Genomic DNA, 72,089 nt, shown 5'->3' on the forward strand with positions numbered 1-72,089 from the left:
TTTGTTTAGAAACAGATTGAAATACATATTAGCTTCCCATTACTATTAGAACAAATTACAAAGCTCAGTGAGTTAACAAAATTATTATCCTACAGTCCTGCAGGTAATACCTCTCACAAGGTTAAAACAAAGGTGCACGGTGCTTTCTAGAGACTCTGGCAGACAATCAGTTCTCTGGCTTTTCTGAGCTTGAGGGATGTTGCATCACCCCCTTGAGTTCTGGACCATTTTTTCATTTTTAAAGACAAGACTGGCTTGAGAACTCCTCAGATTGCCTTAGTCTGGCTTTCTTTCACATGAAGGACTTCCTTTTGAATGTCTCTTGTGATTATGTTATGTCTGACCAGTATAGTTTTAGGCAACCTTTCTAATGAAAATCAGTTGATTATCCACAAATTTGTTTCCACTTGTGAGGTGCATTGTTCTTTGCTACGAATCATAACATATCTATAAACTTCTTTATTTTCTTTACTATTTTGCAGTGTTGGTATGGAACTCAGAACCTTGCACCTGATAGCCAATTGCTCCACTGTTGAGCATCATCCCAAGCATGTATGCATGTTACTTTAAGGGGAGAGAATTTATGGTGTGGGAGAATTGTCTGTATTCTGTCAATCATGTTATAAATAAATGCTGATTGGCCAGGCAGGAAATATAGGCAGGAAAACCAGACAGGAAGTAGAAATGATGTAATGAGAACAGGAGAATTCTGGGGAGGAGGAATCTGATTCCTCTCACTCCTGCCCAGACCACTGAAGCAGCAGGATGTGATCTGCCCCACTGAAAAAAGGTACTGAGCCACATGGCTAACATAGATCAGAAAAATGGGTTAATCAAGATGTGAGAGTTAGCCAGTGAGAGGCTAGAGCTAATGGGCCAATCAGCTTATAATTTATTGAGACCTATGTGTGATTTTCTTTGGGGCTAAACAGTTGGGGGGACCTGGTGGGAGGACAGAAACACAAACAAGCAGGCCTGGCCCTCATGTTACAAATTTAAGCCAAGCATTCTCTAAATTCAAAATTAAAACAAAAAATAAATTTAATGAACTCTAAATGAATGTTTTTAGATGCTAGCCATTATTAAAAATAAATGTTTGAGCTTAAAAATAAAATGTTATCAAAATACAAGGTATTATAAATTATGTTTTAGAATTATGTCTCCAAAATTACAACTGTTTGCCTTTCCTTTAGAGAAATACAAAATTTCACCACTTGTATTATTTTTATTTCCGTAAGGTGTAAAACGTTGAACTCAGTCTTCACCACTGAATCTCTGCTAGTATGAAGAGATTCCTTCTAGGTGAATTCAGCTAAGCAGTCCTCATTTTGAGTTATTTGTTCTAACTCCCCTCTTGTCACATGGGATTTACCTTCATCTATTTGTTTATTTTAAATATATTTTGGCTTATCCTTTGAGCATTTTATGCACATACCATATATTTGACAATATTTCCCTCCCAACTCCAACTGCTTCCAGGACATCCCACTTCACGGTATCTCCATCCCAACTTCTTTTTGTTTTCTTTCTTAAACAGTTCTACTTGTTTCTTCGTTTCTTTTTGTAGTACATGGTCGAGTTAGGGCTGCCCTTATGCATACTTCATGGTTCTCCTGCCAAAGGCAGTATCTTTGAATAATACTGACTCTCCTTCAACTGGCAGCTGTCCCCAGCCAGGGTGGGGCCACATGACCCTCTTCCTATCCATATTGGATGTCTACTGACTTGTCCTGTGCAGGTCACAGCAGCTACTACGAGCACATGTTTGCAGTGGTCCTCTGCTGTCCAGAAGGCCCTTTTCCACGGCAGCTCTGTCAGCCTCTGGCTCTCACCTCTTCCCACCCCCTTTCACGGTATTCCCCCGAGTCTTGGGGAAAGGTCTAAAATGCCCTTGTTCATGTGCTTGCTGGATCCTTATATGTTGTACTTTTTATATGGCACCACCAGTCCACCATGCAGTTTTGCATAGATTTTTCTGCAGTTCACTAGAGTTGAGTGTTGTGTGGAGGACCTGAGGCTAGCCTCGTGTTTCTCTGATAGTCTGTCTACTCAAAGCTTCTCTGTCTTGATAACGGCAGCAAAATATCTTTAAAAATCTGCTTGATGATCTCTGTTTTAATCAAGCTACATTTGTACCCATCTTTTCCTAAGACTGTAATATTTTTAATCTATTTAATCAGGATTTTCTTTAATTGCAGGAAATTTTTCTACATTTACCTTGTAGGATTTTTCTGAATCATTTTGTAGGTGTTTTTTCTTCTAGGATTCTCTGTACAAATTACATTAAATCATCTTTATCATTTTTTACAGTAAGTTAATTCTGATTGCTTTTGTACTTGTAACCCCCCCCCCACACACACACACACAATTATTCTGAATATCTTAAGACTTCTCTAGATCAAAAATTAAGTATAGCTGTGTTTACAGATCTGCCGGATGGGTAGGAAGGTTAAGTTCACGTGACCAAAAAAAAAAAAAATCCCTTGCACAGCATCTTTGAAGCTGTGCCCTGCAACCCTGACAATCTAAGCCACAGTCAGTTCTCGGCAGCTTATGGAGCAAGTTTGTGTAAATCGTCTCATTTAACCTTCAAGTCGTTCCAAGACGTAGGCAGACAGTATTATTTCCACTTTTTCAGATATGTGTAAAAGTTGATCACCTGAATCACTGCCCCATAAACAGTTAAAAAGATACTGTCATTTGAGTGATCTGGTCTTTTTCGCTTTTGCTCTTTTCCAAAGAAGACACGTATGTCTCCAGGCCCCCTTGCAGCTTATTTGTGCTATATACCTCGATGCAATAAGCAGTGATAGCAAACCCCACCATTCAGCAGGGACCACACAACACATTTCCTCCCATCCACGCTCTGGCTGGATCCATCCCTGCGTAGCTTCTGAGACCAGACAAGACTGAGCTGTGCTGGAGCTGTGGTTGGAGCTCCTAGGATACCTTTCTGACAAGATGGAAAAAAACATTCGCTGTAATGCTGAGACTTAGGAAAAGGTTTTACTTTTCTGGTAAAACAACGGGCACAAAGGACAAGGCTGGCATCTCTATCTCCTCCCTTCTTCTCTGCCTTGGTAAGTGTGCAGTGTCAAGAGATGGACTTTTATTGGGGCCTTGAGAAAAAGGGCAGGAATCAATCTGGTAGGATGCACCCCAACAGGGCTGACTCATGAAACTAACACCCACTGCCTGCCCTCCTCCAAGCTCTTAATTCCATGAGACAAGGAAGCCTCCCTCTACCCAAGTCATATGAGTAACGGTTTGTTACTTCTAGCTGAACCACTGATAACGTCCATGCAAGGAAACATGTATACTTATCTTCAATTTACATCATAAAATAGAGGATATTTTTTCTATCTTTTCTTATAATTAGAAAGATTAATTAAGAAGCTGTGACCTCACCTGGGAAGAAATAAAACCTGCAGCATTTTAACTCACTGGGCAAGTATTCAAAATGAATTGCTCCCAGAAGCAGAGTTAATTTATGCCAGTTGAATAGAAAATAATATTAGTTTAATTCATTGTGTTTCCAAGTAAATCAGAAGAATAACAATGACTGAAATTTCTTTGTGTACGAATCTAAATATTTTTCCTTATTTGCAAGACTGTATTAGACACTGAATGATTATTTTCATTTACATGGTATAAGCAATTCACTTTCTCATACATCTTAAAAGTCTACCTACACAAGAAATAAGAATTATGCTGTTTTATATTAAAATTGATATAATTTCATGAATTATTTTCATTGGCTGATGATTTATAAACTATTTTCCTCTGGAAAACCTCATTACTTTTGAAAACAGTACTGTTACTGCTCTCAGAAAGAAAAAGGAAAAAGAATCCAACTTAAAGAGTACCTACCATGTTGTGCCAATTTACAAGTTTAGGAGTGATTTTGGCAAAATTTTTAATTGGCTTTGAATTGTTCAGTTTATCTCAGGACGAGATAAACATTAAATAATTCAAGGTGGAAATGAAACCTTATAACATGGCATACTAAAGCTGTTTGGGCAAGGGTTTTTTTTTTTGCAATAATCAGATAATTATATATAACTAGTCATCATTACTTGAAACAAATTACTTTCTGTTGAAGCATGAAAGAGGTTTCCTGGCACTATTCTGAGCACAACTAATCTTATTGACAATAGGTGTCTGTCTGCAGAACCTGTTCATTGGTTCTGGGGATGGGTTATGCAGCATGGTATGGGCTGTGCTTTGTCGTGAGTCTCTCTTAATTATATCATTGTTCAAATAAATATTTGTATCTTTTATTTTGAAAAAAATCACAGGTTGGGGGAACTTGGCAAACAGGTACATATTTCAAGTGCAGAAGGCTTTGCCTGTCATTTATTGTAACTTATCTGTAATAATACTCTGTTTTGAGACACAGCAGATCCATGAAAGAAAAAAAGGCACCCAGCCATTACCCGTGTCTTTAAGTATTTAAACAGGGGGGTTGCCCTGCTTTCGGACAGTCTTGCTCCACTGAGTCACTAGGGATCAAATGGTTTCAAGTGCTGTGGTGTGACAACCAAGAACGTTAACACACTTGTGCGGTGGAAAGGCTCGTGTTTGGGAAGGGGGAGGTTCTTTGACTCTGCCTACACAGATTAAATAAAATTAAAAAAAAAAGGTATTTGTTCAACGAATTCTGGAAAAGAGAAAAAACAAGTGGAAAAGAGAAAAAAATAGTTATTCAAAGTAGATATAGGTGGGGATGGAGTTTAGCAGAGAAGTACTCTGTTGTCTTCACATTTTCTCTAAATAGAACTGGGTTTGTGTTTATGTGTCTTGGAATTGTTCACTGGGATATTTTTAGGGAGATTCACTTCAGGGACAGCAAAGGACAAAGTTACAGGCAACTCTTCTTTCTTACTGAGATGATGATAAACCTGCTTTTACACAAAAGGGTGGATACTGGAAAGATCAGCATCCATGGGACGCAGGACTATTTTCTGAAATCAAAACTTGAATTAGTCTGTGTCTGTGCAGATTGTTACACAAGAATGCTGTCATTATTACTATATAACCATGATACACTATATTTTAGCCACAAGGACACTATATTATGTTCATTTTTTGTGTGTAGAAAGTTATTGCTTCTAGATTTAAAACCTAGAAATAATTACATATGTCTAAAATATGCCACAATATAGGTAAAATATAGCAAGTTTAAAGACGAAAAGTAAATGATCAGCTAATTTCAATAATTCAAATTATACCCACAGGGAAGCTTTGAATTAAAATTTTGACTGATGACATTTGTAAATTTTCTATATTGTCCGCCATTGGATAACTGTTTTCTACCATTGGCATTGTTATTTCATTTTTCCTTTTGTATTTTCAATACCAAGTACCACAAGTGGAATTTGCTTACATATGGGAGCCTTATGCTTTCCTCTAGAAAAACAAAAACAAAACTCTCTTATTACTTACTGCTAGTTGCAGTGCAATTTGGGGTTGATTTTTGTTTTTGTTTGCTGTTGGTTCCACTTCTCTGTTTGTCCTTCCCTACAGCAAGATCCTCTGCTTTAGTCCCTATAGCTACATTCTACATGTCATGGTCTAAAAAGAAAACTCTTTCACTTTGCTCTTCCTGAGAAGTACTTCAAATTTCAGAAGGAACTCACAAGAATCATTCATGGGGATTTCAAGTGCAATGGGACTGAGTCTTGCTCTACATAGCTATTGATTTCTTATTAATCACCTAAATGTACTGAAAAAAAGAGGAATAGTTAATTGTTGGGTTTTACTTTTGTTGCTGTTGTTCTTTTTTCACAGCTGTGCAGTAATTCCCCCGTGGGTTCTGTGCCACGGTTTGAAGTAAAGGCTGGCCATGTCTTCGTGGCCATTCTTTCCTACATGTGGAATCTGAAGCCAGGTGTCCACAGCTGGAACTGTTGGTGAGAACTTTACTGGTTACCTACATGTGATTTTCTGATTTTCTTGTGATGCAAGGAATAGATTTTTGAAGCAATCTAAAAGGTATATCACTTGAGTCTAGATAGTCCTGCTCAAAGCTCTTACTCAGGAAACCCTGACTGCTCTTCAGACTGGAGAGGGAGGAGGAGAGGAGTGGCAGGAGGGGGAGAGGGGCAGGAGGAGGGGGAGGGAAATGGAAGGCTGGGAGGAGGCGGAAATTTTTTTCAATAAAAAATAAATAAAAAAGTTGTATTGTGCCAAGTGGAGGTGGCACACACCTTTAATATCAGCACTTGGGAGGCAGAGGCAGGTGGATCTCTGTGAGTTCAAGGCCAGCCTTGGTTACAGAGCCAATTCCAGGAGAGCCAGGGTTTTTGCACAGAGAAACCCTGTCTCAAAAAACAAAACAAGAGTGATGTCTTCCCACACCTTTTCTTTTTCTGCTGCTGCCTGGATTCAGTCAGCCCACATGTATAACATTACAAAGCATTAGCACAAGAACTGTATGCTTTCTTTTCTATTTTTCTTTTCTTTCTTTCTTTCTTTCTTTCTTTCTTTCTTTCTCTTCCTTCCTCCATCCCTCTCTCCCTCTTTATCTCCCTCCCTCTCTTCTTTCTTTCTTTCTTTTTCTTTAACTGGGAGGCTTGGTTTTTTTTTCTTTTTTTTCCGTTTATTTATTTAATAAAGATTTCTGTCTCTTCCCCACCACCGCCTCCCATTTCCCTCCCTCTCCCCCGATCAAGTCCCCCTCCCTCGTCAGCCCAAAGAGCTATCACCGGACAGAAATCTCAAGGTCCAAATCAGGAGCAGAAGGAGAGAGAGCACGAGCATTGAACTCAGGACCGCGAGGGGTACACCCACACACTGAGACAATGGGGATGTCCTATCGGGAACTCACCAAGGCCAGCTGGCCTGGGTCTGAAAAAATCTGGGATAAAACCGGACTCGCTGAACATAGCGGACAATGAGGACTACTGAGAACTCAAGAGCAATGGCACTGGGTTTTTGATCCTACTGCACGTACAGGCTTTGTGCCTAGGCAGTTTGGATGCTCACCTTACTAGACCTGGATGGAGGTGGGTGGTCCTTGGACTTCCAACAGGGCAGAGGCTTGGTTTTTTAAATATTTATTATTTGTTTAGAATTTCATGTATTTCATTTCCCTCCACACAGTACCCCATTCAACTCCCCTCCTTTCTTCTTCTTCCTACTTCCTCTCAACTTCATGACTTCTTTAGACACAAACACACACACACACACACGTCAATGAACTCAGTAGGTTGTATGTATACATATATTTTTCATATTATGTTTAGAATTGTCTGAAAAAATGAACACACACACAAACCACTTACTGAGTTGATTTAGGGTTGCTCATATCTGTATGTGTTTAGGAATGACCACTTGGAATTGGATAAGCTATGAGAAGATTCTTTTCTGAATAAGACCAATTTTTCTTTTCTCATCAGACCTCAATTTCCTATATCTCTTTATCTAGGGATGAAGTATTGTGAGATCTCCTCCTCTCTTGTTGACATGCCCACTAGCATTGCCATTATGCAGGGATAGTTTAGGAAGCCATATTTCTGAGGTTTCATGTGGCATATCCCTTTCATACATAGAAGGCACATCTTGTAGCAGAAGTCCTGATCCTCTGCTCCTTACAGTCTTTCTGTATCCTTTTCTGAGATATACCCTGAGTCTTAGGTGTAGGGGTTCTGTTGTAGATGTATCAATTGGGTACTGAACAGTCAGGTATTCTCTTCATTTTGACAATTGAGGATTTCTGTGATAGTCTCTCTCTCTACTGCAAAAAGAAGGTTCTTAAATGAGGATGAGAGCTATACTTACTCATGAATATAAGGAAAGGTATCTAGAATGCAGCTGGTGATTACATTGACTTAGGAAAATGGCAAGACTAGCTTCTCCACTAGGGTTCACGTAATATTAAGTATTATTCCCTAACACCCCCTCCGAAACTGAATTGGAATCTCGTGCCTAGGATTAAATATCCATTTGAAGAAAGTACAAAAAACAGAACAATTTCACACCATAATTAACCAAAAAAGTCTAGAATGACACACCTTGAGAGGAAATTCAACTTCTTCCAGAGATTAAAGAAACACAGGAGTAAATGGAAAGGAAACAACGAGCCAACGGCAGAGTACATATGAGACAACCAAGAGGGTTTGAGTAGACCAGCAACTGGATTTGTGCCATACCATGAAACTGTTCCTAATCTCAACAGGCATAACTTTTGTTATAGTTATGTACAAACAAGTCCATATTTTTAGAGACTGTTCAAAAAATTGTGGAGGGGTAATTTTCATTCCTTTAATTTTGGAAAGAAAATAGGAAAGTGGGATATGTTCTTTATATGTTCTATAGAGCAAGATTTCTTTCGGATTTATATGTTACTATTAGTGACACTTATTCTTGTATTTGTCTTAAGTTTTATTTGATTTTTTTTAATTGGAAATGGTTTTCAAACAATTGTGTTAGCCTTTGCTTCATTACATTCTAAAGTTTTTATTTGTGTGCGAGCTTGTGAGCCTGAGTGACTTTCTTTGTACTATGTGCATGCAAGTCCTACAAAGGACACAAGAGGGGTCAGATCACCTGTAATTAAAGTGACAGGTGGTTATGAGTCACTGCATGGGTGCTGGGATCAAATCCTGTGTCCTTTACAAGAACATTAAGTACTCAACCACTGAGCCACATCTTCAGCCACTAAAGTTACCAAATTCTTCATGTGTGATTTCCCTCTGAATGCTGTGATTACCATTGGTAAATAAAGAAACTGCTTTGTATCTATAGTAAGGCAGAACTTAGGTAGGCAGGAAAAACTAAACTGAAATGCCTAAACTGAAATGCTGGGAAAGAAGAGGCAGAGATAGAGAGACGCCATGGAGCCATGTCAGATACAGACACTGGAATTTTACCTGGTAAGCCAGAGCCACATGGTGATACACAGATTACTAGGAATGGGTTAAATTAATAAGTAAGAGTTAGCCAACAAGAAGCTAGAGCTAATGGGCCAACCATTGATTTAAATAATTTAGTTTCTGTGTGGTTATTTTGGGGCTGAGCAGCTGGTAACTAATAAGTGGCTTCCTTCCAACAAATTGGCATGCCAGTGTGGCCAACTAAAATCCACATGAAACCTGAGAAAGCTTAAAAAGGAATCCTGAACATAAAAGAAGAGAGTTAAGCATAGTTTGGTAGCAACATTTTCTTGGGTGGGCTCTGTTTGCTAGAAGCAAGCAGAGGCATGGCTCCTTTAAGAGAGATCTTCCTGACTCAGTGGTAGCAGGAAAAAAGCTATTTTGAAATTCTGGATTTCTGGGCCATACTGCCAGCATGAACTCTGATGAGGTCCGGCTATGGAGCATTTAAATGGTTTTTGTGAGGAGACTGGTACAACTTGCTTAATGGCAACATAGACTGGCTGTATGCCTAAAAATGGGGCTGTGAGCATGGCTCTCAGAGGCAGCAAACAGCTCTACCATGCTGAGCTGGGCATGGCAAGTAGGTCACTTATTTCCCCTAACAATAACCGATTAAGTTCATTAGAAGGGCTTAGCATTTTAAGAAGCACTTCTTGTCAGAAAATAGTTATAGATACACAATAAAGACAAATTCAGGTGGAAAAGACCTCTACATGAGACACAGTATGTTTAAAAACTTCATATAGACTTGGGAGAAAAAAGATAAAGAGTATAAAGAGTTATAAAAAGAAGTAAATGTTTTCTAAAAAAAATTGAAAGAGACAGAGTACAGACAGCCATAGATTAAAGGAGTAAAGATAATAAAATAAGTATTAAAAAGTAATAGAGTAAAAACAAGCCATATATAGATGAAATATACACAGAGAGTCTGTATTATGTATATTGTGTTTTCTTTGAATTTTTTGAATGTGAAGGAGCTAAGTACAGAGAGACATTTCATTATATGGGCTGCTAAGGTAAACTAGCATGTATATTATAAAGGTATCTTGACTTCAGAATTTGGGTCTTAGAACATGTTGCTTTGGAAAAGAGGTTCTTCTTTTGTTTCCACGGAGAATGAGAACCTGTGAATTGCTTCCAAACTAATATTGTTTGATGGACCAGGACCTTCTTAAAGATTGCCTTGAACACCCCTTAAAAAAATTACTTTGCCCAATAAACAGCAGGAAGATGTTTGGAGAAGAACTATGCCAATATTCCCAAATATTGTTTGTAAATGTTTTTTTTACATTTAAAGGGGGAGATGCTATAGAGATTTGCATTAGTGTGGATCTTGGTTTATTGATACAAATTTAAGGTTGATGTTTTTATACTGTGTGTGTGTTTTTCTGATCTTGATTAAGGTATTATGTGTGCAATTCATTTTAAAATGTAGTATATAATTAAGAAATAAAGGTTAATAGGGAGTCATCTATAATATTAAATGGAATTGGTTAGCCATTTGGACAAGAAACTTCTCTTGCCTGGACTGCTTGATGAATTAGACATGTAGGACCCACAGAGAAATGACTGCTGAACTTGCCTAAAGTTGAGACGATCCTTCAGGGTTCCTGCTTCATGAAAGAGTCTGCTAGACATTTTGCAGGACACAGTAGAAAACAACTGATGAACTTTCTCATTACAAGACAAAACAGATCTTCAAATTTTCTGCTTTGTGGAAAAGTCTGCTGGATACTATTGGCCTATAGGCTGAAGATGGATGCTCCCACATTACCAAAGAAGTTTGGGTGACTGTCCAAGTAGCAAAATGTCTCTATCATATCTAGAGTTTTGGAAGTTGCTTACAATGCACTTCCTGTTGACTTAGGTAATAGTATATTTTTCTGGAGTCTTTGATGGAGTTGAAGAATAGATAGTTTTCCTTAATGTGATAAAAGATAAAGTAGATATAAATATTGTAACTAAATCTTGTTTGATGCCTGTTTTGTTATATGTAATTTTACTATGTTAAAGTTAAAACCTTTTTATTTTAATGGAAAAGAGAAGGTGATGTGGGATTCCTCTCTGTTTGCTGTGAATATCACTGGTTAATAAAGGAACTGTTTGGGGCCCATAGCAGACCTATAAGAGAACAGAGCTAGGTGGGAAAAACTAAGCTGAATGCTGGGAGAAAGGAGGCTGAGTCAGTGAGATGCCATGTAGCTTTACTGGAGCCAGACAAAACATTAGCCAGTAAGGCACAGCCACGTGATGATATACAGATACTAGAAATGGGCTAAATTAATAAGAAGCTAGAGCTAATGGGCCAAGCAGTGATTTAAATATTATAGTTTCTATGTGGTTATTTTTGGGCAGAGTGACCGGAAACCAACAAGCAGCTTCCTTACAACAAATTCTCATAACTTTATTTGACTATGCATTTGAATTCTATTTAAATTATGAATATGTATAATATATATATATATGTGTGTGTGTGTGTGTGTGTGTGTGTGTGTGTGTGTGTGTGTATGGGTATATGCACATTAGTGCAGGTGTCTGTGGAGACGAGAGATATAGATCCCATAAGAGCTAGAGTTAAGATGGTTCTTAGGAGTCCAACCTGGGTGCTCAGAACAGAACTCAGCTCCACTACAGGATTAGTACATGCTTTTGACATTTGAACCAGCTCACAAAGTGTTTGAGGATAAGACTTTGCCTAAGATATTTGCCTAGTATTTATAAATTCTATATTTTACATATGAACCAAATTATCTATGGCTACTTAGTTATTATTAAAGAATTTTGTTCTAACTGATATCTAAAAATTAAATTGCATTCATTGATGGAATACAGCAAGATGTTTCAATGCACATGTAAAATGCATATTTCACATGTGTTGCTCACATTGGAGTAAACCTATCTACATCAGACAGTTTCATTTCTTAACACTCAAACCCAGTTTCCATTTTAAGTTTTATTGGTTCCTTTTAGCCCACAGTATCCTCTACATTAAGCAATCTGTACAATTATGTTTTTCCTGTTTGTGACAAACATAAAATGGAATAGTGTTTCCAATCTTTTTTGTTCAACTATTTGCATTTTTTGTCTTTATGTTTATTTCGCTGTATTTTGTTCTCATTTAGATTTATTGTCATTGGTAATATACTCATCTTTATTTCTACCTTATTTTGAGCTAAAAAAATTGTTCCTCTTCTTATATTTGCTCCTGGTATCTTTATTTTTCTGCTTTTGAATAAACTGAAAATGTTTTCTCATGACAAATTTCCTTTTTCTCAAGCTTCTTTTCTATTCAAAGACTCTGCTAGAAAGTCCGTAGAGTTGTGAAACCTTTCAGCAAGATGTTATAGCTTCCCCCAAATTTCAGACCACCCTGGAATAGGAGAAAGAAAGACTGTGGGAGCCAGCAGTTGAAGAGAAGCAGACCAAAACAGTATATCCTGGACATGACTGGACCCCTGCCTTTGTAAAACCACAGAAATTGTGATTCCTTGCACAAAGTTAATCCAGTCAATGTTCCAGCATGGACGGGTAGGTTCATGAATGCACTGTTATAACTAGGGCATTATAATACTCCAGGTTGAAAGAGTGTGAGTAGAGTAAAATACAGGTAGCCTTTTAGTTCATTTTCTAATTTCAATGAAACAGTCTACCAAGACACAAGAACTTATACCTTCAAAGGCATCACTGAGCTCTTAAATTCAAAAAAGAAAGATCTATTCATTTGCTTCATGAACCTAAGATAACATAAGCAATTGTTAACTTCAGAATATTCTGTTCTGTTTGCATTGTTTTTACATTAAAATTATACTGCACATGTATTGACTATGGCCATCCATTTCTAGGAATTTGGGTATTCTTATTGATAAAAAAGAAGCTTATTACAAAGATATTTTACGTATTTTTATTTTGAAGGAAATCCAAGTATCTACACCATGAACTTAAATTCCTATGACTGCCAGAACTGACAGAGAATTATCAAGGCAGAGCCAAGTTAGCTCAAGACTGTCTATGGAACTCTTGTAGCTAAAGGCAAACCAAAATATTGACAAGATCTTCTCAAAACAGCATGTATAACATGTGGCTGGAATAAGCCTGATGTAAGAAAGAATACAGATGGCTGTATAATCATAGGCTGGGTCTAAAAGATGCCAAACACCCATTCAGGAGTGAAAGGCTCAGTAGATGAGTTGGTGGTTTGTATACATGCCATCAAACAGCAGACTTTCTGATGTCACAGAACTGAGTGGCTCTTTGACTCCACTTGAGCAGATGTTTCATCATGATATATAATCAGTATTACTTGTCAAATCTATAACTCAAATAAGTCCTATGAATAATGAAGTCCTTCCCACTGTCAATAGAACCCGAAAGTCCCTAGGTCCCCACCTTCTCTCTGAAACTTAATCCTATAGAAAATTCCCAGATCCTCCATCTCATCCCTAGACCTACCACATGATCCCTACCATGAAGTTCAACCTCATCCCATATGTGCTAAAAGGAAGGCAGACAAGCGATAATAAACTGGAACTGTGGACCCGTAGAACTCTTCCCTTCCTTTTCAGTCCAAGTATTTTGTCATGAAATGTGGCAAACTTTGAGAGACTGATAAATAGATGAGAAAACAGAAAAATGAAAATGCATGACAAATGCTCAAAAGCATACACTGGAGAGTTGTTCATCTGAATTCCAATGATACATGAAACATTGATGATCTTGAGGAAGAAAATACAGGAACCAATATGACTATTTGATTTTTTTACTTTGTTAAAACTCATATTTGTTGTTGTTGCTGCTGCTACTTTGTTTTTCACAGGAGGGGGGTTTCCTATGCTCAAGATACTGCCCAGTGTGTTAGTCAACTTCCTGTTGCCTGCAAGGTATAGGACTCAAAGCTATTCTTCCAGTTCTGCATCTGCCTGCATGCTACCCTGTTCCCCACCATGATTATAATGGACTAAACCTCGGGAACTGTAAGATAGCCACCCCAATTAAATTTCTCTTTTTTAAGGGTTGCCATGGTCATGGTGTCTCTTCACAGCAATACAAACCTCACTAATATGAGCATACCTATTATGTTCCATGAATAATTTGGCTACTTTGATACACATAAATGTAGAATTGGGTTTAATTGGCCTTAAAACTCAACATAATAAAAACGGAGTATCTTAGCATCTACTACAAAAACATAGATGTCTTGTTTGCTTTCATTGTTACATTCATTTTGCATTTTCTTGGGTTCCTTTATTTGTATAATGGCTTTGCTTCATTATACCCTTTCCAGATAATTAGTTAATAAGTTTATATGAAGCACCTACTCTGCATCAGAATTCACACTGTGTAAGAATTTTGTGTAACTTTCAAACAAAAAGGTGCCAGATGATTACATTTGAGCAAATAGTGCTTGCTCAGATTTCTGCTCAGTGGTGCTGCTTGTATTTGTGCTAAAATATAACTCATACGGTCTTACAGCCTTGTTCCAAACTCAAGTGCACTAAAGGGCCAGTGGGTTTAATTGGTATCCACGTGGACACATAGAGCCATTTAAAACTATGAGTTTTGTATGTTTGCGGTCTCTGATGTAAATGCTGTCCTGTTTTGGAAGAGCAAACACAACCTCCATATTGGGTAAATGGGCTGGGTTTGGGGAGTCACAGGAGGTTGGATCTCGACTTCTCATGTCTTGGAGAACCCTGTCACTGTTTTTCATTTAAAAATTATCCTCTCATCTACAGAGGGCAGTCAGTCTCAAGGGAAAAATGAGGAGGATTCAGTAGATCACACGGGGGTGAGCAGACACGTGGTCAGTAAGAGATGATCCAGTAGCCTTTGTCCTCTGAGAGGAATGTTCTGTGACTAATGGCAAAGCAATCTCAAGCTCTGCCCAGTATCAAACTTGTCAACATGGCCTGGAAATTCTAGTTTCTCCAAGACAAACCCATCTTTTCTTCAGTTTTCATTACTTTGGAGACCATCTGACCCAAGGACACTATGTAGGCAATTCAAGGGGACTATCAATTTAAAGGGGGAAAAAGACTTTGTGAGGGGGGTGAGGTTGCCAGACAGGTCACTAAGCTCATTCTTATTGTCCCCATTATCATGGTATGGCTTAATTTTTCTGGCCTGGCTTCTCACCAAGGTTCTAGGTGGTAGAAACTATGTCATAGCTGGTTTTCTGTTCATCCCTGATCAATAAAGCCTGTTTAGTATTTATGCTCATTGTAATAACCTTCTGCTTCAGAGATGCTGCAGAAATAAAAGAGATTACAAAAACAAAAGAGAAATTTCCACAGTTGCTCCAGCAGTAGCCTAGCTCCAGAGAGGCTTCTTCTGGGAAAAGGGAACTGAGAAAACTGACCTTCCACTTGATTGTACTTGGAATTTTAGATATAACTGACTCAGACTGGAGGTGGAAAATGAAAGACCAAGACTGGTAAACACCTGCTACAACATTTGGAATTTTTAAAGCAGTTATTCATTCATGCCTTTGCATTCCAATCAATATTTTGCAAAACAGAAAGAAAAGCTTAGTGTCTCAAATGGCAATATAAAAGAGTAGCATCCGTGTATAAAATGGTTTTGTTGCTATGACACTGCTTCTTGTATGTTGACACATCAAGTAAAGACAAATTAGGTGAGAGCCTTTTCTAATTTGCTGGATATAATCCCAGGCAATAAAAACTTAGAAAATTAAAAAGAAAAGAAAAAGGGACACCTTCAAAGATCTAAGCACTATACTAAGTCTCAGTTTTTCTCTCCCACACACATGCGCACACCACCACCAATCCTGTTTATTGTTCTGTGTGTGCTGCTCTTGGATGGATAGCTCATCTGCATTTTATCAGGTATCTCTAGCATTAAAGCTTATTGTAAAGTGAGATATTATAGGTATATTTTATTACTTGTCTATGCGAGGTTGAACAAAGTGAGAGGCATAAATGAATTCAGTTTTACAGTACTTTATTTTAAACAAATGTCACTAAGTACACACACACATACCTAATTATCAGTTCTTACACATCCCACCAAATATCAAACCTATAGTTCATAAGCCACAAACACGACAGGCAGTAAATATATTCCCCCTAATTTAAAATTTTATTGCAAAATACCCCCTGCACTATATTAACCTATACTAAATCACATCCTACACCCTCAGCTTTCCTGGTGTTTGCCTACTTTTGGTTCAAAATGAAAAATAACACTAACTCTTCTTTCTATCTGCACTAATAAAAATAAACTAGAGAGAATAGCTCCATACGAGAAAAGGGCCCAAAACTGCCGGAGAGATTGACTTAAACTGTAACAAAGAAAAACAGAATCAACCAAAACACCCTGAGTTTTGGTGTGGTGTCCAAAGATTTTGTGTTCTGAAAGTCAAGGTTCCTCTGTATATTTTTCTACATCCCTGTCGCTTTTTCTGAAGCCAAGCAAGAACTAAGGTCCAGATGGGAGCCTTTGCTTTCAAAGCCAGCAGGTTGTTTGTGTGGGGGTGAGCCACTATTGCATTAAGTACAATTTTTTCTATTGAAACTCATGGAAGGGAAAGCCAGTTCATCCTAATTTTCTCAGTGGTAAAATTCCCTGAGAGGGGCCCCGGCAAGCTGAGATGTGCCTGTGGCATCCTTTTTCCCATCCACAGATAACTGTTGCCCTCAACCCACAGGAGCAACTTCTCCAAGCTCAGCCCTAGCAGAGGCTCCTGTACACTTAACCCATGGTCTTCCCATGCTTCACGGCCTCCCAGCCGCTATCATTTATTATCATGGCAGACAATGGGGTATGGTTAAGATGGACGTGAGGCAGTCATATTCCATTTGCCAGTGTGAATTATCCTCCAATTCTACTCCTCTGGTCGTGGTGGTCTCTGAATGGCCCACTTTGAAAAAGAGTCTGAAGCCATTAGAACAAAAAGCACTGGAAGGGCTTAGGCTGCTAAAGGCTACATCTGGGCTCAGCAACATGCATACTAATAACATCATTACGGCCGAGTGGTTTGGAGAGCGTGTTTACTTTGTTGTGGTTGCCGTCACCTTCTACAGCTGAATTGTTAATATGTGGTTTTAAATTCAAATAGCACACAGGGCTAATTTTCTTGTATTTGCCCAAAAAATTAGGTTACATAGTTCATCTAATTCTCCCTCCACTTTTCCATGTGTGGGTGGTACTCCTTGTAGAGAGGACTTCTTTTCCATGACATTGAACTTGAACCTGACTGACCTTTCTATAATGAGTGAATTGAAAACATCTCCCCTTGGAATGTGGCTTGTAGATACTGCCTATGCTAGTTTTCCTGCGTTTGATGAATTAAAGGGGCAGAGTCTTTTTCACAGACCTAGGCCGGAGAAGTTATTTAGCAGGGTTAAAAGTAGAGAAAAGTGGGGAAAAGGAAGAAGAAAGGAAGTAATGAGGGAGGGAGGGATGGAGGGAGGGAGGGATGGAGGGAGGGAGGGAGGGAGAAAAGGAAGGAAGGAAGGAAGGAAGGAAGGAAGGAAGGAAGGAAGGAAGGAAGAAAGAAAGAAAGAAAGAAAGAAAGAAAGAAAGAAAGAAAGAAAGAAGGAAAGAAACATTTTTAAAGCCTTTCACAAAGAACTCTGCTTTAGGAGAAACAGGAAGTGAATTGGGGTAAGGTTTGGCTTGTCTCAGGAGTGCTGAGTTCGTTTTGCAGTAATATCATTGTCTTACCTTATTCTCCCTTCCATTTAAATATTTAAGAAAGAGCCTGCCAAGTTAAAAGGTGGGTTTTTAACATATATTTAAATAACACATTTGTTATTCCTCTCTTTCAACCCGGATAGCCACATTTCCTCTTCATTGTTCTTTCTTTAATCATTCTTCCCAGCCAGAAATCCAAGCTGCAGGGAGAGAGACAAGGGACCCGAGCTACCGGCTTGGTCCCATCAGTAGGTTACTTCCGTGTGTTCACAGCCCATGAATTCATGGTCCATCAGTAGGATTTCTTCTGCGTGTTCACAGCCCATGGATCCATTCATGGTTCTTCATTCTTTTTAAGGGAGGAAAATACAGAATTGATGGAAGACAGCTGAGAACAGTCAGCCTCGGAAAGCCCGGCATTCCAGCTTCTGATCCTAATCATAATATATCCCCTGTCTGCTTTGTCAAAATCTATCACTCAAGCGCACCTTCAATGGACAGTAATTTGAGGTGTGGCTTATTAGATCACACGATCTTATGAATAATAAAAAGTTATGGAAAATTGCATCCAGGACTGCTATCCAATTTTCAGTGTGTCACCCACTTTATAGGCAGCATGTTTATGCATGATTTCTGTTTCATATGTATTGACTAGATCATTTTCTCTGTTGTCCTGAGAATTGATGACACACACTGTATTATGAATGATGACCTCCACAAGGGGGATAACACTTCCTCTAGATTACACTATTGTCAAAACATATTGAAATTTTCTTTACACATGTTACTGCTGTATTTTTCTGCCTGAAAGACCCTGTTAAAGTGAAATCTTGTATTTGTCTGTTTTTTCGTTTTGTTTTGTTTTTTCATTGTTGTGATTGTTGATTTTTTTTTCCTTTTTGCTAAGTAAGATCAGAGGGACAGGTGTCAATTTTTTTTCCTCTTCTTAATACTTTTGTGGAATGACCAATGGGAAATAATAACATCATCTTTCAAAACACTCTCTGGCAGGACTGTGTCAACCCTTCAGGGCAGTTTCCGTGACCTTTTTGGAGGAATTTGAGCAATACAACGTCCTTTTGCGTGCTTAAAACGATCACTGTCGCAGGAGCCAAGGAACTCCATTATGTATGGACTCAAATATTCTGATGGGTAATAGGCGCCGCAGAAAAATCCAAACAGCAAAAGGCTTCAATGAAGATTGTTTTCTCTTCAGTTTCCCTGACAAAGTCTCATGGAGGGCGGTATTATTCTTCACGGCACCCCCACACACACACACACACCTCCTCCTGAGGAATCCATACAGCACTCAAGTTGCAGTGATGCAACACCATTGCTGCTTCCCCCGGCACGTGAAAATAGTGTGCAATATTACTTTCTCCCTTGCACCAGATCAAAATGCAAATCCACTCTCTGCCAGAGAGTGACCCCTGTGTGGCCACTACACCACACAGCCCGTGGCAGTGGCCTTGGCGTGAAAAGGGGGCAGAAGACAACTGCTGAGCCCAAAGAAAGCCAGATTATTGATCCTAGGGAAATCTCCATATTGTGTTTGAAAACAGCATTGATGGGCAGTAGAAAATGACTGGACTATGGAACCAAGAATAATTCTGAAACCAAGCGGTAAATAAACATCGGGGAACCCTTCTCCTACCTAACTGTATTCCCTCTTCTTACTATTTTCCCAAAGATTTGTGCTATTTTAATCATCCCATGATGCCTGGTGATGCAACCTTACTGATTGGAAATCAAAACCTGAAGTATATATTTCTGCAGGGCAAGAAACTGTAGCATATTAAAGACTAAATGTCAAGAGGTATTAAGAATAGAAAACAGAGGTACGTGAGAAGGAATTTTATGTTTTAATTTAATTTAATTTATGGGACTTTTGTATTGGAGACTATTGAAGTGACAGGAAATGAAGATAGTGCCTATCTGGCTGGAGATAGGTAATTGAAATTAATTGTATGTTCTTTACATTCTCCATTTCCCTTTTAAAGCGGGATGGGTGGAATGCTTTAGGTCTTCCCTTATAGAGGCAGGTTCAAAAACCTTTATAGTCAATCTTCCGGCTTTCAGAACACCCCTCTGTCTCCAAGTATCAAACACTCCCTTCCTGTCTTCATTTGGCTTAAATCACAGGACTTTATCGGCACCCCCACCGCCCCCAGGCCACCCTGGCTGCCTGCCCATCCACACATTTCTGTCTGCTTTTGGAGTGCTTTCAGAAGCCTATTCCATTGTGCCCTGGTGAGCCAGACACCTTCACCCCTCCCAGAGACCCAGGGAAAGGGTTATCAGATTTCCTCGCAGGCCCCTCAGAGCTTGCAGAGAGGCTGTGCTGCCCCTGAGTCAGATGCTAGGATGTATAGTCACACAGTCTGAGGATATGCTGTGGGCTGCAGTGGAGAGGGGAGACTGGGTGCCTCTGGAGGGAGAGCCGAAGCTGGCCTTTCCAGGGAGCTCTTTTGTTTTTTGTGACAAGACAATGAGTGTTAATTTTGCCTCTAGTTCTGAAAGGGCTTGCCTCCAGACAAGTTGTCCCGGTAATTCTCACTGAAGTGCCTGAGATGGCTGCCACATGAAGAAGAGATGCAGGACCTTCACCTCCTCCAGGACAAAGTAGGACGGCCTCCCTCTGCCCACAAAATGTACCACAGCTCCCATCACTGCTTCAGCAAGACAGCTAAGGCCCTGATGAATTCCAAAACAAAATCATTTGAGTAGCAGAGCAGAATGTTTCTGTTGTTCTAATTAGTCTAGACTCCGAGTCTTCAAGTTGATTGTAATTTACTTAGTTGGCTCCTTTTTCTATTCACCATGACTCCTGAATTTTGTTTCTACAACTATCAGCTAGTCATATAATTCTGGACAGCCATGTGTAGGCCTGATCTACTGCTGACAGCATAATTAAGATGGGGTAGTGGACTGAGTGGTCACATCCCTGGGATCAACCTTCATTCTCGACTCAGAGAAAAGACGGGAATTGAATACACTGGGGAAGGAAGATGCAATATTTCCTTCACCTCCATCTCCCTTACCCCTCCTTCCCTCCTGTCCCTTCCTCTTCTCCCCTTCTCTCCTCCCTCCCTCACTCTTTTGCTCCCTCCCTCCCTCCCTGTTCGGCACAGTGTCTTTTGCCTTCTCTAAGAAATATGATGGAAATTAATCTACAACATGATTCTGGACCGGAAGTCCAGCTGCAAATCAGAAAGGGGGTGGAAGTGTTTCATAACACACAAACCAAGCAGGACTACTCTGGACAGCAAGATAATGCAAACTAGCTTTGCTGGAAATGAGCTGCAAAATACCTTCATTTTCTACTACAGAGAAACCCTGATAAGATCACAACGGCTAGGGTCATACGGTATATCAGGTGGAATCACAGCCTTTAGAACTCCATTATTAATGCAGACAACCTCACAATCAAAGAGGATGAGAGCACAGTTTCCAGATGCCAATGATTTGATCCTATCTTACTTGGCTGTTTACATTCAAATAATGCGACTGTATAAATTTAAATAATACAAACCACCAACAGATGGATCCCAGTGAAAAACTGTGCTTTCGCTGAGACCCTGAATGTACACTATACAGCGCTTTACAATTTATTTGAGCAGAGCTCGCATTAAAAAAAAAAATGGGAGGGGGATAAAAAGAGACTCATTTCTTCTACCATTATGGAAATAAAAGGACGGCGGCTTTAGTTCGCGCTGCCTGTGCCAAGGAAACATGCAGTTCCCTAACCTCTGGTACAATGTACCCATAAGGTAGCAAGCATCAAAGCATATTAAAAGATATTAACTGCATATTTGCTTATGAACAAGATAAAAAGCTGTAGGGCCTCCAGGTTCTCAAGCTGTGAGTGGAACAGCTTTGCAATTTGCCTGCAAAACTGCATTTTGATCTTAATGAATATAAAATGGCTGCCATTAAAAGTAAAACAGATTATTTCGGGTCTTCCAGGGCCCATAGCTCTTTGCCGGCCTTGGAGGGCCACTATGATCTTTCATTAAAATCTCACAGCAGGGCTCCCTCACCAGCAAATCAAGCCTTGCAGTCTAGGAGATTGGCTACATTTAAAAGTAATTTTCAGAAATCTACACAGATTTTCAATTTGGTAATGAAAGCCATAAGAGAATGCAGGCGGCGTTTTGTCGAATATTGTTACTGATCCATCGCGCGCATTCGTTAGAAATTAAACTGCCCCGTAACTACCATGCTGATGGCAGCTTGCCATTTCGGCTGTACTCTAATCTCCGTTTGTTAATGAGTAGCATGTGCTAATTGTTGTCATCCTTACCACCAGAGCGGTCCTTCCCTAGCTAACATATTGTACCTGCCCAGAGGTAGACTCTTTCGCTTTCCCTGACCAAGTTGGAATGGAGACTAGAGTCACTATGCCTGGCAAGATAGAGAAGCACCCTCCCACTCCACCAGAGGGAATCGAATCTGGAGCTGGGCATTTTCATGTCAGTAGGATGGATACCTTTTTTGTTGCTGTTGTTTTTCGTCTGCTTGTTGTTTTCAGGCAAGCCTAAGTTTTATAAAGTTCCAGAGTAGACAAAATGTTAAATGCAAAGAACGCTTTAATAAACACTAAGGATGACTGTAAGCACAAGAAATAGAGTAACTGACTAGGAGCCATGAGGAGCTGGACTGTCCCAGGAAACCTAAGTGTTCGCCAGAGTCAAAGGAAAACGTGCACATCCACCCCTGGAATAGCCATACATCCCGCAAACTTTGGCAAGCAAGCTTGACTGGGTTTCTTGGTGTATTCCTGGATGGAAAATTCTAGATAACTCTCTGTGTATGCTGCTCTGAGGCGGCTAGTCCTAGTGGGGGCAGATGAGTGAACTCAGTCTGTGGCTCCCCTAAAGGAGACAAGGCGCAGAAAGAGGAATTCAGTAAATTCAGTATTCCGATGTGTGGTGCAGACTGACGTCTGAATAAAGAAAAACGAAGGATAATTACAGATGAATAAATAGAAAGCATTTGTGTACTTGCATTCAGGAAGGAACGGGGCCGTTTTAGCTCCTTTATGCATGTCCTTCCTTGATATACGGACTAAGACGAATTATTTTCCTGAGATCCTAGAAACAAAATGTCAGGTATGCTTCCCTTTTGGAAAATGCGCTCAATAAATTTTCTTTACTTGGCAATTCTCTTTACCTGGCACCTTTAGGGCAAAGCACTTCCCTGCACTAAAATGTGACGAACAAGAAGAGCTGCTCTCCACTCTCTCTGACTGGATATAAATTCTTCCTGCTGATACAGAAAGAATCTCCATTTAGAATAGCACTTCTCCCTGGCAGAGTGCTGGCAGCCACGAGAGCATATATGCAAAAGATATGTTTATTTTCAGAGAGCCAAGGCGGGCGCCTGGTGGCTGATGTAAGCAAGCCTCTGAGCTTGTCGCGGCGTCGGAGACACTTGCCTGGGCCAGGCCTCTTCGGTTTTTCACAATGAACAATTTTAATTGGGCAGGATGTCTATGATTCTCAGGGAATGACACAGGGACCCTTAACAAGGTACCACTGCTAATGTGCACGTTCGGATGTGAGGAGAAGGCTCACACCATATCCTTGTCTCTGTGGCCTCGGGAGACCAGTGGGAAATAGTTAGGGACAACTAGGTAAGGCCATTTTGAATCTGTCCCACCTGTAGTTGTTATTCTAATTGCAGGAAACGGTCCTATCATATGTTAGGGGTATTTTTTTTTCTTCCCTAAAGTGACATTATAAGAAATTCTGCTGAATCTTCCCAAACTCGTAGAGCCGAGGCTTCTTTCATTTTACCTGTCACCCGCTGTTCTAATATTCTGAGAACTTTCAGGTACATTTTGACAACTATATACTTTGAGGTCCCAGGTCATTACTTCAGCATGTTCCAAGTTATGAACACAAAGAAGATTTATTATCATTTTTTTTTACTCTCAAGAACTAGAATGTAACCCATATTAAAATCCCTTTAATAACTGTAGTGGGAAAAAGCAGGACTTTTGGTCCTAGAATTTAGTGCAATTATTCCTCAGATACTCAAGGTAAGTAATGATAGTGTGCAATTATTTATTTACTGTATTTCAGAAATATAATATGTGGAAGCAACAACTGTCCTTGTCCACCACTTTTAATTTATTAATTCTGTTGGAAAATATACATTTATACATAGACATATATATTTAGTGGAAAGTTTTTCCTTAAAAGTCAAAGACAAAACATTTATGATCTTTTAAAGAGGCATAATAAAAGTTTTCTAAAGGAATTAGTTATTGCTTTATGAATGTGTGTTTTCTCTTAGAATTACATTTTTTAAATTAAATGTTAGGACCAAAACAAATTAGGAGGGAGAGCGTAAAGAAGTGACTTGTAAATGCATATCTATTAAAAGCTTTTATAATTTTATTATTAATTTGGGAGTCAAGGCCTGCATAAACTTCCAATTGAACAGATCTCTGGAAATATTATAGCATTTGTTCAAGTGCATGAAGTTTTAAATTTTATTATTTTTATGAAAAATATTTTAAATTTTATGCTAGGTCCCATAACTTGTTTGAAATATATCATTCTAATAAATATGAATTATTTTGAATTTACTCAATAAACCTCATAGAGCCAGCCCTAAAGGGACAAGTGCATTTCATTCCACAGGCTAACTGATAAAATACTTCAGAGTTTATAAATAATTTCCCCCCAGAATTAATACTTGCATACCAGTTTGTGAGTCAGATTTGGAGCCACGTGCCTTTAGTCCCAGTCCTATGAAGGCAGAGACAGGAGAATGGGTATCTGTGAGTTTAAGACAAGCCTGATCTACATGGCATATTCAGGTTAGTCCAGGACTTCACAGCAAGACCCTGTTCAAACAAGCAGACGACATCAAACACAGCTTGGTTCCAGGTTTTGACCTTAAGAATGACAATTTTTATTAGTTGGCTAAGCTAAATTAAAATAGCTGTTGTCTTGTCTTTTGCTTCTAGGGAACCGAAAACCAAAAACCATGAGCTGCAAGAGTTAGGCAGATAACCAAGGGACTAAAAGATGGTGTGGAAAAGATGCTATCCTCTCCTGAACCTCCTCTGTCTGTGGGGAGAGCATCCTAGACCCAGAGCCTTTTGTCCCACACTCCCTAAACTCTCTGTGCTTCTTCTCCAATTCCGCTCAGATTTAGTTTTCATTACTCCCATGTCAACTGTGTTTCCCATCCTCGGAGGCCCTTCATCATACTCTGAGTGATTCAAGCAGATGTTCGGAGCACGAGGAACGAGGATAGGTGAGAGGCAACAAAGAAGTAACATTTGCAGAAGATACTTTTGCTCTGGTTTTAAGCAAGCAAGTTCAAACCCTGAGTCCTGCACAGTATGCGTGTTCAACCCAGCAATGTTACCAGGTACCCTAGCCTACCCCCACCATAGCAGCTTAGAAGCCTGCAGCAACCTAGCTATGACTAGGCACAGCAAAGGGATGAAAAGAAGAGCCAAGGCAGGCAGCAATGAATGTGATGCCTAGGAGTTAGTGCCACAGAGAATCTTGCTGTTTCTACTGTAGTTCCTCCCTCCTGTGTTCTCAGTAGCATGGATGCTGTATGCAGGGTGAACTTCTATCTTGAGCATTTCATGAGTGTCTTTCTGTGGTTCTAACTTGCTGAGAAGGATAAAGGTTTTGCATATGGCATTAAAAAATAGAACCCAGCAAAATAGAATAGAAAAAAATATTTTGAGGCACTGGAGAAAATCTGAATCTGGTATCACAAGAGTAAAAGACTTTACTTTTAGACTGGCTTGAGTGTGTTATATAGGGACTGACTTCCGTAGATAGTAACTGCACCCTTCTATAAAAGCAGTAACAATCTCTTTACCCAACATAGAATCTGGAAGGTTTCAGGACCACATTGGATGAGCTTTAATAACTCTGGAAGGCAGAAGTGAAAAGAAGGAGCAGGGGACCCCTACCAAGTTCAAAGGCTGGTGGCTCATGTTTACGCATGGGAGGCAATGGGGAATGAACTATTTTCTAGCATGTAAATGTAAACTGTGGAAGAGTAACATTTGCACTGTGCTTACATGTGGCAGTCAATGCTGTCTGCATGAAACACAGACTCTACTCATCTAGAGCCTCACGAGGCTGAAGGCCATCAGTACAGAGTGTAGGGGCATCAGCCAAGGGGAGGTTAGGGAAAGAAGTAGAAGGCACATTGGACTTTTGTTTTGTTATTGTTGTCTTTAACAATGGCTCCAAATAGCAGTGAGAAAGACTCATCCAAACAAGGTGAATTGTTTCTTTGAAGACTGGAGAAAATGTGTGTGGGCAAAAATATCCTAACCAAACAAGCAAATTCATGCTTATCCACGAAGTTTAAATCAGGACTTGTGATTTAGAGGATATTAAATTGCAAATGAATTGGCTGGGATTTTCGAAAAGACAAAGCAGAAACAATATACATGGCCTGTATTTCATTGATACATGATATTTACAGACTAAGAATAATAAAACAAATATGCAATTTAACTTTGAACAAAGAGTAAGAGCTGGATGCCTGAGCCAAATGTGATGAGAAGTTTGGAAAGAAGTCTTCTCTTATGTGTGAGCGTGTTACGTTAACAGAAAACTTATGCTAAGCATAGACGTTATCCTAGAATCCAGAATGAAAGTGTCAGAATAGAGAAATTAAAAAAGCAATTCCACAACCAAATATTTTTTCAAGGAAAAATAAGCCTGTTTTTAAAGTGTTGACAAAGCCCTCGCCGATTATTTTCGAGGTATATAAAAGCGACAACATGAAAGGAGTGTTCTTTTTCCTCTTCCCAAGCTCTTCAGTGTCGAGCATAAAGGAGCGTTTACCCCAAATGGACGGCTGAAGACATAGTGAAGAGCCAGTATAAAAAGTGCTGCAAGAATATTGTCGGGAGGGTTAAAGCCTGACCAAAGGCTGAAAATCTGCCAAGGACAACAGAAAGCTATTTTCAGCTGTTTGTAAAGAAGAACAAAGGGATAGGTGCATTGATTGGGGCGCACGGCAAAATAGTAACAGATGTCACAGAAAACAGGGCGACTCAGCAAAGAATGATCTTCGGACTGGAAAGGGTAGAGGCAACAGACGAAAGAGAGGCCCAAGGCCCGAGATGAGTTCAGACACACTGGGGTTGTCACCTGGCTGCATTAGAAGAGCCAGACAAGCTATCTGTGCAGTTGATAAGAGAGCCCCCCAAAAAAATGAAACCGAAAGAATCCAGATGCAACTACAGAAATCCTCACAACCATCCTTACACAATTATGGTTGTCCATAAAGTAATGTGGCTAGAGAAGGAAAAACTCAGTTTGCAAAACCAAAAATCCAAAGAGATCATATTCCTCGTAAGAATCTAGAACTAGGGGGAACAATTCCTATATAATTGGGGTGATTCCAAATTACTTGAATAAATGTTCCCAATGAATACTTGTTAATTAATTGATATAATTTGAGCATTCTCTCCTGGCATATGCCCTTTGCACTTTATTTTACCCTTTTCTTCTTTCTTTGATTCTCGCTTGGCTTGTGCACAGCTTTTCTGTAGGGTTTTCCACATTTTGAGAAAATACTCTGTGCTTTATCCTAATTAGACTTAGCAATCATGCACATGGTGTCCACCTATGAAGTAGGTAGTCTCTGACTATCGGAGCTGGGCAAGTGTAGCCCTTTTCTCTCACATAACTTACGGCTTATTAGTGAAGGAAAGAGGATGGCAGGGTAGGTCCGTAGATACTGTGGTGAGACATGAGAAGAAGGCATTGATTGTGTACCACCCATAGAATGGCACTACAATAGAGATTTATAGCTTTCCTCAAATCCTCCCAAAAGTCTCTGGGATAGGAGCCCACTGACACTGGTGCACAAGACCAGTTGGTAGTTCAGACCGAGATGAAATGTTGTAGACAGTTGCTCAATGGCTACTGGGAGAGGAGAATCAGTTCCCTCTAGGGACGAACTTCCACAACCTAGTCAGTCCTGGACACATGAATATGTGAACAAAGCTAAACAGACTCAGTAAATTATGTAGATATGTGTACACACACGCGCACACAGACACACACGTATGCATGCACATACATGCACCAAAATTTAAGGAAGAGATCATAAATTTGGAAGGAAAGAGACACACAGGATTTGAGGCAATGGGAGGGGCAGGAATAATGTAGACACCGTGATCAAAAAATGGCATCATCAAAAATTATTGAACAAACAACCCCCCTCAAAAAAAACCAAAAACCAAAATGGTTACTTAAGTCTGTTGTGGGCTCACCCCTGTAAACTCAGCACTCAGGAGGCCTATGTAGGAGAATCTCCATGCATTCAAGAACATTTTATAGAGAGTGAATTTGAGGTAAGTTTGGACTAATGTGAGATCCTCCCTAAAATAATAAAAAAAGAAACAACTAAATAAAATATTTACAGAAAATGTGGACCTAGAATTCAAAGTAAGAATCATTGAATTCCATACCCACTGTTCTATTATACACACAACAAACAAAGGCCCTTTAATGACCAATCTGTAGAGGAGTACCTTGGACATTCCAGAGATAACGCAATACTGTCGCAAGAGCACTTCCCAGAGAAGAAAGACAACAGTACTGAAGTTCTGGAACATTCTATCTTCTGATGAACCCAACCCATGTCACTGAGGTGGAGCCTAGATGGAGAAAGAAAAGGCTTTGTAGGTGTGCCATTGGATGCTGTTTCTTTTCCTCTCATCTCTGTCTGTCCGTTTGTCTCTTTTTGTGTCTATGTGCTAATGTACACACACAGAGATATCCTAAAGGACATATATCATTAAACCGAAAACTACTTAAAACATAAAGTTTCAGTGCAAGTTCCTTTGCCAATTTATTACCTGATTTATTCCTAACAACCAGTGTTCCTTTCTCTCTTACCTTAGCTTTCTCTCTGAGCCTTCAACATATGTACTTCATTTTATGCATGAAATGAGTTCTTGTAAAGTTGTGTGATTTTTTTTTCAGAAAATGAAATATTATATTAAAGATACTAGGGATGTACTCTTTTAAAAGAACCTTATGGCAAATTGCTTTGTAAAGCAAATAATGACCCTATAACCAATCTTTCTTTAAATCTAGATTTCCATATATAAGATTTGACTAAAAAATGGTACATCTGTACTTTATTTTTACATCTGTCTGCTAGCTGTACTGCAACATAATAGTATGCCAATTTGAAATACCATAATTTTTATACTTTTCCAGTTCTCACAATGCAATCTTAGAAAATGTATTATTTTCTATATAATTCTTGCATATCTTTTCTTTTCTTTGGTGGAACTTTGGACTTGAGAGCTGTCTATCACACATGCACTTCATTCGCCGAGTTTGGAGAGATCAGTAGCAGCTCGTCTTTCACAGAGCCGTAATAATGTGCCACCCTTAGTACACAGCATTGTGTGCTCCCCTGCACATTTGCTATTTACAACAGCCTCCTGGAGAGAATAAACAGCTGCCTAGGTTGTTTTCCAAGTCAGTAAACTAGACATCATCAAAACGGAACTTCTGCAGGTGTCTGGCCTGTCCACAACTCATTACTTCGGAGTAGCTGACATGTATTAACATACTCATCACACGTCACAAACATGCAAACACACACTCATGCCGGCACATAATTTGTATTTGTCAATGGTCCCTCAATATAGGGTGGTCAAAATAATGGTCAGAGAGGGACTCCGTGAGATGTGTCCCCAAATCCAGCTAAATGACACTACCTCACCCAGTTACTTGGAGGGTGTATGTGATGTGTGTGTTAAAATATGACTCGTGCTTTGGAATTTAAGCGCATAGTACAGGACTATGTAGAATCACCATACAGAACACTAATGTTTTTCAGAATTTGTTCATATTTTCTAGGTGAAATTTTACATTCTTTGACCAGTTCTCTACATCGCCCTTGCATCTTAACAATGTTCTAGTCTCTGCTTTCCTATCAGCTAAACTTTTGTGAATTACAGTTTTATGTAGTCTTCATCATTCTGTGCTTGGTTTACTTCAATTAACATAATGGCATCCAAGTTCCCCTACACTTTCAAAAATCACAGGATCCTTAAAAGCTATATGTTCTATCTATTTTGTGGATATGAGTGCTTACCTACATGCATGGAAATGCACCAGGTGCATTCCTGTTGCTGAATGAGGTCAGAAGGTGAAATCAGATTCTCTGGAACTGGAGTTCCAGATATTTTTGAACTGTCTTGTGAGTGCTGGGAACTGAAGTTGGGTCCTCTGCAAGAATAGCAAGTACCCTTAACTGCTGCACCATCTCCCCAGCTCCGAGACAGGACATCATTTTGTCAAGCTAAATAATATGATACTTAGTGTGTTTCTAAGCACATGTCACATTTTCCTCATTCATTCACCTTTGGAAATTCAATGCCCATCACTCTACCCACTGCACATACCTTGATTGTGTGAATAATCCGGAATAAATAGAAGATTGCAGAGAACTCTTGAGAGACCGATTTCATTTCCTTTGGATATAAGCCAAGGCATAAGATTGCTTGGTCAGAAGTAGTTCTTAGTGTAAATTTTGAGGGGATAACATTGTTTACCATAATGGATCTACCAATGTGCAGTCTCATCAACACCCAAGAGTGATGTTTTCTCTACTTCCCTACCAACACTTCTTCCCTTTTTGCCATTTGCTAGTAGAAATTCTAATAGGTTTGGGATGTCTTTCATTATGATACTGATTTGCATTTTTCTGATGATTAATGATGGTGGGAAATTTTTGCATTTTTGTACATTGCCCCCAGTCATCTGCATGTCTTCTTTTGAGATATAGCTGCTCAGGCCCTTTGCCATTTTTAATTGGGCTGTGGAACTGTTCAAGTTCCTCGGGTATTTTGGATATTAACCCCTTATCATATAGATGGATTGCAAATATTTCCTCACATGCTGCAGGTTATCTTCCCACTCTGGCTATTGTTCCCTGTGCTGCAGAGCGGCTTTGTAGTTCAATGCCACTCCACTTGTCGATTTCTGCTTTTGTTACCTCTGCTGTCAGGGTCACATCGGAAACATCGCGGCCCAATGTCAAGGAGCTTCCCTTGTTTCCTTTCAGAACTTTTAAAGTTGTAGGCATTCCATTAGTCTTTAAACTCATTTGAGTCGAATTTTGAGTACAATGTTGGGTAGGAGTCCAATTTCATTCTATTGCATGTAAACTTTGAGTTTTTCTAACTATTTATTGACAATATTGCCAGTTCCCCACTGTGTGCTTTGATATACACAGTAGCTACTACTGTATGCATATTCTTATTGTTGGAATAATGAACAATTAAAAAATGGGTCTCACAGAGAAGGCAAAGCTTTGGGTGAAGATTTGGCAAGAAAAGTATTTTTGTGAAAGGCCAGATTAATTTTAGTAATATCTCTGCTACCAACTATCGTGATAGTTTCTTGTTCATTTCAGGCCTCAGTAATTTTGTCTGTGGAATGGGATAGGCACACAGACATCTTGCTGGCCTACTCAGATGAGGTGCCGCACCTGCTGGATGGCTTTCTTAAATTTCTTAACATTTATTCCTAGAAAGCAATTTCACATTAACAGCGTGTATACCACAAAGAGACCCCATGAATGGGTAACTACCCAACCAACACTTTTAAAAAAGAAAATGAAAGCTGAAATTAATTCTGCCATTGCGTCTGCCCCGGATGGCAGTACTGCCCACCCCAGGAATGCTTTTCCCAAAACCAAAGGGGGAAAAAGGAGTGGTAGAGCTATGATGGAGGATCTAGAAAAGAAGATGCAGGACTTCACTCATTTGGCCAGACCATAGGTTTTAGAGATGAAAGTCCCGAGCCCAGCCCTTCCACTAAGGGAGTCAGACCCCTTACATGCCTTATTAACACACTTTAACACATCAGCCTTCCAAAATGGAAACAAACCAGGTTTGTATCACCCATTTTTGGCCTCTTCCCTCTGATGATCAAGGTGACTTATAAACAGCTCCAACAGAAGTGATTTTTTTTTCGCAAGCATCTTCTCAATAATATCTCTGAAAAGGCAGGGAGGCTAAGAGATACATGACATTCTCAGATTTTGTCCCTGGAGCCACGGAATGCACATGAGCAATTTCTTCATTTGACCAAAATGAATGGTCATCACAAAAACAAATGTAACTTTGGTATCCCTGATTTGGCAGAGACAGCTTAAGGGCTCAAACTTAATAGACTTTTTCTAACCGATTAGGATCTCAGAGTGGGCTGCATCATGCTGTCAGAGCCGATAGCCACATCCAAACCACAGACACTGGGCTGCCCTTCATCCATGACCTTAGCAGACAAAATAATGGACTGTAGAACCGCCCTCCTAAGATTCCCAAGGAAGGAGGTTGAAGGCGGTGTTCATATTGCTTGGTGGTCTTTTAGGGAGGCAATTAGGCATTAAGCATAGATTGGTGCTTAGAGAAAATGCTGAACAGTAAAGTACATTTCTATATTCCAAAGGTCCAGGAGAAGCTATGCCTAAGAAGGGATTAGCTACTATCAGATGATATTACGACTGGATTAATGATGTTCCACATTCACTATATTTATAAAAAGAGAGGAGAAAAAGAATAGGAATCTTTTAAGGGGCAGATAAGTGATTTCTATAAACCTTAAAAGCTAAAAGAAAACTCATTTTTATAGAAGATAGTGGTTCTAATAGTATATTTATTTATAAATCCTTAATTGGGGTATTTTTCTCTTGTAAAAGCCCCTACATTTCAAGTAAATTGCTGTTAACATAGTCCGGGAGGCTTGAGGAAAGTGTGTGTGTGTGTCCCTGTAAGTGTGTGTGTACAGAGAGAGGGCCCTCTTGTATCAAAGCTTTATATTCTACCAAGTATTTTAACCATTCTTATTTCAGACAATTGTTTCTGTAATGGGTATAGCAAAGGTGATCATTTTGTTTTATTGCTAGTCATTGCTGACTGAAATATTTTGCCATATGAAAGTAATTACTGTGACTATATTACTTTTCTAACCTGTTCATGTTGGGTCCCAAATACTCACAGTATGAGATTCTTTTACCCTGTTTAAAGAGAAAGAGTCATTGGCTATCACACTCTGACCTTCCTTACATAAAGACATGCAATGGTGATGCTATTGCCTTTTTCTTTTTCCTTCCATGTGTTCTCTGTATGTGTTTTTATGACTCCAGAGCTTGCAGGAACAGTCTAACATTGCGTGGCATTACAAGACGAATGCTGAGAAATGAAGTAGCTGACATGAATATTATAAGTCAGGAAATGCAGCAAATAATTTCAGGTCATGATAGCAAATATAAACAATCCATAGCATGTCTAAAACAGGAGGAAAGAAAGGAAGCAAGAAAAAGGGGGAAAGGGGAGTGGAGAAAGAAAGTAGGAGGAAGGGCCCGAAGGAGGAAGGGAGAGGGGGGAGGGAGGGTACACAGAAGGAAGAGAAGCAGGGCTTTCTGATTTGGAGTCCTGGGCCTCCTCTGTCTGGTTCTCCGAACTCCTCCAGGTAGAACTACACCACAACTGGAACTTTTATTTAAAAACAAGGTCGAAGGAAACATCACAGCTAACAAATAAAGCCTGTTGACTTTCTGTCCTAGCCAGCTAGTTATCTGAGAGAGTCATGTCCTACAGCTTCAATCAGGCAGAAAAACAGCCTTAGACCCATAACAGAAGCACAAAGGGCCTGGGAAAGGAGGCGCTGACTTCCAAAGCTGAGCTCTTGTTCACTGATGTTTACTTCACAGACTCCCGTTCATCCCGCCTGGGCACCTGCCACATCACAATCCACTCTGTGCCCACCGTTACTCTGAGAAAATCATGCAGCTCTCCACGGGATCTGGTACCCGTTCCATAGGAGAGAGGAAGAGGATGCATTTCAGTTGCCAGCTTCTGAGGATGCTGTGCGCCAAGGACACATGAGGGGCAACTGTGGTTCTGAGGCTTCTGTCAAGCCCAGGAAATGTACAGAACCTTGCCAGGGTTTGATGAGCCAAAATCCCACGTGAAGATCCCAGTGCCTTCTGGTATTTTTACCGCTCGTGTCTATACTTTAAGTTTTAATTTCATTTAAAGCATAAACTACATTGTCTTGGACTAGAGTCTTTAAAAAGACTGGCTGAATGAACTTTGCCAGCATTAGCGGTAAGAGCCCTGTGCACTGCTAGATATAAAAGGGAAAACCTGCGCCTACAAAACAACTAATAAACACTTGAGTTTATTTAGTCTTCCCAAAAGTCCTAGTAATACTCTCGGAGTGAATGTCATACCCACCATCTCAGAACCACCCTGTCAATTGGTGGGTAAGGGCAGAAGCTTCCTTCTAAATCCTCCGTGCTATAAGAAATGACATTTAGCAGGTGATTCCAGCATATAGTGCCAGTATGCTACGAAGTTTGCTCTGTCCTCAACTGAAATCTTATGAAGCGAACAGCTTCGGATGTGTTTCAGTCTGCAGAAATGAAGGCATGGATTCACCAGAAGGAAAGAAAGACAGCGAGACAGTGGTTTTCTCAAATCTGGTCGCTCTCATAGCTCTAGTAATGCTTGTCTTCTGTAGAACTCTACACAGGGGCAGAAAAAAAAATGCATGTTTGTCCTTGATCCAGAGTCCTATGAGCCCAGCCTGCAGGTGAAGCAGTAGTAAGGTTCTTCACAAATACTAGAATAGATGGAACCCACGAAAGGTGTGGAAAGAAGAGAGCGGGGTCTTAGGCGGAGCCCAGGGCACATCTTCTCCAGGCAGGATGAAGGGGGTGGGAAATGGAAGGGGAAGCCAGTCAAGAACACATCATTCACAGAGAGGAAAGGGGGTGGTTGGGGGCCAAGTCCACAGAGGGGCAAGGGAATGGCTTAAAGATGTGATCGCTGCTCCCTAGGTTTAACACTGGGTTTGTTTTCAATGGCAATGCAGTCACATATGCAGGAGTTCAGGGAAGCAGAGGACAAAGTGGATTTAAGAAAATAAGATGTGGGTTCTATCTCCTGTTTGAGATGTTGGGAGTTGACAAGGAAGTGCAGAAACTTCACAGGAGAGCCGCAGGTCCAAGAAAAGCAGGGGGTGGTGGGGACAAAATTTGGTAAGTTACTTCCATTGGAAAACTACTAGCCAGAATGGGCTCAACTGAAAGTGAGAGAGGTGAAGTATTGGACATGCAAAGCATATGTGCCGGCGGTGGAGATGGGTCAGAGGGGAAAGGCACTTGCCATCAGTCTGACACCCTGAGTTCAGTCCTGCGACTCCCATGGCAGGAGCAGAGAAATGACTCCTGCTGGCTGTCCGATGTCCCCTGGCTTTCTACTGTAGCTCACATGCGCACCCCCAACACACACACGGGGAACACAAATAAATACAAAAGTATTTATATCAAAAGTATCTACGTATTCATAAATTACAAATGCCTGTGATGGAAAAATTCACTAGACAAAGTGTTATTTTCAATTTTATTTTTCTATCAGGGGCATTTGTCAATTAATCACATGACTCTTGCCCTCAGTCTTCAAACTTCCTATGAGGTAGGCCTTGTTACCTGTGACTCCCACTACATCCAGGACAGTAATCACTGTGTTCTGGGGCCCGGCTGCTGAGGGGTGGAGCTGGGGCCTGTGTCTGCTGTGTTCTCATCCTCCTGTTTTCCTTCTACGTGAAATGAATTCTTCAGCATAAGAAACAGTGACTGAAACTTCTTTTCAAGACTTAGGATGTAAACAGATGTTTTCTTGTGTATATCCTAATACCACACACCTTAACTTCATCTGCAAGACAGTGAATGACCACCTGCAAGCTCGGGGTTGCTCCCTCCCTCCGGTGCAGCAGGTTGGACTGCAGAAGTTACACTACCCCTACCCATATACAAGGGCAGTGACAGACAGGAGTGTAAACAGCCAACATACGCCATTGTTGTACACAACCCAGCATTGTTCTTCTAACAAACGTATAAAGACAAGTAATATTCAAAGATACCCGTCTCCCTTACATATTTTAAGATTGACATCCACACTGCAGGTCAACTGAAATAATCATATCAATGTTTTTTTTTATACCCCAAACAATCTAAAGCAAGATTTTCATAAAGGATAATTAAACAAGCTAATATCGTAAGAAGTCGAATCCACAATCAGAATGTGTGCGGAAATACCTGCTTTGTGTAATTCAGAACTGGTGTTTCAGGAGATTAACAATTATGATCGCCAGTCCTCTTCTGATTCTATAATACTCCACACAATCTTTTTTAAATTACTTTATTAACCTTTCCTCCTAGCACAGAAGTGCCCGATTATAGATAATATTTCCAAATCATCTGAGGTGTAAGTGTGTTTGATTTGCTCGGTAATTATTTGTCTACTTTATTAGTCTGGCCAAGCACATGTGCTCCTTGACCAGCCCCATCTCAAGTCCAGTTAAGAACGGGGTCATATCTTTCTGCGCCTTGTTCGTTTTGGGCCCTGAAGTCCATGAAACTTCCCCACTGGAGACGGGGCTGGTACCTTGGAACACAGCGCATGTTAAATATGGAAAAACCATAGTGTGTGCTGTCATTCAAGCTCTGAGAACCCTGGGCTTAACTCATGAACAATCGCAGTGGGTTTTTGTTCCTACTGCACATATTGGCTTTGGGGGAGCCTAGGCAGTTTGGATGCTCACCTTACTAGACCTGGATGGAGGTGGGTGGTCCTTGGACTTCCCACAGGTCAGGGAACCCTGATTGCTCTTCGAGCTGATGAGGGAGGGGGACTTGATCGGAGGAGGGGGAGGGAAATGGGAGGTGGTGGCAGGGAGGAGGCAGAAATCTTTAATAAATAAATAAATGAAAAAAATAAAAAATAAATAAATAAATTGATTCACTCTGGATTTTTTTTTAAAAAAAGAATATTGCTCAGAAGCAAAGGATGGAGTTTATTCCCCATGTGACTGGGACGGGGGCATTTAAGTTCAAGCATGCAAATGTCCCTTGATTACTCCTAAAAGCCTATCATTCATATCCATCTGATGGCCTTGCCCAAGGCCTTATCTGTCCCTTGTCATTCATACCACCTAGGACGCTGCTTCCAGTTTGGTGTGACTCAAGTATGCATTTTGGGGGCATCTACATGAGCTCACACAGACAGAAAGGGACGTAATGGGATTAAATAGGGGACCTCACAAGGCCTGCCGTTTGCACAGGGACTTGGAGGAAAGAAGCCACTGAGAACCAATCTTGGATTTGTAGCGGAAAGTTTGTCTGCAGCAACTTCATAAGTGTACTTACAGATGATGTATAACGGAATGGAGCAGGCACATGGCTCCCTGTGGAAGGTGCTAAAGATGCAAAACCAAGAGTCCCTGTGTTTTGTCCACAATCAATGAATCTTGAAATTTCCATATGCAAAAGGATTCCTGTGTCAGAAACACAGGATTCCAGCGTTCAGTTCAGTCACCCATGGAATTACAGTGTAGGGTACGGATGCCAGTATTTTAGACCCAAACTGAACACACACACACACAAAAAAAACCCACAAAATAAAATTCAGTGTCAGCACAAAGTTGACAGCGAATGATTATAACAGCTTCGAAGCTTGAAAAAGAGTGTAAATAACTAGTAACCCCCGCAGGCTCACTCAGCCTGCATACACAACAAACCTGACGGACAGTCTCTGTGGTAAAGGCAGAGCGAACAAGGCACTGGGAAAGATGCGAAGATTCCGCCAACCAAGAGCCAGGACTATCACCTTCCCGACTAAATCAGCTCTATCCATGCAGGGAGGGAAGCAGTGCCCTGGGTGCACCTGAGCAAGGCCAACGGGCCTCTCCTCCAAGCAGGAATGTTAATTACCAGCTCTTCTGTGGTTATCAAGGCTCTGCAACTCCACCAGCGTTTGCACTCTGTGAGTCCTCCTTTCTCTGATCTTTAATCCTCGGCACTTTGAGTCCATAAAAGATTGTGATTGTGCTCATTTTACAATGGAAAAAGAAAGGCAAAAGGAAAAACGTCCTCCCACTCGGGACACAAATGTGAACTTAGTGGGGTGCTTGGAAGGAAAGGGAATTTGTTCCTCTTTGTATGCATTTATACAAACAAATGTGCACACACCCAAACCTGTCTCTGGCAAGGGGTGTTCACAAGTGCTGAGAAAAAGACAAGTACTTCCTTTTCCTGCCTTGGCCTCAGCCCTGAGTGACAGATGTCAGCTCCGAGAAGGCAGGGCACTGTCACTACCAGTACTAACAAACCCAACCGGGCAAAGAAAGCATAGAGGCCTTCTGCGCAGGCCTAGAGACCACTCCACAGGTCTGAGATTCATTTACAAGATAATTAATCAATTAGCAAATGATCCCTTCGCTTTTTTATTTATGAGGCAGGAGAACTGCATCTCCAAATACAATGGCAGACCACTGGGATTCAAACTTTGCCCTTCAAATGCATTGGTCTTATTTATCTGAACAGAGCAGATGCTTTACCGTGCCGGCCCTTGGTGACTGGATTGTTTGCTGTTAGAACCCGAGTAAGATTTAAGCTAAGCGGAAGAACATAAATATGACATCCTATAGACATTCATGATGATCAACTGTGTTGTATAGTCTCCAGCCATGACTACTTATTCATATAGGGAAAGAGGGAGCAAATACACTTGACATTGCTAAAAGGGAAGCTACAGTCATTGGAAGGACAGGCGAAGATGAGGCTCGCACAGCCGTTGCTCTCGAGGACAACTCCACAGTCTTTAAATGCAATTAAATTGCTGCAGTGTGTATATCCTGTTTATAGGCTCACCGCTTCTCATTTCTTCCAGAGCTCCCATATTATACGTGACATCTCTTTAGAAAGCAAAGACGTCAAGCAGCTTTTGCTTAGGGGACCAGAATGTTTATCAGGTCTCCCAGACAACCACGGCTGAGTGGAAGGTCTGACAATGATACCAATCCCCTCAGATCCCACCTTGGATCTGAGCTTTGGCCAAGGGGAGTGGCGGCTGTGCACCCCCTTTTCCTCTTAGGGCTGCAGGAGCCTGTCCCATGAAATATGAAAATGGAAAAAAGCTGGGCATGCTGACTGATGCATGGCTGTAAATCCAGCACTCAGGAGGCTGAGGCAGGAGGATATACGTTAGAGACCAGGTTAAATTAGAGGGTGAGCCTCTCTCTAACAAAACAAGAAGGAAAAAGAAAAAGGAAGGGAAGGGAAGGAAAGGGAAGGGAGTTGTGTCATTGTCAGCCTTCATTCCTTTTACTGTGACCACCTCCACATTTCCCCATCCTTCTGAACTAACCGTTGCCAGATGGGATAATACCGAACACCTGATTTAGCCAAGGTAGGGGGCTGAGTCTTTCATTAGCTAAATAATCAGAAAGTCTGTGTCAAAGGCTACACTTTTGAGACCGCAATTATGTATAAATTTACTCCTTTGTGTCCAGAACAAAGACAAACTCGTCCATTTTTCCAGCCACGGAACACTGAACTGCAGGCGTACACATGGCAGGGACCGCCTGTCTTCCCTTGTTGTCAGGACAGCAATCCTCAACCTGCCGGTCTCATCTCTTTGGGGGTTGAATGACTCTTTCACAGGGGTCTCATATCAGATATCCTGCATACCAGGTATCTACATTGCAATTCATAACAGTAGCAAAGTTACAGTTATGAAGAAGCAATGAAATAATGTTCTGGTTGGGGGGAGTCACCACAACACTAGGAACTGTATTAAAGGGTCGCAGTGTTAGGAAGGTTGAGAGCCACTGACTTAGGGGCTGCAGGATGGGCTCAGAGACCTATGATCAGTCACCTGACTGGGGTCATCAATAAAAGAGTTATATGGAAAACTTCTCTAACCCTTAACTCTGTTTTAAAAAAGAAAAAAATTTGAATGCTTAAAAGAACTGTGAGACCTCATAAATGAGAATATTAGAGAAAGACCATCAGAATATGAATGCCCTAAAAACAAACATGACAAAATCCATAGCCCTTTTTTCCTTAAAAAGACAACTAAGGAAGAATGGAGAAATGTGAGCAGAGGGGAATGCTACTGGTTAGTGGAGCTGAACATAACTGGGTTTGTTCACACACAAGAATAAAATCACAACAATGAATCCTGGACACATTATTTCTTAGCAAAACCAGCATAACCCAACACATCTGACATTAAAATTTAAAAAGGACCCCAAACTGCCCACGGATCATCAGCAGAGCCATGTCGCAGAGTTTCTTTTTATGGGTTTGGCAGCGTAGGTGTAATAGTATTAATATTTTAATGTTTGATACATATTGCCTGTGATACATTGCTTGCATAAATAAAAAGCACCAACATTCAATTGCCAATGAAATAATCACACAGTCTAGATCTTTATTATATCATGCATTATTTAATTACAATAATCAGAGCTCTTTTGAAGGTAAAACAAGATTAAAAAGGGTTTTGTTTTATTGGATCTATATATTTGATTTAAACTTTACATGTTAGCTTTACATTAAGAATTTATAAGGCATCAGTTCAAATGGTGCTATTATAAGAGTTTATTTCTTTTATAATTAGTACAGTACTCTTAAAGTACTCTATGAGATAATATTTCAGTATTTTAATGAGCTTTTTAAGTGTAATTGATGGAACAATCATTGAATTACACATTTATACCTGAAGAATAATGAAGGAAACATTTTAATGAGAAATTTAATCATTATTAGCAAATGATCTACTAAACTGCCATTTGCTGACATTTAAAAGCTTAATAGAAGAAAACTGTATTTTCCTCCATCGGCATCGGCATTGATGGTGATTGCTTCTCTGTTACTCCGATTTCCCAGGTTCACTTTCCACCACTCATGTATTTATAAATTTGAGAAAACTTTCTTTAACCCACCCTTGTCAGCTCCTTCCAGAAAATGTGGGGCTTGACACGTCGAGGGATAATTTAAATAAATTAGCCCCTTTCCAGCCTTCAGCAGTTTTCAGCATAAAAGGGTTCTTTCAGTGACTACTCACGCTTGCATCAGCTTGATTTTGATGAATGCCCTGCGAATTCCCTGATAGTACCTCAGACAGAGATCTTAGACCAGTGTCAACAGGGGCTGCGAGAGCGCCTTCATTTCCAGCACACATCAGCATTCAAGGCCTGAGAGACAGCGGGTGCGAGGGGAGTCAACCACGGGGCTGAGCTTCACCGATGGGTTAGGCAGAATACCCATGCAGAGGGGAAAAGGCTTAGAAAGGAGACATAGTAAAATCTCTAACAATGTGTTTTGAAGCTAGAGACCCCAAGACAATACCAAAAGGCCTGGATTTACGGAATTGGAGCTGAGGTACAGGCAATGCCACCCCTGGTCAATATGCATGCCAGGGAGGCATGATGTCTTGGGCAAGGACCCAAAGGGACCATGCCAGCTTTCCACTCACTCCACCTTTACCAGTGGGCAGTACGCCTTGGTATTTCTGTAAGAGACACTCGTTTCCAGACTACTGAAGCAGAGTTGAAGGCCAAGGTGCAGTACACATGGTTCTCTGAGAGAATTCGTCCATCTAGAAGAAAGAAGAGGGTTTGGTAGAAACACACTGTTAAACAACCAATACACAGTAAGATATTCAATTTCTGTGCACACATGTATGCATGCACGTGTGTGTGTGTGTGTGTGTGTGTGTGTGTGTGTGTGTGTGACAGAGAGAGAGAGATGGGTTCAAGTGCCCTCAGAAACCAGAATCAGGCCTCAGACCCCCAGAATCTAGAGATATAGGCAGTTGTGAGGTGGCCAGTTTAAGTTTTGGAAAGTAATCTCGGGTCCATTGCAAGAACAAGAGTTCTTAACTTCTGACCTATGGCTCCAACCCAATACCATTTTTTAAAGTAGCTCATTTTAACTGTACAACAGGTTCTATTAAGCACTGCATCTAGGTATATAATTGCTTCAATTACATTCCCCCCCAGCTCTATCTTAACCCCTTCCTCACTGTCTCTTCTTCCTTCCACATCCTTAATAGTCTCTCGTTTATCTTCACTCTCTTTGACTCCCTCAGTTCCACAGAAGAAAGCAAACTTGCAATCATATTTTTGTTTAAGTGTTACACTTGGAGTCACAGTGGGAGTGGATTGGATTCAGGAAGCAACAGATGGCAGCACATGGTCCCACCAGTCCCCTGCCTTGATGACCTCCTAAGTTCATCTCAGTCAAGAGATGTTGTGTTTGGAATGGTTCCCATTTCCTCCCCTACCCTCCCTCTCTTCTCCTCCCATCCCTCCTTCTCCTCCCATCCCTCCGCTCCCCTCCCATGCCTCTCCTCTCCCTCCCTTCCCCTTCTCTCCTTTCTCCTCCTCTCCTCTTCCTTTTCTCACCTCTTCTCCTCTACTCTTTTGTCTCTTCTCTTATCTTCCCCTCCATGTCTCCCCTGCCCATCATTTTGCATGTACTCAAAAAGATTTTCAAAATTTAGATATACTTAATTTTTTTTTCTCAGCACAGCTGAGGGGGCTTGTTCCTATGACTGACTATGTACTATAGCCAGCACCTTAGTGACACCTCCAGCCCTGATGTGTTGTGCAGGACAACCTCTCCTATCCTCTTGAGTGTCCAACACCCAGACCTCCTACTGGACACCAGCAATAGATTATGGAAATAGTCACAAGTGGCCTGCATAGGGTTAGACCATCGAGGAGATATGGATAAACCATCTTTGAAGTAAAAGGGAAAATGGAGAAATCTCAGCTTCTTCATCTGTTGGTTTGGATAACAGTGGCACAGGTTGTGATCGCTGGTGTTATTCATTGTGGCAGATAAGATTCCAGCGTCCAAATGCATTGGTCATGGTGTACTGGACCATATTTAAAGATTATGCATAAATCACTTCTGTTCTTACACTGGAAAATAAAATTATCATAGACCAGAGGGTTCTTTTCTAAATACAAGATAATAGTGACCTAGAAAGTCATCCATGTGTCATGTTAGAAAGGAATTTTCGGTAGTGAAGAAATTTATTTATTGACAACTTTTTTGAGATTTAGATCATATGTGTTGATAGGTACAATATGCAATCATAGAGAAGCAGGATATGTTGAAACAACTTTATGATTATAACTTTATGAAAATAAACACATTCCCTTAAAACCCCACATCAAAACCAAAAATATAGAAAAATCTGAGAATATATAGTAAGGAATGTGTGTATAGTTTCACAGAATCTAGGCAAGGATTAGCCATCAGAAAGTTTTACCAAAATAGTATGCGAATGGTGTTGTTCAGCTGAGGATAATATACCGAGGTACCCTGAAGTATTAAATATGAGCCACCAGATTTCCATTAACGCACATTTTTGTGTTGCCTCAGAACGAGAGTTATGCCCGTGCACTGGAACAATTTCACTGTCTCAAGATGAAAGGTGCGGCATTCTTCAAGATAAATAAATAAATTACTATTATTATTATGTGTAGCAATAAGCCAATGCAAAATAAAAGGGAGCATTTTCTAGAATGTGGACGAACACTGCCTCCTGAGAGCATAATGAAGTGAGCGCGGGCAATAAGCGGCACAGCGCAAACAGCGGTGCGGTGATAAAGGGCAGCCCCGTGAATTGTGTGGTAGTTGTGGATGCAATTTAATTCCTTCAAGTGTGCCACAAAATATTCTGGTATTCAAGAGTGTGCCATTAGTGCAGAAAAGGGCATAGAGGTGGAAATGAGAGAAAACTAGAACAAGAATTAGTTCAAAGGGAAGCCGCTGTTTGAACAAAGCCTCATTTTTTTATAAACAGTTAAGGACTCTCGTCTTCTCTAATCACCTTGGTTTCACTTGCTGTGTGTTAGACTCCCAAAGAGTAACTCATCCAGTTAGCAAACCTGATATAAACAAATGGTACTTAAAAAAAAAACCCTGCACCTTTAAAAGTCTCCATCTAAAGGTCACGGGAGTATGAGATGAAACCCACGGAGAAGGTTAGCAATGGCTGACCTCAGGGCAGCATCATGTCGTTGCCAACAAAGGTGGTCAGAGACAAGTTCTTACAGCAGCTGTCGGGCCCTGCTCCCAATTCAGGAGATGCTCCTCATCACACAAAGGCTTACACAGAAGATCAGAAACTGTTATGAAGGGAGCGTCCTCTTCTTTAGCTCTCATTTGAGGAGATGGTTTTCATACAAAAAATATGAAAGCTCCCTAGGTAGTCCCGGGTAAATAGGAGTCCAATTAGAGCTTTAGACCTACTTTATTGGGGCTATCTGAGCTAAGTGAGCCATATCTAAAATGGGTACACTTCACACATGTGCACATGAGTACACACACACACATACATACACACACACACAAACACACATTCACACACGTACATAAACATAAACACACACACACACACACACAGAGATTTTCCTAGGACAACACACCCAATGCCACTAAGCCCCTATCTTTCTCGGAAGTCACTCTACCTCTAATGACTTGTTTAACTCACCCACTGACTTGTGGCTCCATCCTTTTCCTGACACTTGTACTTTGCTGCTAATTACTTCCAAGAGGATACTTGGCTGAGATATTTATTTGAAGAGGAGTGTGAGTTCCATTTGAGTCAAAATGTGTTCATCTGGGAAGTCAAACATAATCAGCAATGTCTGAAGGACTGGCGGTGTCCATTCCTTACCAAGATGTTTAGGTGAAGACTCATGGCTTTGGGAAGCGTGGTGATCTGTGAAAGTCAGTTCATGAGAAAGGCATACATGCTAACAGTATGATTCACACCAACATGGGACGCAATTGTTTTAGGAGGAACTAGTGGACTCCAGTCTCTCACAGTCTAGACACACTGCCCAGGCTCTTTAGTCTACACAGGCGTTAGTTACATACAGTCATTTACCTTCATAATCCCTGGCTAAGTCCTGCTCCCTATGTGTTATTAAAAATCAGATCCAATGTTACTTTCTTTGAAACCTAGAGCAGATGACTACAACAGAAAAATAGACAAAACCAGAGAGATTAATTTCACAGAACATTATTCTGGGCCAATAAATCAATAGCAGAGGTCATAACAGTCGTGATTCTCCTAGGTACCATCCCATCTCATCAAAGGGCAGGGGTTTTTTAGTATCAGGTGTTGGTTGTTATCAGTCGATGGTGTGTGGCACCAGAGGTCAGGCCTTCCTGCAGTGGTGCTCTTGGTGCACAGAGAGATGGTGACTATGAAAGCCTTTGTGAATGGGTGTGAAAACTGTCACCTTTCCAGGGTTACCCAGGGATATAGTCTTAGGGAACAGTAACAGAAGAAAGGAAGCTGGGATATATCCTAAGAGGACTCAGCTAAGAAGCACAAAACAAGCTGTTACCTAGAAATGTCTAGCACCGAAGTGTAAGGAAGCTGAAATCCTCACAAAGCATGCAGAGAAGCCATGCAGGATGGACGCTGTCGTTTGGCTCTCTCTTAGGACAGTGGAAGCCTCAACAAGCAGCGTGGCAAAAAAGTGCTGGCAGACTCTGGAAACATTAACTCTAAGTGAAAAAATTTAAAGGTATTTTTTCCTTTCTCAAACCTGACATCCATTTGCATGTTAACGTCCTAGAACCTTTCAAAACATGGACTGAGGACTTACTGTGGTATTTTGTAATTGCCAGAACTTTTAATTAATAATGTTTAATTCCAGCTCTGTAGATCCGTCAGACAAAACTGACTGACACGTTTAAAAAGCAAATGAACCTGTGAAATAAAGTCAGGCTCAGAAACAGTTTTGGAGTTCTAGTTGTTTTAAAAAGAGAAGGAGGAGGAGGAGGAGAAGAAGGGGGAGGAGAAGAAGAAGAAGGAGAAGAAGAAGAGGAGGAGGAGGAGGAGGAGGAGGAGGAGGAGGAGAAGAGGAGGAGGAGGAAGAGGAGGAGGAGAAGAGGAGGAGGAAGAAGAAGAGGAAGAAGAGAAAGAGGAAAAAGAAGAAGAAGAACAAGAAGAAGAAGAAGAAAAGAAATAAGTCTGGATGGAAATAAGTGCTGCAAGTGAGCAGTAAAACTTCCCAGCAAGTCCTCAAGATGTTGGTTGAACACAAATTTTGGAGCCTAGAATTTAGCCATTTATTTTGAGAGCAAAGCCATGGGTGTGCTAAGAAAAACGTACAGCCATTTTTATGGCGTGACTTTTTATTATAGGAGCCTTGTGTGGAGGCAGTCCAGATACAGCGTGGGCCGTAGTAAATGCTACAGACTAAAGCCGCATTGCTGAGTGGGTGAGAACTCTTGGGCCAGGCTACTTAGAGGTGTTCTTACACACATCACTTCTGCCAGGGAGCACCAATTGAAAACACATGGACGTCACTGAGGGGAGAAACTCTTCTGTTCCGTCAGAGTTTATCAAAACAGGGAATTTAGAATTAGGTCCCAAGATTTCTGTTTTTGGTGAGAAGCTCCTGAATAAATAGCAGGGCTGAAAACTTGTCTTTGCTCTTGAGTAGAGTGGGGGCAACATGTCCACATTAACCGCTACTTAAACAAAAAACAAAACAGGAACTCTAAATACCAGGTGACATAAGATTTTCTAAGACATTTGGGCATCAGACAACTAAGGGCAGTGGTCTCCAAGGAGTGGGAAATAATGAATGAGCCCCTTAATCACCCTTGCAGGAGCTCTACGGGCCTCCAGGATGGAGAACAGGCCAAACTCAACCATAACCTTAGCTATGGTCATAGAGTTGGGATCCTAGAGAGTAAAAGCACTGAGAGTTGAGCAGAAAGAGAAACAATGTAGAGAGTTGTCAGAGAGTCCTGGGTTAACCTGAATTCCCACCAGCACAGTTGCCTGAGACACCAGGAGGAGAAAGACCCAAAGACTTGGGGTGGAGGGAGCCTGCTAGGTAGCTAGATGAAGTTAGGGGATTGCTTTTGCCAGCAGGACTGGGAGACCTCACAATGTCCAGAATATGTTGGGGAAGATGCTGGAATCCTTGTTCCACGAGGAGGAGACATCCAGGGCTTGGATCAAGCACTCTTCTGAAGTCTTTCAAAATCCTTAAAAGTAATGTCCTTTGGAATTGAACATTTTAAGCAATATAGTCATACATATAACAAGTAATTATTAAGAGAATTAAAAATAACATGTACTTACTAGATAAACTCATAATGCCAAAAGTTGGCAGATGCACAGTCAAAAGAAGAAGAAGAAGAAGAAGAAGAAGAAGAAGAAGAAGAAGAAGAAGAAGAAGAAGAAGAAGAAGAAGAAGAAGAAGAAGAAGAAGATTTCTCACTCTAAGCCAATCGTGGTGATGCAGGCATCCCAGCACAAGAGAGGAAGAGCAAACGGATGAAGTAACCAAGGCAAGTCTAGACTATGTAGTGAGAACCTGAGCCCCACCCCCAATCTCACTGATGGTAATCAAAATATAGCTTGAGTAACTATGTTGCTATCAAAGCAGATGAGTGGATGCTGGGGCAAAGAATATTAACAGTTCATAAAGCGAGCAGTTTGAATATTCTAAATATTCATGCACCTAACAAAAAACCTTAAAAATATATAAAGAATTGCAGGATTATTTAGAGAGAGAGAAGTAGTGTAAGATTTCAGTATCCCTTTCTCAATAACTGATAGAAAAACAATCAGTAAGAGCATAATGGTTTTGACCTATTTTATACACAGAGAAAAGTACTCTAAACACCCTAGAATACATATTCTTTTCAAATAAACACCAACCACCAAGATAGCTCAGGACACAAAATATGTGCCTATAAATTTAAAAGAACTCAAGCTTCAGAAAAAGGTTTTTTAATGCATCAAAATTAAGTTGAAAAATGAAAACAGTAAGATTTATGATCTGTTCTCAAATATTTGGAAATTTTAATAAAATTCTAAATAAACCGTAAGTTAAAAAAATAAAAATAAACTGAAAGTCATCTGAGCTGAATAAAAATGAAAACAACAATATATCAAAAACCGGTGGGACTCAGTAGAACAGCTCATGGATTGGGAAAAGGGCATATTAACAGAAAATTCCTGTATTAAGAAAAGAAGAAACATCCAAATCAATAAAGCAGAGCTTCAACCATAAGAAACAAGAACAACAGCCACATTAAAAAGTGAATTAAACAGAAGGAAGGAAATGGAAAATATCACAGAAAAAAATCAATGAAATAGATAACATGAGAATAGCCTTGACTGTACCCATCAGCTGAGCCCTGAAGAATGGAGCTCAGAGCTCGCAGTGAGTACACTGAGATGAGCTTAGGAAAATCAGCACACCTCAGGAACCTACCAACGTAAAAAGCATGCAGCAGACAAGAAGGTCTGTGCGACACTCCAGAACTGGTGGTTAAAATAAGGTTGTATTGGGTGTAGAAACTATGCTTGCACCATGAGGAAGAGGAGAGAGAAGGAGGGACGTAGGCAAGACCCAATGGAAACAGGATAGGGACCCTGAGCCACGTGTGTCCTGACACAGTAGTGCCATTGGGTTCTTGTCACCATGGAAAACCATGAGAGGTTGTGGCATTGGAGGGTGTTGCAACCAAATTCTTATTACGAAAGACAGTCTTGGGGAAAGCATGGGAGTCAAAGTCCAGAGAAGAAAGCTGACAGGGAACGGGGCTAGAGAGAGGCTTTCATTTCCTATTGTTGCCTTAACACACAATGGAGGAACCTGACAGCTGAAGGGAGGCAAGCCTCTAATCTCAGTTCTTCAGACAAAAGCTCAGCCAGGTGGTTTGGAGCTAGCATGGTGGAAGAGCCCTTGCCTTGGGAATCTGACACAGAGAGAGAGATCACGGGGTTAAAGTACTTCAGCACAGCTTTCCTCCTGGAGACTCCAGAGAAAAATCCTTGTCTTTGTCACTCCAACTCCGAGAAGCATTCCTTGAATTAGGTTCTTTCTTCAGTCATCAAAGTCAGCAATGATGCATGAAATCCTCGTGGTCACAGACTTTCCTCCTCCTCTTCCTTTTTAAAAGACTCCTGTGGTTTGTTATTCCCATATCATCAGAGGCTCAGTGACCTCAGTCCCTTCTCTAACTTACCTCCCACCCCACCGCCATGTCAACACAGCATCCTAGGGGTTGGGACTTAGATACTTTTAAGAGATCATTATTCTTCCTTTCTCTACAGCTATTGCAAAATTCCATGTAACAGATGAGAAGGCCTCAAAGAGACATGGTGGTGGGAGGAGACAGGAAGGAAGGGAAATCTTGGTGAGTGGTCCTTAGGTGCGAAGCTCAAAGGGCAGAGGGATGTACTTAGTGGGCTTGGAGGATGCAGGGCATGAAAAGAAAAATAGGAAATCTCATTGATTAAGTTTGAAAAACTTAGTGAAAGACAATCTCATTAGCCCCTTGAGCTCAGTGTGACTGTCTCTAAAACGTGAACACCAAGTTCTTACAGTGCACTTGATGGTAACCAGAGGACTAAGAAGCAATCATAAAGTTCTTACAGAGTATTAAGGATGAGCTGTGCCAAGCCTTACTGGAAATGCGAACTGAAGTGCAGAAAAGCAGGAACTCGAATAACTAGGGCATGATCATTGCCAGGTAATTTGAAGTCTCTACCAGAGCCCTTGGCTGGAAGTTACTCCACACAGTAAAGACCGACATACACAGCATCAGACTCAGTATCTGCCAGCTCTCACAGTTGTTACTTCGGGATTAACATGAGAACTGAAGACCCTTTCTGCATCTTCAAAGCCAGCAGTAATTCATCAAGTCCTCCAGTAGAGTCACTTGGATCTTCTTTTCTGTGCCCCACTTCCTCTTTAAGACTCTGGTGGTTCAACCCGACTCACTCCCGTAATTAGCTCATCGTAGAGGGGGAAAAACCCACACAGATTCAGTTGACCTGATTGGGGCAATAAGAAGCACAAAGACACAAGCATAACTGTGAAATCCTAAGGAGGGAAGTTTTCAGAACCAAGGGACTTGCTAGTTAAAAAGCCAAAGACCATAGGATGGTTGTGCCCTTTGCAACAAAGTCCTGAGGCTTGGTGAGGCTCGTTACTTCCGAGGGCCACACTGCAGAGGACAATGGTTTGGTTGTTTGTGTTACTTCCTAGGGCCACACTGTAGAGGACAATGGTTTGGTTGTTTGTGTTACTTCCTAGGGCCACACTGTAGAGGACAATGGTTTGGTTGTTTGTGTTACTTCCTAGGGCCACACTGTAGAGGACAATGGTTTGGTTGTTTGTGTTACTTCCTAGGGCCACACTGTAGAGGACAATGGTTTGGATGCTTGTGTCCTTCCCAGTATTCATGGTCACTTATCATAAGAACAGCATTAGTGAGAGGTGGAAAGAACAGGTCATGAACACTCCTGTGCAATAGGAGGTAGAAGGAGGTTAAAGCATTTGTAAAAGAGGCTTCACACAATGTATTATCCTTCCCCCCCCCCCTTTTAATCCCTCTGCTCTGAATGAACGCAGACTTTTATTCTTCCTCAAGGACTAAGCATTCAAGCTGCCATTACAGTGACAGAGTATTCCCTACTGCACTGACCCTGACTGATTTTGAACTTCTGGGTCTCTACAACTGTAAATAAATAAATAAATAAATAAAGTTCTTTTTGTTATAAACTGCTCAGAGTCAGGCAATTGGTTATAGCAGCACTACATAGAATAAGCCATCATCTTTCGTCTCATATGAGCCTGTGAGAATACATGCTTATTGCACTGGACGTCAGGTTTCTGTTTAAGATTTGCGGCATCTCCTCAGTCAGTGAGAAACTTAAGTAATGGCATCATCGAAAGGTATGGTTGAATTCACTGCAGAAAGCAAGTGAAGTGAGAATAATTAGGTGGGATGCTAATGTTAGCACACCTAGAAATAAAGGTCATTTAAAAGAGAGAAACTCAAGGCATTATAGAAACCTGCTCATTCCCAGCACGGTAAACAGCGCAACATACAAACCATGCGTAATAAAACATCCATGACAAAACCTTAGGGTCCACATGCATGGCTGAGAATGGCAGGGGAGACCGGGGAACGGGTGACGTTTCAAACCTTCCTTCATTTTCTTCTATTGTGGGACCATAACAACCCAAAATAAGCTTCATGGCCGTGGCTGCGGTGACATATGAGCAGGGATGTCTGGCGTGAACAGAGGTGAGCAATAAAAGTGAAGCAAACGAGCAAAAATATATCAAGGCTGACTAAAATGATGTGTTTTCATTGTTAAGAGATGTCGTGAAATTCGCATCTGGTGAATTCCAGTCCAGCGTTTCCATGATATATCTTTTATAATTTCCCTCTAATTATAATGAAAATCATTTCTCAATGTAATTTTGCAATAAAAATGTTTCTTTATTTCTCATTACATAAGAACATGATCTCGTACAGTGGTGGAGCAGGCTTACAACGTGCACTCTGTATCTTCTCTTTCTTCCCATTTAATCTCTTCATAGTCTACAGATGTCAAGAGGTTCAGATTAAGCTTGTTAAAGATCTGCTTCACTCGAACTCACTGATGATTATTTATTTAGCAGTTTTATGTAACCCTGTCATTGCTAAGCACTCTATTAATTTGCCGAGGGACAAATCAACACTAGTTATTTTTCTACCGGCTATTAGACTCGGTGCTGCTGTTTGCTAGAAACCACTTGCCAGTTAATTATAAATTATGGGTCCTCTTTGCCTATATTAATTGATATCTCCTCTGCCATTGTAATACTAGACAAATAAATTGAAGGCAAGATTTATTAAGCAGTGTGTGCCTTGTGTCTCTTGATTAGTATTCTTTACTTTTTTAACATTTATACTTGTTTATACAGATTTGACAGAGCAATGCATTAGAGAAATGATCTTTAGGGTGTTTTGTGGTTAAAGGGGAAAAAAAGAAAAAGAAAAGCATGGAGAGAAATAGAAAAATTTAATAGACTCACAATTCATCGCAAGCGGCTCCTAAAACACTGCTGACTCTTGTGCTAAGAAACGGTGGTGACAGGCTCCTAATTACGTGCAAGCTAATATTCAAGTGGGTTTAAAGTCTATGTGTCCTATCGTTATAGGATAAACGGATACGAACGTCACCTCGGAACTCTCTTGCTTTGCTCGTGCACTGTCTTTGTTGTAAATTTTCATCTGTTATACATGCTCTGTATCCTCGAAGCTTTCATTTTGTTTAAATTGTGACTTGTTAGATTGTCTCTGTGCAGGTTTAATACATTATAAGAAGATGCGCAACAGCTATTTTTAATTTTCGGCAGCATGAATTCTAGATGGCGCTAGCACAGAACCTGCGCCTTTCCAGTCGAGACCACAAAAGAAATGGAGTCAGAATTTAGGTGAGATAGGAGGGGGAAAATTACCAAATAAAATCTTAGCTTGTTCAATGCCTGGACAGTATGAAGCACTGAAGAATTGCGAGTTTTGCTGAACTCTTTACCACAGCTGGTTCTTATACTATATTCTGATGTCAAAGGGCACCGGGACCCAGCTACCCACCAAAAGAGCTGGATCTCTGAAATCCTAGTACATAATTTCTCCACTTAATTGACAGTTTTGACCAACTTGCTTTTGTGGCATGCTAGATTCCTATGGTTTCCCATCCAACCTAAATCCAGTCAATGGACAGCAAGCTCGCTGCTGTGGTGAGCTGTTTGCCTGTTAGTTCAAGGAGCGATCTATTGGCCAGGCAGATCCGATCCTAGTTCCACTCACACATAACTGCATCTCTTTTCCATTCTATCCATGTGTGATGATCTGAAAACTCTCCAACTAAAATGCAAGAGGATACCTTTTGAGGAAAATCAGTCCATTTAGGAATAATGCCCTCTGCTAATGTGACCTTGAGCCACATTAGAACAAGATTTTGAGACTCTTCTATACAGCATGCTACCTTTTCGTTGGCTGTTTCTGGATTCCCCCCCCCCCCTGCCCAAGGATATAAGGAGTGAAAAAATTGCCTAATGGCCAGGGTTCATTCAATTCAGAAAGCATGGTGTCAACCATCATTAACAAAATTATTATTTTGTCTTTAGATCCTCCAGGTTACTCTTTCTGCCCACACCTACCTCAAAGCTCAAAATCCCTTTCCTCTGGGTCAAGCATGGTCAGAGCGAGTCACATTTTTAGTCACTACTTCTAACTAGAAACCCCTGTGACTATAGGAGGATTAGAGCTTACACACACACACACACACACGATCTTCAATCATTCAGATTTCTCATTTAATGTTGTCGATTACAATTCAATCCATTATTTTTTGACCTACTCTACTTTTAAAAAAATGCCGGATATTATTTTATACCAACTTAGTCATTTTTTTCAAGTTAGAACAATTTGCTCCCCAGGAAATATTTAGCGAAGTCGGGATAAAAGGCAGGGGCTGCTATTAATCTCTAGTGAGTGGCAGACAGCAATAATGCTAAGCACCCTACAATGTACAATTGTACAAGACAGTCCCCCAAGAACAAAGAACCATTGATTCTAAATGTTGATGGTGCTGAGGCCGAGAAACATAGATCAACTCTCTCAAACCAGTATCAACTCTCCTACTTAAGGGCCATCAGGGAATAGAACGTGATTTTTAGAAGGGAAAGCTCAAAACATAGTTATGATGCTAATAGCTAGAACTGGGTGGGTCCCGGAAGTTGTCTGAATGTGGTACTGATGTTGGAGGTTAACTTCAAGGGTTCAGACTCTGCGAAGATGAAAATGTACATACTCGGAAACCTCAATGAGTTTTCTACGACGTTTGCTGATGATTATCTCATGAGAATATTTTAACAGCATGTTTATGGTAAAGAATTCAGTTCTACTCAGTTCAAAAGAGTGGAACTGGAAGTTCTAAGGGGCCAGCAGGGCTACCGTCAGAGGTAAAACTATGAACTACGTGGTTTGTTGTGAAAGTGGGAAAGCAACAGCACTCGCTCACACATTGATAGAGGACACGAAGTAGGTTTTAGTGCATCTGTAAAAAAACTGTATGAACCAGAGATATGGTTTTTAATAGCAATTGTTTGTCATTATCCAGTTGGTCATCAACAACTATTCAATATAATGGTTGCCCCCAAATCCATCTCTCAATGTGTTTTGTGACTTTAGCACATATTTTTTTTTTTTTCGAGACAGGGTTTCTCTGCAGCTTTGGAGCCTATCCTGGAACTAGCTCTTGTAGACCAAGCTGGTCTCGAACTCACAGAGATCCGCCTGCCTCTGCCTCCCAAGTGCTGGGATTAAAGGCGTGCGCCACCACCACCCGGCTCACATATTTCACATACATGTGGGGATGGGAAGATGATTCAGACAGTAAGGCACTTGCCTTGTGAAGACAAGAATCCAGAACCCCCACAGAAAAGCCAGATGTAGGGATTTGTACTTGGCAGTTATCCGAATGCTGGGGAGTCAGGGGCAGATTTCTGGGGCTCCTTGACCATCCAGCAGAGTCTAGCTAGTGAGTTCCATGCCAGTAAGTGACTTAGCCAAGAAGGAAACAGAAATTTTGCCCTCTGACCTCCATACATGGACATACATACTCACACTTATCACACATAAGCACACAATCCATATTAGAGAATATGGATTCACATATTCAATATTGAGCATGTTACTCATTTAAAATTTAATATAATTGAACTTAATATCATCTACTGGCCTATTCTTTCTAAACATGAACTTTGCAACCAACCCCTCCCTGTGGTCTCCTCGCTCTGGAGACGACTCTCTAAGACATACAAATGTGATTGCTGATAAAATTTATACATTCGACACTAGCGACCTTCCTTGCTGTCTTTTCCTGTGTATCTCTCTAGTGCCCAGAACAAAACAACACATCACCACCTGTTTATTTGGTAGGTTATTGGTTTGTAGCAATAGGAAGACATATGATGGATGTTCATATACAGATGCCACAAAGTAGAACTGTGCTGCAGTAGGTGGAAGAATTGTGCCTTTTACACCCGGCAAAGACTCTCCCAAGGTCCACACTAAAGCTTGATCAAAGCAAGGAGGAATAGGCAGGCCAGTCCCTTGCCCTCTAACATGAGTTTTTTTTTTCTTATTTTAATGAAATAAAGTTCTTTGTACTCTTGCATCTTTCATAGTCACTGTTCTGCTGGTAGGAAGAGACACTGTGACCACAGGAATACTTATAAAGAACACATTTATTTGGGGCTTGCTTACAGCCTTGGAGAGATAGTCCATTATCACCATGGCAAGGGGAAGGCAGGTATAGCGGTATAGCGCTGGAGCTGGAGCTGAGAGCTTTACAACCTGATCTGCGGAAGCAGGTAGAGCGACAATGATGCTGTGGTTAGTGTGGGCGTCTGAAACTTCAACACGCTCTCCCAGTGACATCTTCCATCAAGGCCACGCCCTAATCCTTCTCAAACAGTTCCATTAGCTGGGGACCAGCTAGTGAAACATGTTAGCCTATGGGGGGCATTCTTATTCAAACCACTGCACCATCTCGAATGAATAATCTTGATACCCATGTATGTACAAATCTGTCTTACAGTACCTGGCCATCCTCTTAATTTGTGTTTCCTGGTAAGCCTCTATGTGTTCCTGCAGGGCTCCCTTCTCAGTGTTCATAAACAGGGAAGCCAAGCTGGAAAGGAATCATGATGCCATTCCAGATGAGAAGGGGATTCTCGCCATAATCACAGCATAGCCACCACCAACCGATTCTGCAGCAGAATTTTAACAATTTGGTCATTATTTGAACTCTCAAGAGGCTTTGTACTGTTGCCATATTGCTATTTTAATACAGACTAACACCAGAAAGTGAGGGCCAAAGTCATATTCCTTCCCTTTTTTGTTTTCCTTACATTTTCATGGTATACACTATGTCTACTCAGTTGGCAACCACAGATTCTGCTAGAGTGGAGAAAACTGCTTCCTTGGGCAGGGAGGGGGGGGCTCTGAAACCATAGGTGTCCTTCAGCAAAGAACATTAAAATAAACTCTTCTCTTGTGTACAAATTTAAAATATGACTATGAAAGAATGGTCAAACTGCAAGATCTGCTTATTCACTGAACAAATATTAATAGGAATCAGCTGCCTGGCATACAGAACGATCTATGTATTCCCTACAGTAGGAGGTATTTTCTTCCCCTTACAGGTACAGGAACTAAAGAACAAGAGAATAAAAACCTCCCTGTACCAGGTCACAAAGCAGTGAAGAGCAGGAACAGTACGGAGCATTTATTTCGAGGTAAATATTCTTTAAAGTTCATTATTACTTGAAAAATCAGTTCACTTTAAAAGCCATTGTCCATCTGATGGGGCTTTAGAGTTTGATTGCAGAATTCTCTGAAAGGCCTTGTTTGGGATGTAATTAACATGACAAACAAGGCAAAGACACAAGTTTAGCAAAAAAAAGCTCACTTCGAGTGCATAAATTCCTCTTTTTTCCTTTTTCTGAGCGAGAAGGCTGCGTGAAAGCACATGAAATAACTGTTGAGAAGTGGCACTCTTGAGCTGAGGGCCTGTGCTGGGGAGGCTCTACTTTGTCTAGCAAACACTGGCAAACAGAAACCTTGAAAGAGGAACATTTATTTATTTATTTCTCATTTTCTTACAAATACTCCGTTCTGACCTCAGGACTTCCCCGACAATGCTCCAAGTTACAGGTGGTAGGCAGGGTAGAAAGTCAGAAACGCGCCTTGAGCTTCCCCTGCAGGTTTACATTGCCCTGCTGAAAGTTGTGGCTCAACCTGGGAGCACCAGGAACCCAGGCACCCAAGCCTTTATGTGTTCCTGTAGAGTCTGCACAGTAGCCATTTCCAGAGTTGAAACTCACTGTCTCCCAGCAACAATGACATAAAATACCTGAGTGACTACTCTTCCTTTTCCATCATGGCCACAGCCAAGGGCACAAAGATGCGATTTCTGTTATTAATGTGTTTTGGAAAGGAGCACTCATTCCAGTTACTTCAAGGAGGTGATGGTTTAGTAGCTGAAACCATGAGCTGTGTGGGAAAAACAGAACAGGATGTTCTTCCTGTGGTAACTCTGCAATCTACTGCCCTATGGATGATGTCCTTCCTCTAAAGAAGGGGAATTCTTCAGGTATTGTTGTCTGCTCCTTGTTGTTATGTTGTTTTGCTTGACACAGGGTCTCCCCATGTCCCCCAGCCTAACCTCAGCCTCCTCTTGGGGGCATTGCTTACAAAACTCAGCCAATAAATGCAGTGTGTATTTCTTGCGATTTGAAGGGATTAAATGAGAGAACTAAGCAACACACTATTTGGCAACCATTGAATGGTGAAAACAATGTGAATTTGATTATTATGTTAAAAATGTGAATTTTAAGATCTTCCAGAAACCAGTGCCAAGATAGGACTTGATGTGCAAGGAATTTAGAGGAGTATTTGCCTGTGAAAGAAAATGACAAAGAAGTCCAGAGAAGCAGCCAGGGAGTCTGTCGCCATACCCCAAACCCAAGGAGAGAAGGAAGGAAGACTGGAAGACTTGTTTTCTCTCCCTCTTCCCTCTCCACCCTCTGACACTGGATCTTACTATAATAGTTCAAGATAACCCAAGACTCACAATATTTCTGTTTCAGCTCTGAGTGCTAGAATTATAGACATGAACCACAATGCTCAGCAGATTGTCTACAGTTCTCAGAATTTCCATAGCCTCCCCAAACAATGCTACCCCTAAAAACAACAGGAGCCTTCAAGGGACATTTTACATTCAAGTCACAGCACTGCTTTTAGTCAACTCTTACGTCATTCTCCCTTTTGTCGTCTTGTACTTGTGGAAGAATCTGATGAGACCAGTGAACCCCTCCTTTCGCACAGTGCACCTACGCCAATAAATGAAAGGGGTACAACTCTAGAGGTCTGGGACCCTCTAAGGTCCACTCATACATGCCAGCAGATGCAAGGCTCAGCAGCACAGCAGCAGTGTTTGGTTATAAAGCTGCTAGTCCCACAGCTCTTGGATTATATGCATCTGTGTGATTAAGATGACCAAATGGTTAGTCTTACGAGGATGGTGTATTTTAGTTTGACACATGAAAGCATCGTTAACCGAGTTAGGCTGATAGGAGGCACACATTTAAATAACACGTGTTTCGGACCCCCTTCTCTTAGGATGTGAACATGTTTGCTCTTGCTCTCCTGAAACTCACCAGTGTCACAACCCCACCAAGATGGAAAAAGGGGGGAAGGGACACATGGAGACTCTGTCACCACATTAAATTCTCCCTCAGGAAGATGTTCTGTGACATCCCGCATTCATCACACACCCGGCGTTAGCCTCACAGGGTACCTGCGCACAAACGGGAGAGTCTGTTGTTTTACAGGAAACCCTTTCTTCTTAGCAGTGAATGGCTCCAGTCACTCAGTCTCCAAAGTGCTCGCTCAGCCCTGCAGCCTTAGCTCTCCATTTTCTTTCCTTCGGAGATTAGTGCCAACACTTCAACCTGGTGGGTTTTTTTTTTTTTTCATGAGTTTAAAGAACATGGCAAGTGACAGAGGTCTGGAAGAATATATTTCTTCCAAAGCTGGTGACCAATTAGTTGCTTGCCACGGACTGTCATTTCCGAGCTATGGGGGCTGCGTTCTTGTAGCCTGGTGATAGACACACTGTTTATTTTCCACTTTACGGCCCTTGCCAATACTCTGAGTCCCACACCGCTGCCTTTAATGCCGCTCTTCTGGATCGCTTGTGACAGGGGACAAGATAAAAGGTACGTGAGAGCGCCAACTGGCAGCTGCGAGCGAAACTTATCTGGGGTGCACAGCAAAGAGAGCAAAGAGAATCTAGTACCTCTCCTTTTATTCTAATGCTTCCAAAGGAAAACACCAAGTCGGCGAGGTTAATGCGCAGACATAAGCACTGTGGCTAAAGACTTTCGGAGGGTTATTAAGCTGTTGACAAGATGAGACTCAGGCACATTCGCCACTAGGTCCGTAATTGTCTTTCATCTAGGAGCAAGGCCTCCCCCCAACTTTTATGATTCATCATATTTATTTTTTGTTTCCTCAAGCAACATTTTTTATTAGTTGCACACTCACTGCAGAAATTTAATTTCTGCCAGAGAACAACAAAGCTGTTGATTATTATTATTGAGAATCTGGTACAACATCGAGTGAAATAAAATCTATAAGGCATTAAAATGACAGATTAGGCGAGAGCTGTATTCATTTACAAGTGTTAGAACATCATGCTAATGCCTCACAAGCACAACATAAAATAAAAATCAACTCTTCTATACTGCTCCAGGAAGGAACGCCGGGAAGCTCCCAGGAACACAAGCCAGCGCCGAGAAAAAGGCAATGTCCTTTTTGTAGTTTGCGTATAGGTCATCCTTGACAAACATGAACAAAAACACTTATCTCACTTGCACAGCCAGAAAGCTCTTATCCTTCGTCATCCCAAACTAAACACTGCTAATCCTGCAAGGATTTATGCATTCATGGGCGTCTTCTTGTTTGTAATGGAGAGTAACTCTGTACTCATCAGGCGATTTCAGCTTTTTAGAGCCCGCTTCAAAACCCCAGAGAAAGTGGAAACCAGGGTCCTGAAATATGGGAGTCAGATTTATTATTTGTAAATAACCCTCTCCCCCGTAATTAATGCATACACACTGAAAGCTCATTGCCCGCCAACCCCCCCCCCCATTTAAGACAGGATATCTGTGCTTTCCTATCATGTGCTGCAGCTTAAGACAGATAGCAGACAAATTGCGAGGATGCTGGAGAAACAGGTTAAACATGTGAACATCAGACTAGGTGGATGCTGGAGCCCACAGGTTAAACATGTGAACTCAGATGAGGCGGATTCTGGAGACCGTAGGTTAAACATGTGTTCATCAGAAGAAGTATTCTCCTAAGAGAAGAAAACTCTATCATATCCGTCACAACATCTCAAAGAACTTGCAGACCAGAGCTCCCAAGGTCCCAATGAGGAGCAGAAGGAGGGAGAAGATGAGCAAGGAAGTCGGGACCACGAGGGGCGCACCCACCCACTGAGACAAGGAGGCTGATCTAGTGGGAGCTCACCAAGACCAGCTGGACTGTGACTGAAAAAGCATGGGATAAAACCGGACTCTCTGAACATGGCAAACAATGAGGGCTGATGAGAAGCCAAGGACAATGGCACGGGGTTTTGATCCTACTTCATGTTCTGGCTTTGTGGGAGCCTAGCCAGTTTGGTTGTTCACCTTCCTAGACATGGACGGAGGGGGGCGGACCTTGGACTTTCCACAGGGCAAGGAACACTGACTGCTCTATGGACTGGAGAGGGAGGGGGAGAGGGGTTTGGGGGAGGGGGAGAAGGGTGGGAGGAGGGGAAGGGAAATGGGAGGCTGGGAGGAAGCGGGTACTTTTTTTTCCTTTTCTCAATAAAAATAAATAAATAAATAAAATAAAAAAAATTAAAAAAAAAAAAGAACTTGCAGACCAGAGTGTCTAAAACTGTTGGGACAGACAATTGAGCTCTGGTTATAGTAACACAAGCCTCCTAGAAAGGACTTGGTCTGTTTCATGTTTCTTTACATTCTGAAGAAGAAGTGTGTAAAAGTGTATAGCAAATCCCATCAGTATCATTAGCTCTCATAAGTACTTCAGTAAGGGAACTACATGTAGATCAATTTACTTTTTCACATTATTAATAAAATAAGATGGTTACATATTTTCTACATAAATATATATGTTTAAATGAAGCTTACAAAACAGACACGTGCACTTTACTATAATAATACTAATCATATGTATAATTCCCCCTAGGTCATACAAATTCATAAATGAAATTTGTAAGTCAAATTTTTAAAAGTCAACTTCTGATTCATTCAATATTTAACTCTCAGAAGGCAGCATCAGGTGTCAAGGGCATCCCTTCTTCAAACCAATGGTGGACAGTCTTGACAAGTTTGACTTCTGTCTGCTATGGTTGATGATTAAATGACAAGGACAGTTGAAAAGAATCTGTTCAATGGCTGCTCTTAACACAAAGGGTGACAGGGTGAACCTCAAAAGAGGGTAGGCAGGTAAGCTTTTACCAGGGAGATGTCAGACACCATTTGCTTTTTCATATGCCACAGAGGAGGCACCTAGAAAAGACATTGTTTGTGTATCATAAATCTTAGAGCATCTGGAATACTTCACATTCTCTGCTTGAGAAAGCATATTTTAATGTAAGTCAATGGGCACAGAAACCTTCCTTGCTATGGTTTATTAAACATACAAAAAGATAATTGTCGAAAACCTTGTGAAACTTGTCAGCACATTCCTGGTGGTGCTACGTGTTAACTAAGGTGGGAAAGTACAGTCCGGGAAGGAGGATCTGGCCAGGACCTATTTCAGTCCTGGCTGCACAATCCTGTACAATGTACTTTCATCTCTAAGGCAGTGGTTTGGAGAAGAAGGAATTTTTACAGAGGACCTGCCCTAAGAGGCCTCAGTGGTGTTACCAAAGTTAACTGAAATCAGATGATGTAGGAAAAGTAGAAGGAAAAACTAAGGTAGAGATAACATTAAATAAACAACCATCATTCTCGGTTGGCCTTGCATCAAAGTTTCTTCCCTTACTAGACTATCACTTTTTAAACCATTTCTCACTGTGAAGAATGGAATGGAGTATTTCCTGACCCTGTGAGTAAGTGCTTTTGAAATTAAGGATGCAGGGTATCCTGTGTGAAGAAGCAAAGACTGAGTGAGCAAAGATTCACTGATTAATAAATCTTAGAGCTTGTATACAAGTCTGGGAATTGTGAAAATGTAAGAACATTGATATGGGAGATAGACACATATTCCAGGCACATAGTGGCACCTAAAGCTTTAATAAAGAGAAATCCATCTACGGGGGGGGGGTGGGGGGTGGGATGAGAAGGAAAAAAAGAAAAAAGAAAACATGAATTTGAGTTTGGCATTCTCCCCACTGTCTGGCTGTTAATTTTTTGAACTCCACCCAGGCTGTGTGTCCAACAGACCACATGGTGATTGCTAAATTGCTCAATGACCACAAGCTACAATCATGAGGAAATATTCATGAAAATTAACATCCCATTTAATACTTACCACATTTCCAGCCAATACTTTGTGTACCAGAAAGTGCTCGAAAGGCTCCAAAACTTTTCAGTTCCTGACAAAGGCTCTGGCCTCTCGCCAAGGAGCTGGGCAGCAATCTGTGCTCTGGCGGAGAGTATGGCAGTGGTGGGCACGAACGCCGGTGGAGGAGAGAGTTCTTCCCAAGACAACCTCAAGACCAGGGAGCTTGAAATTTCCCCAGCTACCAAGGTCTCTATTATCGTGACTGGAGGCAGCATCTTAACTGCCTCCAATCTTAGGTAATCAAAGCTGGAACTTGAATCAGCAGCAAATATTTGATAAATTGTGTTAAATAGGAGAAAGCCACATTTGCTTTTGAAGTATGATGGCATTTATAGGAATGAATTTGCAACTTTAAACTCTTTAAAATTTCTTTAAAACCAAAAGAAATGATACCCCTTAGAAGAGTCTTATCTTCTCAGGAGCTTGCCATGCAATTAACTTAGATGAAGTGTCTACCCTACTGTGTTGAGTTATTCATGCTTGTATGCTCAGCTTCTACGTGCCTATCTACCCCTATCTCGTGCTCATGAAAATTTATTTTCCTTTATTACCCTAAGAAAGCATCATTGTTTGTATTTTTAACATTTTCAAAACTCCTATTTGTACACATCTCATGAAAAATTGAGTTTTCCAGGAAGTTCAAATACACCCAAGTGACTGTCTGATTCAGGCCTGATTTTCTTTCGACCATGTTATTTTGGGGTTTGTACAAATGATTACATTCAATGATAAAACTTTGAAGTGCAGGGCTATGTCTTGAGCTCTTCAAAGTCTCTCTTAGGTCCAGTTCAGTCTCTGAGTCAGCTCAGTGCCTTCATCCCATGTGTGGATGATCATAGTGATAGATTCCTCTACAGGACATAACAGTGTCTAAACTCGATACTGTACAGAGCTACCAAATGCCCACAGTGGACAAACGTAAACACCAATCCAGCATAACCAAAAGAAGACTCAGCCAGAAGCAGAAGAATCCTGTTTGCTTCCTACATCTGGAATTAGCAATGTGACTGCAAAGTCACAGCTTCCTTTGCTGTCACTTGAAACTGAAGTATTTACACTAGATGACTTTCAGGGTCCATTTCATCACTAACTACCACGCTGAATCTTTTCACTGTCTGGTCACTGTATTCCGTAAGGTCTGTGGACCAAGGCACTACTCTTTCTGGGTTGCTTTGGTACTGGTGTTGGAACTCACACTGATAGTTGTCCAAGCACACGGTTAACTAGTTTTCAACAACAACCTCCCCCCTTTGCTTGTTATTGCTGTTTCTTAGACAGATCTATAAACATTGCCAAGAATTTCTTCCTCCCTTTCTGATGCTCGTGGTCCCCTTTCTAAAGATGTTTGTATAAAGTAAGGACTCTCCGAGGGACCTCTGTGAAGTATCACAGCGACTGCAAGCCTGCGCACAAGAGCACATCCTTGGGAATCCATGAAGATCTTGCTTTTGGAGTAGCGTGGTTCCTGACACTGTGCACCATGGCTCCCTAGGCTTCACTACAGCAGAGTGCCATTTCTGAAGGAGGCACCTAAGAGAATCACTCCATTCAGGTAGGCACACGTGGAGCGTTCTGGGCCCATCAGATAAGCAACAAAGAGAGTTCTGAGGCGCACTCCAAACATCATCCTTCAAAGCACTGTAATATAGGCTATAAAATCCTACAGTCGGTCTCCTTAGACTTAGCCCAATGCTTGATTTGATCTGATTTACTTTAAAAAAAAGAGAAAAAAAATAACTCATTTGGTGATCTCCAGTCTACAAAATGCTGTAAGACATTTCCCGAACAGCTCAAAGGGGATTAGAATAAGCAGCAAGTGTTCTTATAAGGTGTTCTGAACTAGACTATTAAAATAAATATGAGACCATTTCACTAACATAAATAATTCAAAGACAAGTGTCTTTCTGGTCAAAATAACTGCTTGAGTCTCCGTACCTCTCTTTAATTTGTTTCAAAGGGTTTTAGAATTTCCCAGTGTCTAACCTCAAGCCTTAGGACTTATCTGCATTATTTGTGAAAACAGGCCTCTTTCCAGCCCCGTGGGGTACCAAGCCAGTGGAATGGTTGAGATGATAAACCAGGAAGGCGAAGACTGGAGTTCTGACCCCACTTTCTGCTTTTCCTCCATATGCATTGTGCAACTCTGAAACTCTTGGCACCTTTGTGGCATCATATGGAAAATGTGCTAATGGTGTTTATCCCATGCCATTCTGTAAAACCTCCAAAATAGACTAACTTACACATAATCCTTGCACACCAAAAGTTCTTAATATGTGATGATTTATTGTCTCTGTACACTATAGTTTACCCTTCCAATTGTTTAAGTATGGTTTCTTCCACTGGTAATCCCTTTTCATCTGATATATTTTTACACAGCATTAAATATGTAAGTATATAAAATAGATAATACAAGTCAAGGACTTACTGATAAGTTAAGATTTTGTTTGAAAACAATTCTTTGTCATTATACATAAGATTTTTTACCACACTTGTTAAAGACAAAAGTAGATTAGATTTGCATAGTAAGGAGATAGACAAGTTTGTTTAGTTTTCACACAGAGATTAGATCTTGTATTTGATACTCTAGGCCATAGAGTATCTACAACCTTTTGCAGAGTTCATGGGTGGTTTGGGATTAGAATCACCAAAGTTAAAAATTCTGCTTCCCATAAATATGTAACACAAAATGACAGAAGTATGTTTAGGCCATTTCAGATATTGTTGGAAATTCTGTCCAAATCCCAGGCCAAAATTCATTTAATGATTTTTTTTAATGAAACTCAAGTCAGCAACTCAAATAGCAAATTTTAAAATCGAATATTAACACAATGTAATCCAAGTACTAATTAATAATGGTGTGGTGAGGGAATGATAGTGAGAAAATATTCAAGGTCTTTATTTTAAATAATTGAAAATTCTGTTTCTATAAGAGTAGAAATTTTTTTTTCCATAAAACAGTGCAGTTCGCAGGAAATAGCAGGCTCAAATCTCAGGCAAACTGATGGCCCTGACTGGCATGGCAGGTACAGTGGACGGAACTGCTGTGTGCTCAGAACCAGGGAAGCACCATGCAGCATGGCCAGTCGCTGCAAGAAACGCCCAGGTTCATCACATGTTTGATGTAGAATGCTTTGGTTGTTGCGTGTTCAGAAATCTTAGACTATTGCCAAATATTTTACAGTGCCCCCCAATTTGTTTAGGTGACCCCCTGTGCGGTCATGCCCCACAGTGGACACATCTCGCATTTAAGACACTGAACATGTCATATTTACATGTGAATCACAACCAGTCATGTCTAGTTTCAAAAGAAATGCCAGAGGCTCATGTTGATGTGACATTTGTCTCCTGTGATAGGCGACAGCAAAAAAAAAAAAAAGAAAAGAAAAGAAAAAAAAAACAGAGGTCCAGCACTGTGGTCAAAGATGAGCTCACTGGAGGTGATAATGGTATTCAGGCCCCCCCCACACACACACACTCAGTTCCTGCTCTCAGGCAAATATTAATTGTAAATATTTCAATCAATGACACAAGAATGTTGGAAGATGCTGCAGGAGGGTGGGAGGTGGAGGTGTGGGGAAGGTTTTCACACACATGCATTGTTCCTGCTGGCTGGGTGGGGGCCAAAGTCAAAAACTCCAGAAGGCCTTAAGTCCTTGACAAAGAGGGAAGAAAAGAATGAAATGACCCCGAGCAGACCTGGGACAGCTATGCAGTAGAGCTTGTGTTTTGCATTACTCTGAGGAAGCAGAAACAACATAAAGAAAGATCTGTTTGGCTCATGGCTTTAGTCCATGGTGGCAGTAAAGGCATAGTGGAGCAGCTGTTATGGTGGTGGAACTGTTTGACAGAACCAAGCCGCTCACAGGACCAAGAAGCGGGGAGAAAGGCCAGAAATGAACAGAAAGAACACACGGGAAAACCTGCCCTTTGTCGCCTACTTCCCCAGCTAGATCATGCCTTGTCACATTCTAGAAAAGTGCCACCAACTTAGATACAAGCACTGAATAATGAGCCTGTGCAGAACATTCCAGATTCAAACCACTGCAGAGACCGCACAGATTCTGAAAGAGAATCCTAACCGGCTCCCAAAGGCTAATGCTTCCTTGTGCAGAACAGGGTTCTCTGCAGAACACCGCCCTGACAGAGTTGTAGAGGGCAGTGGCCACATTCTCCAGGTGAAAAATCTGTCTCCAGATTTCTGTCACTTGTCAGCAATTCATACACAGTTTGCCAATATGTACAATGGAAAGAATATTCTCCACAGCGCAGGGCCCCGTGATCTCTGGCACTGAACTGGTGTTTAGCTGGTGAGATGTCTCTGCAAACCAGTCCAGAGAGGCAGCTGTCACACAATTTCAAATAAGATCCTGTAACCTCAGTCTCAGTCAGTTCAATGAGCTACCATCCAAAGCCAGGTGCTAGATCGCACATCCAGGACCGCGGTGAGACAGAGACCCCCACAGTCCTCTGCGCAGCAGCTCTTCTTTGTTTGATTCTCCTGTGTTTTCAGTGTCTTTCAGGGTCTCTTCTAATTCAAGCCAAGGCTACCGCACAGCATTTGTGTCCTTTATCATTTAAAACCTACAGAATGACTAAGGCTGGGGCGATGGCTCTGAACACAGTGCCTTCAGCACAAGCATGAGGGACCTCGGTTCAGATCCTTCACCCCAGAAAAACACAGGGAGTGTGACTCACACCTGGAACTTGAGTGCTGAGGGAGGACTGGGGACAGGTGGTGCTGTCTGAAGTATGCTGATTGGCCAGCCTAACTGAACTAGTAAATTCTGGTTCAGTGAAAGACCCAGTCTCTAAAGATAGAGATGGGGCTAACAAGACAGCAAGCAGGGTAAAGGCGCCTGCTGCCAAAGCAGAGAGACTGAGTTTCATCCTGGGGACCCACACGGAGAAGGGAGAACACTCACTCCAGCAAGATGTCCTTTCACCTCTATATCTGCATGTGGGGCTCAGGGGCACACATGAGCACACACACACACACACAAATAGGTAAAGGTAAAACTACTTAAAATGATTAAGTAATAATTTTTAAAAGGTGTAAAGTAGACAAAATACATCTAATGTCATTCTTCCATACCCATGTACCCATAGTGACACACATACACACATGTACCTACACACACAGACACACACACACACACACACTATTTTTTCTCATATGGCATAGCTATGAACTGGAAAAATAACATAAAGCGAGAAGGGGATGCACATTAGGGACAAACAGCACTGAAAATAAAACCAGACGTGGCAGTGTAGGAGAGTTTTCTTTTTTCAAAAAAAAAAAAATCACATCATCGTATTTAGTTATTCCTTGAGAAAATTAATGATCTGAACTAGTGGAAATGTTAGCACTTTTTTTGACACTTTCCCATACATACTCAGTCTACGTGCTGTCAAAACTGGATATTCTAAGAACAGGCTGTGAGGAAACATGGAGCGAATGTGCCTGCTGGAGGGAAGCATGTCCCTTCAGTGTCCCCAGACTCAGAAATGCATGTGGTGGCCACTGCAGAGGATGCAGTTTGTGACTCAAGCAATCTCTGAATAGACAGAGGTCTGAGGAGACAAAGGTCACACTTGCCACTTGCAATATTATCAATGATATCTCTATCTTTTCCCCAGCTAGGAGGACCAGGAAAGGGAGAAAGATCAAATGCCTGATCTCATTTCCCTTGGTCTACTGTGCTCCAAGTCGTTCTTCCCAAGTAGCAGTGTGGCTTAGTGGAATCATTGCAAAAGGTTGTAAGGTGAACAATGGTGTGTGTGTGTGTGTGTGTGTGTGTGTGTGTGTGTGTGTGTGTTTGTGTGTCTGTATGTGTGTCTGTGTGTCTGTGTGTTTTGCCATAACCACATCCTGGCCCCAGACATAGGAACCAGACATGCTATGCTTCTGTAGGACTTGAAGGTAGGGTAAAAATTCCCATAGTACAGAAGCAAAGTCTGGCACTGCCACATACACATACACATATGCAAAAATGGGCACATATACATGGGCACACACATGCATACATACATACTCATGCACCATAAGATCATATATATGTAATAGGGTTATAGTAACTGTTATTTTAGATATCGTTAGAGCGTTATTACATTCTACCTGTCTGGAGGACAAAACTCAAATGTTTGTCTATGATTTTGAAAGTCATTTATCATTTTAAAGTATAGTAAGCTTAAACCAAAGACTTTCTAAGTAGAACATGGCTCAGAGACTATCAAACACCATTACTGTACCATTGTGTTCATTATCTCCACACGACTTACCATGTATTAGGTTAGCCCACATGAAATCGCCACTTTTCTTGAACTCATATGCTCAAATATCGGCAGTTTCATGTGGCTCAGTTAATAGGCATTCATGTCTCTCTGCTACCTGAGAAGGTAAATGCTGTCAGAGTAGGGCTCTGTATGCTCACACTGCACTTCTGGAGCTGGGAATGGGCTATGACTGTAGGAAAGCTTTCAAATCTACTTCCTGAGCAAATGAATGGGTGAATCTGATGACCACAGTTGAAAATCTGTGTGTGTGTGTGTGTGTGTGTGTGTGTGTGTGTGTGTGTGTGTGTGTGTGTCAAGTATAGTGCTCAGAATTAGGACTACATCTATCAGAGAGACATTCAGTTCTTCTGGGGGAAAAAAAAGGTTCAAAAGGGTTCAGCAGCTATGAACCACTAGGCAAATGTTGAAGCAGGATGACTTGGGATGCGTTGAGGTGAAAGGTAAGAAGACAGTCTGAGTCTGATTGACATGTGGGAGAGCAAAAGGGCTAATGTGTGCTTCCCATCAATGATGACATCAGTCCTGGGATCCGAAGAGTAAATGCAATGCCAGTATATGAGAGTAAGCAGGAATGATCGTAAACGCAGAGCCAGGTTTTGGACATTAGATACATTCACCCACGGCTTCATCAACCAGTGAGAAATGAGGAATGTCAGCCCTCCATCATGAGTCTGACTGGCCGGGTTTTGGTTTCAGTATAGGATAAAGTTTAGAGCCTCAATCTCAGGAACAGTAGAGCGATCCATTGGTATGAAAATGAACCAGACAAAACTAACCAAGAAAATGAAGTAATGATACACATAATATGGGAGTAGCTCTTGTTCCCTTGGCGTATTTGCAGACACTAAAGTTTAACCATTGTGCACTTCTTCGCTATATTCACATTCAAAGACCGTTCCTGCCGTTTAGTCTTGTGTTTTAGAAGCATAGGTTTTCTGAGTTGGCTGAGAAAAATCACTACTACTGGAACATAAGTTCTAGCAAAAAAGACAAACAGAAAGAACCCATTTCTTGGTAGCGGCAAGCCTTTTGTAGAGCCATTACACAGATATGTAAGGCAGGATTTTAGGCTCCATCTTTGTCATCCTGGGAGCAGGGTATAATCTTGGGAAAACAACAATAAGGCCACCTAGAAGGTGGGGGCACTGGGAAGAGAATAGAGAATGTGATGGGAGGTGGTTCACCATGCAACCCTAAATGCAGACTCTTTCTCTTTCTGGACATCTATGAGGAACAGTCAGGCACATCATCTCTGGCTTCATAACCCCAAACCATTTCCCCACCTCCTCATTGTGATTACCCTAGCATGGTAAGGGAGGGGGGAAGAGCTTCCCAACCTTGTACTGCATCCAACTGGCTCCTTCCCTGGAAGAGCATCTGATGGCATAAAAAGTCGCTTCTTCATAAAGCAGCATCAACTCATATCGAGTTGTTTGGGATGCAAGGCTACAGTCTGTGGTGCTTCTATCATGGGGGCAATTCAATGAACGTTTCGTTTCCAGGGAAAATCTCGACGAGTTAAATTTGGTCCACACAAGCTACCTTGCTGGGAAACCGCAGCCTGCATTAAAATGACAATTAAATTGTTTTCCTGTGACAGAGGGAAAGGTTAAAATCCTCCCCTGGCTGGACATTGTTTCTGTGATACTGGCCCTCCGCAAAGCTGCTATGTGGATGAGCCCAGGAATGATGTGAAATATTTCTAATACAAATTTTATTTTTATGTGAAACTATTCAAATGCTGCTGTACAACATGAACTACCTGAACCAAATCCAATCCTCAGGTCAATTCCTCCTTCCGAGTGCTCCTTAGATAACAAAGTCTTGTTCTGCGAATCTGTTCAATATATTAAAGTTGATTCACTCGGACAGTGTGTAAGATATAATACATTAATCTGGGCCATTTCAATTTCTGAGGCTGGGACTATAAAACCGGTGTGCTGCATATCTAATTTTTTTTGAATACCTGATTTATGCATCCCTCTGATGCTGAGTGTCGATGCTATGGTGGATGCGGCTGCTACATTAACAACTGGCTGCATCAGCACTCAAATCTTATCTTGTTAAATCAGACAAATGTAGCTCAATGAAAAGGAAGGAATAAATGCCGGGGATGGTTGAAAGGAGTGAATTTTAATCCTGTTTGTTAGGGGAATTTTGTGGTTTGTTCTGGATAACTAAGATGGGGGTGTCCCTGGGACATTAGGTGTCATGATTTCTATTTTTATGCGATACATATAATATACGCAGAACACACATATGAAAATATATAACTTATGCAAATTAGCACACACACCCTCCTGGCAGATACAGTGCTGCAAGGTGCACTGTCTATATTTTACAGGTGCCATAAAATCTCTATTAGATAGACAATCTATAAAAAATGGCTCTCTTTTTAATATTTCCATTACCAGTATAAAAACTGCTCCTTTGTGCATAATTCTCTATATTTTTTCATCAAAAAGAAGTTACCATGAAGGCTAAATACCAGGAGGATGGAATAGCTTATCACAATCATTATAAATATGATGATTCCAGGAACTTTTGTGGCACAATGAATACAGCTACAATTCTACAGACAGACAGTATTAATTCTCATTGAAGGGAAATGTCCCCGTGTTTGCACAATCAACAGAGCTTTATAAATGATCTTTATGCTCTCCAAGGAAAAAAATTCCCTCTTTGCATAGAGCACAAATGGCCAAGGCATTTATAATAAATGTAATACACTTCAGAAATAAATTCTTAGGGAGGACTCTGTGATGCTAGAATCTATTTTAGGTCTCTTTTTCTTAAAGCATCTATAGTGTTTAGTTTCAGAAGTCAATCAAAAGCCTTCAAGAAAATATGCTTGGAAGCATGGGACCAATGCAATACAGATGTAAAAATGCATCGGCTCTTAAAATATAAGCATCATAAAACAGAATGATTACAGAAGAGGCCATCATGGAGCTGGAATTATTTAATTGGCTCGAAGATGAACTTGCTTCCTTAGTGACACTTTGGGAAGATATTATTTAAGCATAAATCAGTTCTGCTTTCATTGGCTTCTCCCCTTCCTTAGTGTTTAATTATAGAAGGTGTATGTGTCAGAGATGGGAGGGGAAGACAGCTTACAAACAACAGAGAGAGTCATAGCCCCTCCTCTCGCTGGTGGGAGACTTCCAAGGCTCCTCTCTGCTGCCTCAGTGTTATTACAATCACAGTGACCAGAGCTGTGACATGCAAGCCCCGGTAACTACAGCTGACGACTCCAGAGAAGAAGTACAGGGCTGCAGAAAGGCTTCCAAGCACATGTGAGAAAGACAGCATTTTATTTCTGGGCGTTATCAGAGAGAAGCTCTTGCCAAGTCTAGTCATTTTGCACATGAAGTCATCCAGCCCAACGATGCCGGAAAAACCTCCTTGGTCAAGTTCGAAGCCAGGACAAGACCCAAGTCTTCTGATATCCACTCCACTGCTTCTCTGTTGTGCCACAGAGCCACCGCTTCCCAAACTTCAGCCAGCCTCCACCTTCCCAGTGATAGCCCCAAGCCAGAGCCCCTCCCTTTGCCAAAATCATATTCCCCAGACTTCTCATTAACACTAAAATTTGGAAACGGTGTTTCCCAAAATGTCATGAAATCTCGGCTCATATGAGTTTTATCTTAATAGTAGTAAATTGTGAATCTTGTCTGGGAAAGAGTTAGAGAGTAAAGACTTGAATCATTTAGCTCTTAAGAGAAGGGAATATTTCCATCATCTTTTTGAAGGAACACAAAACTGAGTTTCCAAGAGACATGATGTAAACGTGTCTTTCAAAAAATCAAGGGAAAGTTCAGAAGCAGGTCATGTGGAAAGAGTGGGTGACCCAGGTGCAGAGAGGGCACAGCAGGGGTGATAGGAAATAGGATAAGTCGAACATTTGCATCTGCGCAGTGTGGATTTGAGTTTGGTAAACACGGGACTTAATATGAAGAACAAATGAGAAAGTGGCTTCGAACTAGATCGACAACCTAGCAGTCTCTAAGCTAGTCAGGCAAATGGTTTTATGGGTTGTCTGCCTGGAGTCCATCAAGCAAGCAGGAAAACTTGGCAGATCACAGGGCAATGTGTAACCTTTGGAGGGAAGTCCTGGACCCCGAGGCAGTTTGGTTGGTGCTCTGGCTGCTGGGTGGACTAGGAGGTATGTGAAAACTAGACATTTCTAGAATATGATCATTTTTGGAGAAGTTTATGTCACAGCACCACACAATGCTTGAGAAAAATGTCAACAAGAGTAGCAGAGGAGGCAGGTGACCGATGACTTTGATTGCTGAAAGGACAAAGAGACCTGTGGTTCAAAATGAGCCTTCCTTAGAACTCAGCTGATGCTGCAGACATATTAAGAGCAAATAATGT

Source organism: Microtus pennsylvanicus, chromosome 12 (genome assembly GCF_037038515.1).
Source record: "Microtus pennsylvanicus isolate mMicPen1 chromosome 12, mMicPen1.hap1, whole genome shotgun sequence".
NCBI lineage: Eukaryota > Metazoa > Chordata > Mammalia > Rodentia > Cricetidae > Microtus > Microtus pennsylvanicus.